The 72,089-nt window shown below is 39.4% G+C and overlaps 1 protein-coding gene across 4 annotated transcripts; it reads right to left on the bottom strand.

Moving 5' to 3' along the window:
- Positions 1 to 23,912: 23,912 nt before the first annotated feature.
- On the bottom strand, positions 23,913 to 58,248 carry WDR11 (WD repeat domain 11). Of its 4 annotated transcripts, none has more exons than XM_014886814.2 (29): positions 58,095 to 58,248; positions 57,069 to 57,180; positions 53,637 to 53,790; positions 52,611 to 52,784; positions 51,364 to 51,550; positions 50,722 to 50,887; positions 50,358 to 50,472; positions 49,271 to 49,466; positions 48,129 to 48,232; positions 47,480 to 47,653; positions 46,077 to 46,161; positions 41,349 to 41,455; positions 39,238 to 39,313; positions 37,685 to 37,793; positions 37,259 to 37,383; positions 36,697 to 36,844; positions 36,255 to 36,361; positions 35,670 to 35,784; positions 34,290 to 34,461; positions 32,641 to 32,749; positions 31,836 to 31,898; positions 30,781 to 30,846; positions 29,894 to 30,062; positions 29,561 to 29,656; positions 29,043 to 29,208; positions 28,108 to 28,205; positions 27,010 to 27,155; positions 26,548 to 26,627; positions 23,913 to 26,027 (listed from the first exon to the last, which is right to left on the bottom strand). In XM_014886814.2, the coding sequence occupies exons 1-29, from the start codon at positions 58,178 to 58,180 to the stop codon at positions 25,870 to 25,872; spliced, it is 3,663 nt and encodes a 1,220-aa protein (XP_014742300.1). In that variant the 5' UTR covers positions 58,181 to 58,248; the 3' UTR covers positions 23,913 to 25,869. The 4 variants fall into 4 exon arrangements, with proteins under 4 accessions (XP_014742300.1, XP_014742301.1, XP_014742302.1 ...); XM_014886815.2 differs by having other exon boundaries at positions 47,480 to 47,656; positions 48,129 to 48,229; positions 58,095 to 58,223; XM_014886816.2 differs by having other exon boundaries at positions 48,129 to 48,229; positions 58,095 to 58,223.
- Between the last annotated feature and the right edge of the window lie 13,841 nt (positions 58,249 to 72,089).

The following is a 72,089-nucleotide window of genomic DNA, read 5'->3' as shown; positions in this document are numbered from 1 at the left end:
GTGTTGGATGGTGTCGGATGGTGTTCGATGGTGTTTGGTGGTGTTGGATGGTGTTGGATGGTGTTTGGTGGTGTTGGATGGTGTTGGATGGTGTTCGATGGTGTTTGGTGGTGTTGGATGGTGTTGGATGGTGTTGGATGGTGTTGGATGGTGTTTGGTGGTGTTGGATGGTGTTGGATGGTGTTTGGTGGTGTTGGATGGTGTTTGGTGGTGTTGGATGGTGTTTGGTGGGGCTCAGGAAGGCTGTGGGTGCAGTGAGAGGCTCCTCTCTGGAGCAGGGAAGGGTGACCTGGGGCTGTGGTTGTGTTTTTCTCCTGCTGCTCCCTCTCCAGCAGCTCTGCTGTGATGCTTGGCACTGGCTGCTCTCCCACCTGCATCCCCTCAGCCTCCCAGCACACAACTGCACAATCCCAGCCTGTCTCCAGCTAATTGCACTTGAAAAGCAGAGGCAGGTCACCCCAGCATTACACATGGCATCTCACTAACCACCTCATGATATCTAAAATTAAGACAAATGAAAGAAAATATCCTAAAACACTTCTGTGGTGACAGGCTGTGTAATTGACATGAGTTTGGTAAGGTTTCCTAGGCTATGAGTCTATACTTCCTATAACCTTTTGGAAAAGCTTTGATTTATTTTCATTTTTCTTCCATAATAATTACTGATATCCCATGAAGCAGTCAAAATAAAAGAAGCAATGAAAGAAGGGCATAGGAAAGCAGACTCCTAATATTTCCAGCCTAATGTAGATGGAGGCCGTACACAATTTTCTTCTGAATTTATTGTGATCTAATAGCTAAGTTGGACTTTCAAAGTATTCTGGAAGTCAGAGGATTATATTGGACAATGCTAACCTACTTTAATTAAAACTGATTTTAATTTAATCTCTGTTAATTTTATAATAGAAGCAGCATAACCTTGTTTTTGTTTTTCTTCAAGATATGGTTTAGAAGCCAGTAGGAGTTATTTGGATGTTGCTTTCCAGACTCTGGGCTTTTAGTTTCAAATATCGTCATTCACTGGCTAGGCCAGCACTTGCCAAATTCTAGCCCATTCCTTTAGAAGCAGAGCCCAAAGCAGACAGGGCTTCACTCACACCTAATTGCTTTTGGAAAATAAACATTTTACTTCATATTTCCAATGCTCTGCCTGACAACATGGTAGGTCCTGTGCCTCTCCTGCGTGGAGGGAGATTCAGGAGGAATTGAGAACCCACCAGACCCATCAGGCACCAGCCACAAATGGGTGGGGAGAGCTGATACCTGGTGCTGCCTCTGTGCCTAAACTAGACGATCAGTTTGGCAGAGCATCCCAACTTTTAAACAGTTGGTGGCTCATGCAATAAACCCTACCTCTGCTGTGAAGTTTGAAAAGTTCTTTTTCACAGAAAAGTTTTGCCCTGGAAACAGCACCAGTGACTGTGGAGGTACCAGGGTGCTCCTGACCTCCAGCAATTCTCTACAGTTTCCATAGGACAGCATTCTGCACATTTTTTTTCCTGCTTGCCTGCTGGAAAGAAGAAAGTCTTTCTATTTTTGGTACAATAGATGCCTTGAAGTGAACACCTTTGTAGCCAAATGCTGTGCAGAGCACGTTGCTACTATTCTGTGCAGAAATTCTGTGTAATTCACTTCCAGTTGGGTTAATTCTAAGCAGCATTGAGACCTCAGAATGAAGATTTTTAATGCACTGATGTGTTATGCATAGGAGCTCTAAGTTCTCTGGTTTTTTATGGTTCCCAGGATTGTAGTGGTGATAATGGAAGTTTCAGAAGAGCAGCTCTAAGCAGACAAAATCCTTCCAGTCATAATGGATTGGTCAAAGCAGCTACCACAGACTAATGATCTGGTTCATATTCCTGAAATTAGGCTGCTAACTAAATATATTTCCTTGATTACATTATTTATCTGAAAGGTAAAGTTCTTTTATATTTTAGCATTTTGTGTCTCCTCAGATGATATCCCGCTTAATTTTTTTTTTTCATTTTCATTAAGAAAAAAGAATGCATGTTGATAGATTAATGAATAACATTTTTTCCAATCTCTCTTGTTCATCTTTTCCCTCTGGATACCTTGGTCTTCATACCACAGGTACTCAGACAGCTTTCATCTTTCTTATATTTTCATTTCTTTTTACCTCAGGCATAGTAAGTGTTTTAATGATAAGACACGCTGTCCTAGCCACTTATTTAGAAGTCTGAAAAAATGCATTTTCACCCACAAAGCACAGGTCAACTTCATTTGAAATATTTGCCCTTAAACAAACCCAGCAAATTCTACTTTGCTTTGCATCCCTGTTAATGAAATTCTGGATGGGAAGGGAGAAATATTGAGCTAGGAACAGGAGACCTGTATTGAAAAAATGGAGATGAAAAAGGAATGAAGAAAAAATTTAGGAACATTAGAGATTTGCAGTAAAGATACAGTAGATACGGGGGGGAATACAAGAAACTTTAGTAGCTAAAATATATAAAAATATTTATACAAAAAACACACAGAGCCACTGGATGGTTCATAAGTTGGCACTTATGTTTAAATTTCGGTAAAAACTCTATTGCTTAAATAATAGAGAAACTGTATTCTCTAATAGTAATGAACTTTGTGTTCAGGTCTGAGAAACTCTGGCTGTGGTTATATAGTTATAAAGGTAAAAAAACCTGAGATGTGGGTTTGTGTTTATTACTACTAGAGAGTAACATAATTTGGAAGTTGTTAGCTTTAAATAAATATATTTCATGTAATGTCACCTCACACAACTTTGTTCTTTTTTAATTTGGCTTAAATGTCGTTGAAGTCTTTGTTATAGACACCAGATTTGGCTCTCAAATGCTAAACCCAAAAGTGAAATACTTTCAAAATAAGGTTTTGAAACAGTTGGGCCAAAAAAAGATGACCTGTACTCAGATAGTACAAAACAAAATAGAATTGTTTTCACGGGTAGAATCCTTTTTCTTTTACCAGAGTGTTTTTAATTTGTTCTCTCTATAGCATTACTGCCTGCTCCCTCAAATAATGCCATAATTGAAAACCAAATAATTGATAAACCCAAGCCCACTCGTCTTTCAGACCCGTTTAACTTCCTAAAGAATACAATTCCCACTAAGTCCTCTGCAGAGTGATGTTGCACTTCTATTTCACTGGAATTAGAGCAACACTTTGCATTTTCCCCATTTCCCATCTTCAGGAGAATACTGGCAGGATCTGCAGCCTCTCACCCTCCCACGAGCTCTGGCCTCCCCAGCAAATTCCTGCTGCTGCCTTGTCTCCAGGGAAAGCCTTAGATGTGCAGGCTTATCTCAGTGATTTAAGCTCAGCTACCTAAGGATGTGATGGATTTCCTTTGCTTGCAGCCTCCCAGTCAGGAGCTGATGGATATCTCAGGGACATGTCACAGCTCAGACAGAGAGAGGTGCCTGATGCAGGAATTACAGGGTCAGACTCCCAGACCTGTGTTCTGGGGGAGGTCAGGCAGGGTGAGCTGGCACTTCAAACCACTGCATGTGCCCTGTAAATCTCAAAGATGCCTGCAGAAGTATGACAGGCAACAAGGAATTTAATGGAAAGCACTTACTTTTTCTTTTTGTCTGAGCTGTAACCCAAGGCTTTGCCTTTCCACCACATCGTTTTGAAAGGAAATTAATTTCCCTGCTCAGTAGTTTTACTGAAATTATTTAAAGCAATTTTTCAGCTGCCACTTAGTTGAGCATAAAAACTTCCTTAACGCCAAAGCTCTCTCGTTTCAACACTTCCCTCCAAAAGTAGCTCCACCTGAAACAAAATTAATTTCTCTACCTTTCAACTCAGAACTCCCTATTCGGCTTTAATTGTAACTCTAGGGAAGAGGATTTCCCTCTCATTTTTCTTCTTATTTCTTGTGCCATGCTTCTTGTGTCCCAACATCTCCTGAGCCCCAGGCAAGGACAGCCCATGCCACATTTAACTTCTGTAAAAGATTCTGTGGAGGAAGAGTAGGCACAGAGGAGGCTGGACCTTGCTGTGGGGTCATCTCTGGGCTTGGGGAAGTTCAAAAGGAGAAGGAAATAACTCTAGAAAAACTCCAGTTTTGTAACAAAACAAGCCAAGGAAGTGCCAGGTTATCATGACGTGGAAAGAGCTGAAAAATAGTAAAAGAACTGACACTTGCAGGATGGAGAAAAGAGGTCACAGTGCTGGGGGGGAAATTGGAGTCCTGTAACTCTAAACAGGAATGGGACCAGGCTGGTTACCTGCAAAAACACAGCTTGGAAAGCTGAGAGCTGAGCAAGCCTTGGTGGGGTGGCAGCAGCTGCCCAAATTTCTGAGCACTGGGCCTTTATGAGCTGAGCACTTTAATGAGCATGTTTTCTTTAGTGTTTATTTTCACAGAGTCAGACTGATCTCATGTTCCAAGAACGAAACCCTGGCATGGAAGTGGCATATCTGCCAGTTAATATCAACAGTTGATGTGCAGAGAGCAAACAGGATTTCATGTTGTGGTAAAAGTTGAGTTACTATTTGCTTTAATTCTGTTTTCTTTGTGTCAGACATATTAAGAGTAAATAGTGAAAGAATTTCACTTTTGCTTGAAAAAAAAAAAAGACAAAAATACACTAATGAACCTAATTCTACAAGTTGAAGAAAAATGTTATGATATCTGCCTACTAATGAATAGCTTGAAATGTCCTTTGCAAAAGGTACCATGGTAAAAGACCCTAGTGATTTGCACAGTGCTGAACTGTTAAGGAGGGGAAGAGCACCTTGAACTGTGAATGAACAGAATGAAAATCCCTGACTTAAACACAAGCAAGGGCAGATTAAGTTATCACACCAAGCAGGTTCAGTGAGTGTCTAAATCTCACCAAGAATAGAAACCCTGCCCTGTGTGAGCAGCCCAGTTCATGCCTGTGCTGATCACATGGATGACCACAGGAGATCACATTTCAAACCATGGTGTCCCAGCTTTGGGAAGACCTGGGCAGTCTGGACTCCCACTGCTGTAAGGTGGTGGGGCTCAGAACCAGCAGGGTTTAGTCTCAGGCTCAAAATGCAGTGATTAATGACACCCAGCACTGGCACAGCACTTCTGGAACACCTGTGACACATCCCACCCTGGCAGGGAAATGGAACTGCTGACCTAACAGCCCTTTCCACCCCCAGCTTCTAGGGTTTTATGAATTGTCAGTCACACCTAGGGGTGATACTGCTATAAAACCCCAGCCAGGCAGGAAAGCTGGCAGGGCAGCTCTGTGGTTTCAGGCTTAGCTGTGTCTGAAAGACTGAAAGGAGGTAGAAGACTTCAGGATTGGTGTTGACAGTTGCTTTCAAATATGTGCAAAGGCAAAATCCAGTTACTCAGACAACAAACTCACCTGGAGTTTGGAGGCTGTAGGGCAGATACAATGGGAAAAAAAATAAACAAAAAAGGAAAATAAACCAAATTCCATCTAAACACCACCTGTATGGAGGAGAGACTGACACAAAGGTATTCAAAAGTTTGGCAAGATTTCTCTGGGTTGAAGAAAGTCGTCAAAACAAGGCAAGGGAGCTCAGGCAGGCTCTGTACCCACTGCTGGATCTCAGTTCATTGAACATGGATTATCCACACCTACCTGGCCACTGTGACCCTGACACTGGGGCAGAGCTCCCTCTTTAAAGCTTGTTTCTGCATGAGAAACCTTCTTTGTTTCAAGCACAATAAGTCTAATAAGGCAATAAGAAGATGTATGAAACAGAGAGACAGAACTGGTTTAATCCTCCCCTCCAAAATCCTGTAGTGGGAGAAGGAAATGCTGGAAAGCAGGTTTTCAAATCATACACCAGTACCCTAAACCTGTGACTGCCCTTCATCTCACTGCATAATCCTCGAGCAGATTTGTTATGTTGTATTTATGTGTATCTGTATTTGTTCTGAATCGTGCCATAGACAAGGGCCATTCAAAACTGCAGAGCTGGAAAGCAGAGCTGCTGGGGCACTTTAAATGAGATTTCAGACCCTCTCCACCACGTTCTCCTGTTGGGAAAGGGTGTTCAGGGCTGACAGGGCTTTCCCAGGTGTTTCCTACAGGGACAGAGTGTGCAGTGTGCAGTTAATCAGCATTGCAGCGTCCTGAGGTCCTCGGTGAAAGCTGTTACAGACATTGGAAAAGTGTTTAATAATCAGAGCCCCGTGTCCCCAGCGCAGCCTGGAGTTCACAGGAGTTCACACACCTCTGAGCAGCTTCAGGCCAAAATGTAAGGAGAAGCTGCAACTTCAGGGGCTGCACCTTGCTGGGACTCCCTCCCAGGAAATCCCATGAAAATGTGTCCAAAATACCCTTGGAATGACCCAGGCAATGCTCTTGAGATGCAAACAGATCTCAAAAGGTGACATTCCTGCAGATCATCACCCAGGGGTCTCTACCCACGGGAACTCAGCTCCAGATTTTCATTTTGCACATACAAAGTTAGAGTTGCTCACAGTTCACACACACATAAAGACTTTTTATCACAACTAACTCACTTATAAATAATAATTTTTGAGAATATACATAACAATCACCCTCATGAGAAATCAGATCAGGGGCTTCCAGCTCTCTGGAAATGCACTGGCAAATTAAAATGCCTTTTTCTGCCTCATTTGCTTTGTGTTCTCATAAAAAGAAACTGGACATATGAAGGCATTTTTCCACTGGAAGAGGAGTGAGGATGAGGAGTTTGTTTCTCTCTCTCTTAATCTGAGGAGGGAACAAATTCAGCAGGTCCTTCTCACAAACACCTTAAATCCCATCCAGTGCCACCCCTGCCATGGCAGGGACACCTCCCACTGTCCCAGGCTGCTCCAACCCCAATGTCCAGCCTGGCCTTGGGCACTGCCAGGGATCCAGGGGCAGCCACAGCTGCTCTGGGCACCCTGTGCCAGCCCTGCCCACCCTCCAGGGAACAATTCCTTCCTAAGATCTAATCTAAATGTTCTTTCTTTCAGCCTACACCTTCTTTTCAGTCCTGATCTGCCCCCACTGCTCTCTCCTGCAGGGTGGATGCTCTGTGCTGTCCTAATCCCAATCCCAATCCCAACCCTCCTGCTCCTGCTTTAAAGGCTGTTCAGTATTACTTGCATGCATTTTTTGGACTGTATGATATACTCTTGCCCATCTGCTGCACACAAGTTTCACATCACTTTTAGATAGTGCAGCAAACTCCTCCACACCACTCTGAACCATGCCATGGCACTGGGCTTGCTGGCTTTTTTTTTTCTAAAACCTAGTAAATATTAAGAGAAGTTAATCATTAGCTGGCTGGTTGTGCATTAGGACAGAATCCCTCCTTTGTCTCTCAGTGTTATTAAATGCCTTCTGCTTTGAAATGCCACATAAAAGTGATAGATGCCCTTTCTTTAAAAGCCAGGCTTCCAGTCAAACTGTGCTTGATATTGGTCCAGCCACAAAGAGCCCTCCTTGTTTAAACATAGAAGCCCGAGGCAGATAAGGTTAAATCAGCCTGGCTGCTGTGCCAGGGCTGCCCTGATAAGGAGCTGCAGGGACAGGGGAGTGTTCCCTGTGCTCCATCCCCACGGGTGAGTTATCCCTGGAGACCAATGGGCAGCAGGGAAAACGATGGAGCTGAGGTCAGAGATGCAAATGGTCAAGTGCATTTGTGATAAGGTGGTGGAAGGCTCTTGGCATTTTGAAAGATGGTTTAGAGTGGAAGCTGCTGCTTAAAACAGCTTCTGAAACAGCAAACTCCACCTGTGTAGGCTGACATGGGCTATGTGTGTACCCACAGGTGGAGTTTATCCTTCCAGCTGAGTTTAATCTTCCAGTTGGGTTTAACCTTCTATTCAACATCTGTGTCCAGAGAGCCTCAGGACTGCTTTCAGCAGCACTGCCATCTCCTCAAAAAACACACACACACACAGCCCTAAACAAGAAATGAGTGAGCAGGGAGGCAGAAAACCAGGGCTGAGTGAAAGAGCAAGCAAATCCCCTTCCCAAATCACTAGGAAAAGAAAGTTTCTCCCCAGAGGAATGATAAACTATATTTTTTCCTAGCAGCTTTTACAAGGTGAAAGTGTTGCTCAGGAGAATAAATGCCTGCTTTGTGTGGCCCCCCTGGAAGCAGGGGGCAGTCAAGTCTGGGCTCAGCTAATGTATAATCTATATTTACATGTCAAAATCCCCCCTTATTTAGGTTCTTGATTTACAGTCCCTAGTTTTCATAAAAGTCAGTCATTCCTAGTGAAAGAATGCAGAGCAGATTTATAGGATCTGAATTATGCCTTAAATCTTAATAGCATTTTTAAAGCATTTTTATGACTCATCCTAAGTAATGTTTTCCCTCTTTTTTTTCGAGGCATTACTGTGTAAAACCAAATACAAATCCTTACCTTAAAAACAAGATCAGTTTAACCAACCCTGCTGGCACCAACCCTGCTGCAATGCCAAACCTTGTCAGCAATGTCCTTATAAGCATCTGTTTTCAAGCATTCATAGCTTGAATGTAAAATGTGCTTTTCACTAAGCTTTGCCTGATAAGATCTCAACCTGCATGAGCAGTGAATTTGTTTTCACCATCACAGTCAAAATAAAATAAACCTCTCGAGTCTGCTGTGAGGTAGATGAAGGTAAAGGGTCTGATTTTGTGCCTTCTCCCCCTCACCAGGCTGCTCTTTGCTTTGGTCAGTCTCCTTGAAATAGATGTCAGCTCAGGTTCAGTGCAGTCTAGAGCAGAAATATCCCAAGTCCATTAATCACAGGCACAGACACAAAAATGCTGGCTGGGTTCACGTGTTTGCATCCATGGATGGGCCCAGCACTGCAGTGCTGGTTCTTAACCAGCTCTCCCAAGAACTCTCAACATTTAGACAGAAATTTAATTATCAAAGAAATCAATAATTCAGTGGTGTGTCCCAAAGTGGTTTTGTAGGGAAGGAGTTTCTCAAGCATTTTTTTAAACAAGAGTTAATGTGTTTTGAGGGAGAGCTCAGAGCCCAAGGGGGCTCCAGGAGAGCTGGGGAGGGACTGGGGACAAGGCATGGAGGGACAGGACACAGGGAATTGGTCTAAATGGGAACAGGAGAGGGATGGATGGGATATTGGGCAGGAATTGTTCCCTGGAGGGTGGGCAGGGCTGGCACAGGGTGCCCAGATTTGCTGTGGATCTCCTGGATCCCTGGCAGTGCCCAAGGCCAGGTTGGACATTGGGGTTGGAGCTCCTGGGACAGTGGGAGGTGTTCCTGCCATGGCAGGGGTGGCACTGGATGGGATTTAAGGTCCCTCCCAACCCAAACCATCCTGGGATTCTGTGACTTCACCTGGCAGAACCAACAGTGATGAGGACAAAACAAGTGTCCCCAAAGGATTTCTTTAGAGAATACATTCTAACCTCTGGTTACTTAACACAAAAATATTCAAAGGAAATGGAAAATATCTGTTCTACACTGGGTTATTGCAAGCTAGAGTAAGTATACACCAAATACTATCAATAGAGAAAGAAAAATAAGTTGGGAGCAGCAAATATTTCCAGTTAATTATAAATATACTTTAGGATATCTTGAATAACATTTCAAAGAACTCCAAATATTTTCCCAATAAATCAAGCATTTACTCTGGATCCAGTCTTGCAACCTCCAGTCATATGAGAGTCTCATCCACAGTAACTGGGTTTTGAAGGTAAAGACCACTCAGTTGGGTACACAGTTTTAAAGCCTGCTGTTATTCCTTTAAATGCTTTAAAATTAAAAATATCCATTTACAATAGCACTGGATATTAAAAATAGGTTTTAAAACACCAGTCTCCATTCCAAGCTGGTCAAAATTTACAGATAAAAATCAATCATAAATGCAGCCATTACCCTGGTAAATATTTAGGTATTTCAACAGACTTGGTTAAAGTGTATGAAACTTTGTGCAAACAACAATTAACATCAGTATATACTATGGATAGAAAAAAACCATTAAAATAAACCACCACATTGTGACACTTTATATTAAAAATACCTTCTCTCAGGGAATTTATTAAATAGCCATAAATTCTAACCTAATGACTGCTAGGGACTGAAAAGCTAATCATATTTTGGATACCTACATACTACTTTTAAATCCCCTAAAAAGGTCAGCATCAACAAATAAATAAACCCAGAATTCCTTCCTCCTCCATTCCCACAGACAAACAAACATTGATATTTGTATACAATCAGTTAAGCATATTCAAAGAGAAGCATAAAGAAAGAAAGAAAGAAAAAAGAAAACCCTGAGGACTTATCAACAGAGCTGAAATTGCTTCCAGACATCCAGCATTAATAATTCACACCTGCTTTAACAGGTACCAACTTGAGATGTGATTATACAATATTCAGAGTTCTTGGCTTTGGTCAGCCATGGTTAAACAGATGCTGGAACTGGAATATGTGAAGAGTGGTGCTGGGACATCCTGAGGCTCTGTGCCAAACACTTGAGCTCCTCAGGCTGCTCCTCCAGACCATCATTTGCTGCTCTTCAGCATTTTCAGTGATTAAAGTTGAAACCTGATTACATTTTCTGTCCTTGGCTGCATCTTTACAATGAATAGGAAACAAATAGGAAACAAATAGGAAACGTGTCCTGTGTTTCCCCATGCAGGGCAGGCAGTGGGGGCCACACCAGCCAGAATTCCTGTCTGCTGTCTTGCTAAAAGTGTCCAGCCAACTTCCCAGAGTTATCTTACAGCACTTGGAGTGGGTCCATTGGGACAAGCTGGATAAACACTCTCCCAAAACAGAGCAGGCAAGTGACAAAGTCCTGCCCCCCAAAACCCAAAGCTGTCCATTGCTGCCTCCTCACAGACAGAGAATTGTCTCCAAGGCCATCATTGGTCACTTTTACTCCTGATTTCCAGTATCTAGAGTTAAGCAAATAGAAATTTACTGATAGAAATCTCTCCCTGAGGAGGCCAGGGGAGCAGATGCCCAAGGGGCTGCCAGTCTCCATCCTTTGAGGTTTCCAAGACCAGATCACAGAAAGCCCAGTGTGATCCCAGAGCAGAAGGTTGGACCAGAGCTCTCCTGGGATCCCTTCCCAGAAAAATCATTCTCCCTCTCTCCCCTGTACTCCTTCTGCCCCCAAAATCAAGCCTTCTCTAGGAATATTTTCATTTGTGCCTTAATATTTTCTTCAGGAAGTCTGCTGACACGGAATTAAAAGTTCAGTTTGAGAGGGAATTGCATCTTTATGAACACTGTCAGCTATCTCACACTTTCACTGTTATTTCATTACTGTCACAACCCTTTTTCCCCCCAAAGTGAGAGCTGTCAGCTCCAGCTTCCAAATGACCATTGTAATGAAACACTTGATTTTCAAAGGTTCATTGAAGCAGGAAATATTTTACACCCCCGAACTTTCCAATAGCTCAGGAGCTCAATTTTTCCCTTTTAACAAAAGTTTCTAATAGCTCAGATGTGTGATCTGTGTGGAGGAGTTTATGGCTGAGCACATTGGGAAACTTGGATGCCAATTGAAAGGCAACATCTCTTTAGATAAACTAGAGAATATCATTTATATAAGCAGTGAAAGTATATTTTTCAGACATAAAACTAGAATGTAAGAGACCACGAGATGCCAGTCACTCAACCTTCTGCCCTTGGACAATCAATCTGTGCTGCTCCCAGTAAATGTGTACCTCGGTTTCTTTAAAAATAAAACTTCTATGGTATAGATTCCAAAATCTCCCTTAGAATTTTTTAATTCAAGAGGCAAGGACGTTATAACATGCTCTGATGGTTGTGGCTGTTGATGTTATTTGAAATGTGGGGTTTTTTTGCTCTATTTCTTTTTTTTTTTTTTTTTGCCTGTGCACTATGGGAGCTTGGACACCAACTGACCTTGTGCTAAACAGATGTGATGACAGCACTCCCTCCGTGCCTGTGCACCTGGGGAGATCTGAGCACTGGGTATTGCCCCCCTGACCACTGGGAGCCGAGCATTCATTCGGCAGGAGGCAATCAGCAGGGACAAGCAGGGGCAGGTAAAGGGGCTCACACAGACACAGGCACAGAACCTGTCCCAGCACGAGTTCCTGCTGCCCTGGGACTGCATTAGCTCACACATTCCTCCCTTGAAAGCTTCTTTTTATTGAGTGTACACCGTGGATTCCTCCGAGCTAGCACTCCCTTTCTGGCTCCATCCCACTTGGAGTGGGAATAAACCAGAGGGAGCTTTTCTGGGGCTGACTGGAGAGGATTTGGCTGATGCCCTGTGCTGCCAGCCTTCACCTGCTGGCCCAGTGCTGGCTCAGGGGCTGGGATCTGGTTGCCCTCTTGCAGGAGCACAGCCTGGCGTTCAGAGGTCTCCTGTGAGGTTCTGAGTCAGCAGAGGCACAACAGGAATTCACCCTGAGCCACCAGCCCAGCTCCAGAGAGGCTCTGGCACTCAGGAGGGATTCTGGGCACAACAGGAATTGGTCCTGCAAGAGCTTGGAGAAACAGAAGGTGGTGGATGCAATGGCAAAGCAAATATTGCTCAGAGAATTTTCCAGGGGCTCACAGGGACCTCCAGGCTGCTGCCTTGGCTCTGACATCCTCATCCACTGAGCTCCAGCAGAGACACAACAGTTTTAGCTGCACGATCTGGTTTTGGAATCAGATGTTAAAGGAAACCAACAGGAAAGATGGAGAGGGGTTTTTAACAAGAGCCTGTAGTGACAGAATGAGGGGAAATGGCTTCAAACTGAAAGGGAGTAGGTTTAGATCAGATATTAAGAAAAAAAATTGTTCACTGTGAAGGTGGTGGGGCCCTGGAACAGGGTGCCCAGAGAAGCTGTGGCTGCCCCTGGATCCCTGGAAGTGTCCAAGGCCAGGTTGGATGGGGCTTGGAACAACCTAGATATTAAATTTGGGCTCAAAATGCTACCAGAGGAAAATGATAAGAAGCAACAATCCCCAATAAACTCAGTTCTATAAAGATCATCCAACTGTAGAATGCTCCACTCACAATTTTTTATATTAATACAATTCCACAAACAGAAAAATGGAACTTAATAGAGGAAACCAGGTCTGTTTTAGAATAAGGTGTTTTACTAAATGCAGCCTTTACATTTAATCAATATTAAAATAACTGCCATCAGCCTGTTGTATATTTGTGCATGCCTGAATTAGTGAGGATGACCAGAATTTAACTATCAGCACTTAAAAAGAAGTCTCAAAGGCTTGAGAGGGATTTTTAATCCCTGAACAGCAAATCTAATCCTGATTCAAAACCACACACCCCAAAAACCTCCCCAGGCCCCACCAACCCATATACCTGAACGCTTTTACCAGAAAATCATTCTGCTGCTTACAGGCCACAAAAGTTTGGTGAATTTTGTGTATTTTTTTAGCCAAAGATGAGCCAGACAGCACTGGAAGGATCAGGACCAGCACAGGGGGCAGTGATTCAGTGTCAGGGGGAATGGCAGTGGAAGGGGCAGGGGTGCATCCACTGTGCCCACACCCTGTGGGAGCAGAAATTTGGGAGCTGGGTGCCCCTGGCAGGGCAAGATGGTGTTGGGGTCACCCTGCCCAGGGGCCAGAGCTGCTCCCACTGGCTTTGGCCATCAGAAACACCCTCAGGATGGGTGGCTACAGGCTGAAGGCAGGCCAGATCCACCTGGACAGGCAGCACACGGGTTTTTAGCAGAAGCTGTAATTTCAAATGAGACTCCAAATGTGGGGAAGGTGTCTAAGAGCTGATCTCCTGCCTGAGCAGAGCCAGAGGGACAGCCATGGGATCATGTGGCACCTTGGGAGACAGGCTGGCTTTTCCACCTCAGGAATTCATGTATATCAAATATGAGCTTCATTTTTATCCTCTCCCGCTGTCCAGAGATGTCAGAAATCAGTATAATTGCACAGACTGTCAAGACTCCCTGGGAATTATGTGTATTTTCTCTCTTTCTCTCTCATACAGAATCCATCTTTCCTCTGAATAATTACTGCCAGAGCTGAATCAGAGCCTGCCAATGTTGCAGAAAAGAATCCAACCCTTTTCTACAAACTTTCAAAACAAATATGACTTCACTTGGCTGATTTTTTTTTCTTAATTTTTTTTACATCCACTCTCATTTGATTCTCTTTGAAAAACTTGAATGAGTTTAGGGAAGGCGTGGTACATCAGGAATCTTTGGGCAGATGCTCAGCTTGTGTACAATTGACTTCAGAAAAGCCCTGCTCACTTACATCCTGAAGATGCCTCACAGTGAATTTGAAAAGCTCTCTTGGAGATTATTCACCTCATGTGAATGCCACTGTTCCCACCAGCGATGTCATTTTAAGGATTTTAGCTATCAAGTCAGAGGGCAGACAATAGGATGGGACAGAGCCCAAGCAATTAACTCTTCACTAGGTTTTATTACTGAATCCTGAACTGGACTCCCACAGGGAACCTGTAACATGTTAGTCAAAAGAAAAAGGGCAAAACTTTAAATACTTACAAGTTTGGAAGATGAAATTAAACAGCAGCCTATGATTTGCAGACAGAAACTTTAAGAAAAACACAGCAAAACAAAATAAAACCCGAAAGGACATTAATTGAAACCGTTAATCCCCACAAAGTATTCATTCTGAGCTAATTACTGCCATAAAACCCTCTGTCACTGACAAGAGAGCTGTCTTCAGCAGTTACATACGTAAGCAGCTTGGAACTGGAGAGAGGAGCTGGCAAGGATGAAATCCTACAGAGATGTGAAGAGGAGGGAAGATTTTGGAGGGAATTGAGCCCTTCAGTGTTAAGTCATTCCTCTGTGAAAACATGTTTTCATCTGTAAGAGACTGAAAGAGGAAAAAGATTGGGGAAGATTTGCCAGTGGAAAGTCAGTTCCTCCTATAAATAAGAAGCCAGTGGGTAAAATAAAAATTAGTAGCAACAAACTGGACCTTAAAAGGCATTTGGGACAAATGTCAGCAATACAAAGTGGCTAAAACTGAAATTTCACAATTCCTTACTCATGGTGCATGAAGTGCTGCAATCTAAAAACCTCCTGCTGGGGTTCCTCTGCTCTTCCCAATTACAAACCTTTCTGAAATGCACAAAATTAAAGTTGTCACTGTCCTCTGCTCCAGCCCTGCTCATTTTGGCACTTCCCCAAAGGATGACAGCGACTCTTGGAGCACAGCAGTGCTCAGTCCCTGCTCCACAATCGCTGGGTTTGGTTTGCATTCCTGGGAAATGTCACCTGCTTTTCACAGAGACAAGGCTGGCTGATACCTTCAGTCACCTCCTCACCCTCTGTGTACTGGCTGAGGAGCTTTAGACTGACAGCTAAATGCTCTTGCAAAGATTCCAAAGCCCCTTTTCCTCTGCAGGAACATTGTTCCAAGCCCCCCAAAGTGGTGTCCATCCATCACTGCCTGTTGTGCCAAGAGCTGTCCTGGCAAAATGCTCCAGTCCATGCTCATGGTTCTTTCCTGCTGGTCAGTTATTCCTATATAGGTTCAGATTAAAATGGCTTTGCCATGTTTTTCCTGAAAATTCCGTACAGCAAAGGGATTTACTCATCAGCAACTCATTTTGTTGATGTGTTTTTAAATGTTTTTAGCAGTTGTATAATTAAAGATTTGTATAACAAATGAAAATTTGAAACAAAACAATTTGGGTATTTTTCGCTTTTTTCTCATCAAGCCTGATTTTTTACCTTAGAAGTCACATAAAACCCTTGAAATATAGAGGGGTAGTGCTCTGAAGGTTACACTTAATTACTTTGAAACATATTCTAACTTTAGCGAGGCCAAAAATCAGACTTCTTGTTTCATTTTGGCCTTTTCAGCAGTCAGGGATGAACGGTGGCATTTTTACTTACTTGGGAATAAATCTGCCAAAAGGCACCTTTAGAAGTTCTCACCAAGGGAGCAAGAAGCCATGACAAATACATATTTTGAAAAGAAAGTGAAATGGACTCTTTTAGAGCAGATATTCCTGATTCATGTGAGGTTTAAATGACAAACCCTCAGACAGAGCCAGACCTGTAAGCACAGAGCAGGGGCACTGGAGCAGCCTGGCCAGCAGCTATGATATGGGGAGAGGGAAATTCATTTCTCTTATGAGAGGAGAGCTAAGAAAAAACTGCCTTCCTGAACCCAGAACTGATTTTGGGAGGGAGCTGCCCTGGCATTGCATCATCTTTATTTATGTGAGCAATTCATCCCCTCCTGGGGTAAGGACAGGATAGTGCTGAGAGTCTGAGCTGGCTTTGGGCTAAACCTGAAAGTGAGGGAGTCAAGAACACTCAGAACTCAGAGCATCTCACCCCAAACTCCTGGGAGAACAAGCCCGAGAGCCGAGACAAAGCAGCCCCCAAACCCAAGGGACGTGGGGATGATTTTTGGGCAACCTGTGCCAGATCCTCTCCCCTTGGAGGAGCTGTCAGGGTGAAGGTGAGGGTCCTGCCAGTGCCAGATTAAATATTTTCCTTGTTTTCCTGCATTTCTGACCATGAGGAGCTGGATGCAGCTGTGGAGATGCTTTGGGGCCAGCACGAGAGGAAACCTCCCTGTGCCTGTCCTGCTCAGGGCTTCAACAAATCCACGTCCTGTGCAGAGCTGGGTACCAACAGCTGGCACCACCATGGACTCTTGTCACTGCTTACAGACATCAGATGCTTCTACCAAAAAATTAAACACACTCCTGTGTCTGTTTTCCAGCAAATACAGTTGCTTCCAGCTGAGCTAAAACTGCTCTGGGCTCAGAATTATCTTGAGTAGAAATTTAAGCACCATGGCAAGTGCACGTGGAAAGAGCAATCACTGGGTTTGGCAATCCCTCGGGGGGATGCTGGGGAGCTGAAGGGAGAGTTTAGTTAAAAGAGAGTTAAAAGTTTTAATAACAATAATAAAAGATTATCCCAGCATATCTGTTATCCCAGCTGCACCAGTACCTCTGCCTAGTTGTGTTCCCAGTACTTTTAAATTTACTTAAATATGCTGAAATAATATAAAAGTCACAAACAACTTGCTGCTGACCAGAGACACCCACTCCAGCAGGTGCTGAGGGTTTTACCTTTGAAGCCCACCAGAAAGAACTTTTCCTGTCATAACTTCTCACTGATTCTTTCTTCTTCCTACCCACAGACACAAAGGACGAGGTGCTGTGATTTCTGCTGGTACCCAGGAATGCTGCCAGCAATTCCCTGGGGATTTTTGGCACAAGCACCCTCTGATCCCCAGGTTAATGCAGAAACAATTTTCCTTCTGCTGCTCCAACATGGGAACACTTTGCAGTTTCTGTGTGCACATCAGATCTGCTCCCAGCACTCTCTAGGGAGCAAATCTCCCCTTTACTCTCAATAATTAAGAGGCAATCCTTCAGCACAGGAATAAACTGAACCAGACTTGACCATCACCACGTCCTGAAGCAGATCCCACCTTTCCGGCATTAGATGCAAATTAAAGCTTTAAATCACACTTATTAATGCATTTTCAAGCATTTCCTTTTGGCCAAATCAGAACAGATTTCAAGTGTGGTGTGAGCTCATGTTTAACGATGAGCTGAGCTCCTACTTTTAAAAGAAAACTGGACACTCTCAGTGCCCTCCTTTCCTGTAGCTATTTATAGCTGATGCTAAAATCCATGTCTGAGATCATCCCTGCTTGGTGCCTGGGAGCTGCCACTCCTTCAGGACTGAAAATGGGGAAAGAAGAAGCCGTGGCAGAGATGATTTCACTGTGCTGGGGCTGCTCCCAAACCTCTCCATTCCCTGATCTCTGCTGCCCTCTCCTGCAGCAGCTGCAAACTCCCAGGGTTTCAGTGAAATAACTCGATATTAAAGCTGCTATGGTGAGGTGTTTAAACTAAGAGGGGATGGGGCAGGAGTTTTAGGATAGGGAAAATTTAGGCTGAAAAGGGAAAATGCTCGTAGCAGTGTATGGAACACAGCAAGGGGAAAAATAATGATAATTACAACAATGCCAATATGAAAATTATGATAATGCTAATAGTGATAATAATTATAATAAAAATAATAGGAACAATGGTAATAAATTAAATAATCATATAATCATTAAAATTGGAAGAGACATCCAAGATTAACAAGCCCAGCTTTTGACTTAATGCCACCATGCCCACTAATCCACATTGTCCCCGAGTGCCACATCCACTTGTTTTTTGAGCACTTTCAGGGATGGTGACTGCACCACTTCACTGAGGAGCCTGTTCCAGTGCTTAACCACTATTTTAGTGAACAAATCTTTCCTGATATCCCACCTGAATGTCCCCTGGTGTATCTTGAGGCCGTTCCCTCTCCTCCTGTCCCTGTTCCCAGACCCCAAATCCCCCCGGCTGTCCCCTCCTGTCAGGGAGTTGTGCAGAGCCACAAGGGCCCCCCTGAGCCTCCTTTTCTCCAGGCTGAGCCCCTGCCCAGCTCCCTCGGGAATTCTCCATTCCCTTCCCAGCTCCCTCATCCCCTCTTCTCGGGGCTTATGTCCCTGAATTCATTTAAGATGTTACCACACGGAGCTGGAGTTTCACAGAAACACAAACATTTTAAAAGTTCATCAAACATGAAAACGTGGAGGAATGGGAAAGAGAAAAACGTGCTTTGCAAATAATCTCGTGGCCGAGGAATTTGCCTGCAAAGCAGTCAGAAAGGATAAACAGATGACTTCAGTTCAGTTCAAAGAATGTGCCTTGGCTTTTTGATGAGATGGTTGTGGCATAAAATAAGAATAAACTCCCTCCACATTGGCTTAGTCCTACTGGGACAAAAAACTGCTACCAGAAAACTTCACATCCAGGTGATCTCTGACAAATTCCCTCCCTGCTCTCTTTCCATATTAGCCAGGCTGCTTTTCCTTGCATTAATCTGCCTTTCAGCTGCCTTTTAATCAAAGCCAGGCTTAACTTTGCAGTGGAAAAAGAAAGCAGATGCTGAGGTAAACCACAGAGTAGAACTGGAAGAAACAGAAAGAAAGAAAAGGCTCCTTGGCTTGATAAGGATTTAAGAACTATTTTTTCTAGAGGGAAGGGAGAAAGAAAATGCTCCATTTATTTCCAGCTTTGAAAAATGGCTATGCCTGCCTTCTTTTCCCAAATGTAGGAAGCATGGGCTGGTTTGTACAGCATTTTGCATGTGCCAGTTCCTATTTAGTTGTGCAACATAGAAAAAGCAAAAAATCAATGCTGACAATTTGAAAATCAATCTTCAGATTGTGGAAATGTAATTTTTGTGCTGTCAGCAATTAAGAAACAAGTAAACAAGTACTCCACATCAATCAGCTGTTCTAGGGAGGGATTGAATGCAAACAACCAGAGACTGAGATCCTGTATTGCCACTACTGTAGGTACCAGTGAAAATTCCAGAGGCAAGAAGTTATTGAAATAGAACACAGTAGGAAAGAAAAGACTCAGATATTTGAGGGTAAGGAGGGGCTTGTGTTGTTTTTTTTTTTGGTTGGTTGGTTTTTTGGTGTTCTTGTTGGTGGTTGGAGTGGTTTTTGGTGTAGTTTGTTTTTTGGGTTTTTTTTTTTGTGTTGGCATTTTTTTGTTTCAAACATGAGATCCATTGCTTTAATAAATGTCCTCGTGTTCCCAAGGCAATTTTCTTCTTCAAAAGAAAAGTGATTGGTTACCAAATCACTGAGGAAAAAGTTCATTTAGGAGCTAGGAAGATAATACCAAAAGCTGGTCTTGAAAAAATGACACCTGCAGCAGCAACCTTGCTGGTTTTTCCTAGCACAAGCAAATTCTGGAGCTGAAGCAACACAAAAGAATTACAGTAAATCCAGACAAGAGACACAGAGCTCTGGAGAAGCTCAAAACTTTCTGAAATAGTTGGACCTGCAGGTTACATAAAACACCAGATGAACTTGCCTCTTCTATAAAGCATTACTAGAGACAGAAACCAAAAAGGTAAAAAGAGGTGTAGGTATAAAAGTTCACAAGCAATGCTGGAAAAAAGTATTTCCAAAGGGTCACCAAATTACACCATTATACATGAGCCTGTGGTTGGATTCCAAAAGGAGGGAAAAAAATTTACTCAGTAGGGCCATAAATATGAAACCAGTTAGAAAAAATGACCACAATAAAAAACAAAACAAAACAAAAAAAAACCAAAAAACCCCCAAAAAACAAACAAACAAACAAAACCAGAAAGATGACCCTTTTTTGCAACTGAAATTTGTTACCTGTAGCTTTTTATTAGTTACAGCAAGTGAAATAAAAGCCAGGCAAGTCAAATATAACTCTATTATCTCCTGCTACACCAGGGTGAAAAGCAATAACACTGTATTTTTTTAAAGCCACCTGTTGGCATCTGTTTTGCCCAATGTATAACACTATCACTCAATAAACCTCTGGGAAGCAGCCACTGAAACAGAATTTGCCAGGGAAACCTTCCTGACCTGCAGCCACTCTTTGCTAAATGAAATAGCCGTGACAATGACATGGAAAAAAAAAAAAAAAGTTTTTTCAACCTGGGGATCTGATTTCCAGAATGAAAACCTTTAAGTTGGGCCAAGAAAGTCACACTGGAGAGGTATTTATTTAACAGCTTTGCCTTCACCACCAGCTGAGTTTGGTCTGCCAGGAATTTTGCTTTCCCTGCAGCATCTGCCCATGAGCTGCTCCCTCCCCACCATCCACAATCCCTCCTTTTGATTTGCAGGGAATGAGGAGAAAACAGCAAGGTGGAGGCAGCAGTTTAACCTCTGAAAGGGGACCAACAAGTTCAATGAATAGCATGGAAATAAACTTGGTATCACCTACTTGCAATTGCTTCTCTAAGATTTTCAAGACTGAAATAAACTTACTTACCTTCTGTGCTTGCATTTTAAATGTGCTGCTTCCCTCCTTTGGGGATCCACTCTTTTCCTTCTCTTCCAAATTGTTACAACCAAGACAGAAAGCCATTTTAAATCTCAAAAAAAAAACAAAACCCTCACACTAATAGCAAATTAAACACAAAGAAATTCTAGAATTTATTAAAAAAATCCCCAAACTTCAACAACTAAAATCTAGATGCTCTCTTTCAGCTACACTTGCATCTTTTGTTTTTATTGGATGAATCAGATGGATGAGATGCCAGCTGTAGTGTGCCTATGACTTCCACCTGGATGTTAAATTTTGCCCTTTCCACTATTTCCCCTTTTAATTGGTCATTCCACACCCAACTCATTACAACTTAATTTCTTCAGATGGGCTGGGGAAGCAGAAGAAGAGAGAACAGGGCAGAGTTCTCTGTCACAGGAGGTTGGGAGCCTTTTGATGATGAATTCTTTAGAACAGGCTGCATTTATGCAGCTCCAGCCCCTGTTTGCTACTACTAAAATTTGCAGGAAATCACTTGGATTGCCAATTAAGTTGTGAGGATGCACTTTGGTAGGATAGCTTAATTCAGCACACATAATAAATACTTGTCTGAAACTTGTTTCAAGAGGTGGATGTTGTCTTTTGATTAAAGGAGCAAAACGTGAGAGGGAGGAAAGCACTTTGCACGTGGACAGCAAATTTTGACTGCATGTTCTGCCAAGCTCTGCCCATCCTTAGGGAAGGCAGGATTCAGGTCTGCAAAGAGAGTTTGGACTGTCCTTCCACAGAAAAGAATGAGTCCAAATCCATCAATCTGCTTCTAAAAAATTTAATTTCATGTTTTTAAGGTGTTTCTTTTCCCCTGGAATGGATAGGAGTGGGCAAAATGCACTTTGCCTGTGAGGTAACAGGGAGATCCCAGCTACACAAAGCAATAACACAGCATTAACCCGTGCAAGGGGGTGTGAAGTTGGAGCAGAATTTGAATCATCTTGGGAAACGAACAGACATTGACTTTGTAATTTAATCTTTCAGTGCTCCAACCTTTGGAGAGGTGAGAACACAGCTCTGCTGAACCCCTCCTGTATTAAAGCTGTCCTTTAAATAAAATGCTTTTGCTTTGAGTATCTACAAACACCTCAGCAGCATCCACCTCCTGCTTTTGTTTTGCCATTCTCCCGTTCCTACAGAAGCTTTTTAAACACTTTTCACATCCTTATCTTTCCTCATTCCTATCTTTCCTCTTCCTTATCTTCATTGTTTAAGTAGAAACTGAGCAGAATTCTCAATTCTAAAGTATCAGTGGGTCAGTATCAGTCTCATTAAAGAACTTTATGCCCCTGCTTGGATCTATGTATAAGTTTCAGGTATAAGTTTTTTTTTACCCTGAACTCATTAATGGTTCCCATAAATATCAGTTATGAATTATCCTGAGAAAGAAATAATTCTAAAAAAACCCCCCAAACCCTACTCTTTTGTAAGCTGTTATTATTCTCATTCCGTCCTTCAATTTTTAGTTGAACAATTTTGGGCAGCAAGTGATCATCCAAACCAAATCCATTCCCATTGAAGAATCTGTGATTGTCCTCATTTCCTGTCCCCAGAGTCAGCTGCACCAAAATGATCTCTCAGATAATTTGCTCAGACACTCAACATCAACACTCTGGGCCAGGTTTCTTGATGTATAATAAATGCCTCTCTCTGACTGCAGTGTCTATAAACTGGCAGACTGCATTTTAATGAAAGCAAATGATAAATAATATGCAATGTAGTACTAATCATTTTTACACTGCAATCAAGAATTTAGTGTTGTCATTTTTCCTAATTATTCCCCCTGAATCAATTCTATGTATATGTGTATATAAACACATCCACACACTATTAAATTGAATTTTTCGAGTTCTTCAGAAATTGACCCAAGGAAGGCAATTTTAGACACTGTTGGTCAGTATGTTTAATTTGCAGGCTGCCTTTATTGTGAAACACATCGTGATCCAATTAAAATTCTAATTAGGGCCTGCCTTTACTGAAGCCAAGCTGAAATACCATTTATTAGACTTTTCACTGACAGAATAAATAAATAATTATCATAAAACTGAAATAATTCGGACTTTTTTTAAAGAAACACATCAGGAACTGCAAAGAAATAAGTAATAAGTCCATTTTTAAAATTCAGCTCTGCCAAGAGTCCCAGGACAATATTCACTGTAAGCTTCCCTCAGGTTGTACAACCACCAGTGGAATGTGAGCACACAGACAAGAAGAGAAACTGCCTGTGGGACTGACTGAGCTCCAGAGATGTACAAATTTCAGATATTTCACTGAACTGGAGATAATTTATGCATCCCTGCAGACTCAATCTTATGGTTTCTTTTTTGTTGTTGATCATGGGAAGCCAAAATTATTAATATAAAACAATGAGAGGGATAACCAGACTCAGTTGTGCTTCAAGATTTTCTCCAACTAGAAGTTCCTCATCTAGACAACCTAAATGCCCAAAACCCTCCCTATTGCCAAAGGTTTCCTGGCCTTTTGCAAATGAATCTTTAAACAGGTAACAAATACTCTGCTCTGCTAATCAAACATCCCAGTTAATTAATACAAGGCTGCTGTTCAAAGACAAATACATGAAGAATCTCTGTCTATTGACCTGCAAACACAATTTTACCATTTCCTCGTTGCCAAGGATGGCCAAACACAGGCTCCAGAGTTATGGCTTCATTGCTGACAGAAGCTTCAAAATGCAAACCTGAGAAAATACAGATCATAAATCTCTGGGGCTACTTGCAGTATTCACAGTGCTTTGAGGAAGGAATTCTCAAACGGGTTTAATGGAGTTAAAATCATATTTATTTTAAAAATTCATCCAGTTCATTTTCTAGGTTGTGAGCACAGAAAGGGAGGGGCTTTCTTTCATCACTTATTTCTGTGCTTTACAAAACTCAGGATGTGCAGACCGTGTCCTGCTCTAATTTAAGCCATACAAATTTTGCTGCTAAAGCCTGGGAATTAATACTGCCCAAACACAATGTTTCATTAGAACTAATATGGAAAATGTGACTCAGATGTACAAAGGGTAATCACTTCCTCTATTAAACCCAGCCCTGAGCCATTGTTCCTGTCCAGAAGGCAAAATGACAACAGTTGCACAAGCAGCACTCAATTCCAGGGCAACAGATGATGGGTTTGTATTAAATCAGGACACACAGAGGTTTTAAAAATATTTTTATTATTGTAATGAGACTGCAATATTATCTAAATAAACTTTTCAATCACTATTACACTCTATTTTCCTCACGAAGGTTCCAGTTGGGAATGCCACAAAGTATCTTGCAATCTGCACACTTAAAAGTTTATAGAAACATTCAGTATTAAAAGGCCTTTGCAATGTGTATTAAAAAAAAATAAAAATCAGAGTTATAAATCCAAGTGTATACTGAAGAAGATTTATTTCAGAGACCCCCTGACAAACAGCTTCATGACCTGTCCAAGAACAAGTCTGGGTGTGCTCACAACAACTCTGTGGGAGCCTTGTCCACAAGGGCTGCTGCAAAAGCAAGAGCAGGGATTGAGCAGAGTTGTAGTCAGTGGGAGACAGAATTTAGGCCACTGCTAATTACAGTTAATTTTGATTAATTCTGATGCTCATGTAATACTTAAGGCAAATTTCCTTGTATAGTAATTTTCCCAAGCTAAAGCAACAACATAAGCACAGTTCACAATACATTGAACAAAAGGTATTTTGTGGTTATTTATGTAGGATGTGGCAAGAATAAATACAACACATAGCAGTTATAATTCCTACTTTTCTGCTTAGAATGATGAAACTCCCTTTTTCAGTTTGTATTCAAAAGGACTTGAACAGTCTACCCTTTCCAATTTTATAAGAAATGTTATTTAAGATTTGAACCAAAAGTTTTCTGAGGCTGGAGATATCCCAAAGCTGATGAGAGTTCTCAGTACATATCCACAAATCCTTGAACAAAAGGAGAATCCAATGCACTGTTACTCTAAGTACACAAAATTACATTTAAATGGAGAGACTTCTGTAGGATTCATTTCACAACAACAAACTCAAGTTCAGTAGCTCCAACAAGCTGGGAAAAAGAAGAATTTAGGTTTTTAGCCTCAATGCCACAGTCTTCAGTTTGCAAGGGCAGTGTACCATGAGCAGCCACTCCTCAGCTGTAAAATTTCTCATCGGGGATACACAGAAAAGAGACACCTGACATTAGAAATAATAACACAAACAAGCACTGAAACACCAAAATACTGGCAAAAAAATCAGAAAAGAGGTTTCTGGTGGCATTCTTGTGTATGTGGACCATAAGATACATTAGCAGGAGTATCTCATGAAAAAGCCATTGTTTTGGCTTTGCACAATGCCTTCTTCACCTTTTGTTAATCAATAAAACAGTGACTGGGGACAGCACCAGCAGTGTCCTGACCCTGCTGCTCTGGAGGTAAAACCTTCTCCCATCCTTTGACAGGCAGAATTCAGTCCCCAGGGTGGGCAGGGAGGGCACACTTGAAAATAAAATGGAATATAACAATCCCTTAACTGAAAAAAGTGATGTATCACAGATTTCTGGAATGTTAGGAGAGCAACATTTGTAAGTGAACCTGTTAAAAGATTCCATCCCAGGCAGTTATGGAAATGACAATACAGTGAATTGATTTAAAATATCAGTAATTTTAAACAATAAATTGGACTGAATAAACCATGATGTGCCAGGAAAGAACTGTGTGCTTTGTGATCTCTATTTATTTTTAAATATATTTATATTTTTACAGTACAGACTCAATCATTTTTACATATAAATACAACGGTATTGAAGTCATATTAAGATTTGATTTTTAGAAGTAAATGGACCAGACTTTTACACAGGTATGGAAGCCTTCCAGCACATTTTAAAATTTGATTCCTGCTAGAGTTGAAAAAGTGGAAATATTATTGTACAACTTTATCATAAGCTTCTTTGCCCTCTTATGAAAGTGCAGACAAATTTAACAAAAAAGCAACACCACAGTTCTTAATCCTGACTTTGAACATTTAACAGTATTTGCTCTAATCACACAGACCAGCTATTACAGTGATTCAAGAGAAAAATGTATCTTCACCCAGTGGGATCCCAGTCTGCCAGAAAACCTCACAACCACGGAATTCTCACTCCTGTGCCACCTCCTCCTTCGGCTCTTTGAGCTCAGTCAGAAGCTCCTTCCCACTTTCCCCTGCTTTTGAGGCAAAAAAAGCAGCCCCTTCCTTAAAGCCCAGGAGCTTCAAGCTTCTGGCATAATCTGCATACACAGCATGGATCAATTTATGTAAATGAAGCATTAAGGAAAACACAAATTAACAGCAAAACTAAAAAACCTCAGAATCCTTTTTTCCCCTCTTCTTATTCCTTGGCTCTCCCAAGGTGAAAATGCTGACCATTGCTATCAATTGTGCTAATCCATTATTTTTCAGCACAAATTAAAAAAAAGTTGCTTTAAATCCTCATTTTGAACTCATTATTTCTAAAGCAACATGCAAAATGCTGTAAACTAAACCAGTCACATTCCAGCTATGCTTAAGTACCTACCATGATACAATGGCACAAATTGCAACAGAAATTTTAATGTCACAAAGATTTTTCAATTAATTAGACCTGAAGTTATCTACATGACTTATTAGTGGCATTTTTTATTTACAGGCTGATGACTCCATAGAACAGGATCAGGTATTATTTACATATGCATTATTATTTAGTGTATATAATACAACAGTTTGTGCAACTGCTCAGCTTTCCAGAGCTAATGTGAAGATTTAGTGAGCAAAGACAACATTTCAGAAAAAGGATATTTGTATCATCATTAACTTCAAATGCCCCGTACTTCAGACAAGCTTCTACAAATAAAGCTGCTCTATCAAAGTACCTCATGCTGTTAAATGGGGAAAAAAAAAAAAGAAAAGAGAATAATTTGTTAGGGTACAAAACAGAAAAGCATTCCAGGACATCACACCAAAACACTTGCAGAGAGGCTTTCTAAAATTCTAGTATTTCCCTTTCCTCCTTGTACTCAAGAACTGACACTTGCTATAAATTTTTCAGAAAGATCAGGGCTAAAGTTACTCAGAAAAAATCATAAATACCACTAATCATTACTGCTTGGTCCATGGGTGCTGGCAATCTTAAAGCCTGTAGCAAATGAAGTGCCAGTAGTAGCCCAAAGGTTAAAATTAATTAAAGAAAAATATGCTAAAATAGAGACATGTCAGAAGTGTGGACAAGAGAAAACACAGGTTGTGCTGTTTCACCTTTACCTGTGCAACATCTCTGCGACTTTTGTGAAGCAGCCAAGGGACAGGAGGACAAGAATGGCCTTGGATTTCTGGTTGACCTGTGGGGAGCAGAGGTGATCGACCCAGCGGCGGAGAACGTCGGCGCACTCCTCCGAGCTCAGACGGACCTGCAGGACACAGCAGAGCCTGAGCTCTGGCCACACACACCCTGCACTGTGCTGCTGCTGCTGCTGCTCATCCTGCTCAGGGCTGCACTCTGGGCACAACCAGGAGCATCTGAAACCACTCTTTTCAAATAAAATGTATGCATGCTCCTTGAATTAATGCGGCAGTAAGGAAAAGCAGAGATATCTGGGTATAAAAATACTTCACTTGGGTCACTCCATTGTCACATATGATTAACATCATTTTTACCCCAAGATGTCCTAAAGTTTTTCTAAATCAGGAAGTTACTCTTCCTCCTTTACTAAAGACTTAAGGACAAAAAAACCCTTTATTTTTCTGAAAAGCAGCACTCTCTCATTTAGAAAATCTAGGTACAACTTCTTCCATTCTTTCTTCAGGAAATGTAACAGAAACTTTACTTAAAAGACACTGAAAAATCCTTACTGACTCCTGCCCGTTTATAATTTGGATAATTAATGGTGTGTCTGGGTGGTTTTGCTGTAATTATGGCTGCATACTAAAACAGAAGGTGATGCAAATTTATGTGGGTGGTGGTAATTTTTAAATCAGCTCACACACTACACACAGTCCAGCACAAAGTCACTGTCCCGTTACTCATCCACATCCAGGAGTGGGTTTTTGTAGTTTATTGCCAACTTTATACTGCTGCAGCTACATGGACTTTCCCAAACTGCTGAGAAATTAGGAAATTGATTATTACAAGCCTTTTTAGCCCCCAATCCTGTAACGTGGACAATGAGGGCAGACCTGTGTGATCAGAAGGCTGAAGAATCTGCCAGCGTTGATTGAATGGACTGGCTTCTCATATCTGAATGGTACTTCTAATTGATGTTTCATTTATTTAGGGAACTTCAGCACCCTGCTCAGCCCCCCTAAGCACAGATGCTAAGCAGCAGGGGAGTGTTATGAGCCCAGAAAGGAGGAATTGCACACCTTGGCCAGCCAGGCTGCACGGTTCCACTCGCCGTAGGTCTGCAGGTAACGACAGGCGTCGGCAGCCTTGTCAATGAGACACAGCAGCTGCACCCCCTCTGCAACACAAAAATGCATTCCCCTCAGGAAACCCAGGGCACAGAGCTGCTATCCAAGTGTGGAAAAGGATCTCCACATCCTCAGCACGTGAAGATGCTGAGACTGCTCTCAATATGACCTGTGTGCCAGTTATAGCATTGTCGTCCTGGGCTACAGAGGCCACACAAAGCTCTCGTTTATCTTTGCTCTGAAATCAAATTTAGGGGTTCACAGGACTTCTCATCATAAAGACATAATGATCTTTGTAAATTAAATAAACAGATTTCATAGGTAGTTCTTTAATTTAATGCTGTCCACAGTGCAGTTATTAACAGTCTACAGAGTAGAAAGTAATTTTTCCAGGCAAGTAAACTTTTACCTTTCTCAGCATGTCTGAGTATTTCAGTTATATGGTTATAACTGAAATATTTCAGTTATGTTTCAGCTCTTGCATTAAGCAAAACTAACCTGCACTTGTAAGAAAACACATGAGAAAAGTTCTGAATTGAAAAGGAGACAAAATCCCTATTTCATGTTTTGTAACAGGACACCTAATTTTAGTTAATTCTTTAATTAGAAAACTGGAAAATACATATTATGTGCTCAGCTTCTTTTTGTGCAAACAACTGCTAAAAGTTTTACTCCAGAAGTAAGTTTTCCAGTAAAAATAAATCAAGACAAGTTGGATTTTACAACTCAGTTCCTGATCATCTTTGTGTTAACTACTCTGTGTAGTGTCTACTACAGCACAAACAACACATAAGATCTATCACAGCAGGATTCACTCCTCTTTCCACTGGCATCCTTAAAAATGATGAGAATGATCAGTTTACAAGCAAAGAAAAGAGGTATTTTACCTGCAAGCTTTCCATTGGCTATCATGTTGGTTGCCACCAGTTTGATGGTGCTTTGAGATGGCCCTGAGGAGGTGACAGTTGTGACCAGGCAAGCTTTGAGTGAATCACAGTAATAATGTGCATTCTCTGAACTGGTTTCTAGCAGTAGTTGCACTGCTCTGTCAGTCTGGGAAGAGAAAAAAAATGCAACTTTGACCACAACATATTAACTTTGCTTAAAAGCCTTTTCCATTTTTTACCCTTTTAAAGACATGGAACAAATAACAATGAAAGTTATTCTAAAGCAGGTTACAAAAATATCTCCCCATTTAGTAATGACTAAGATTCATTTCAACAGGACATTTGCAGTAAGGACAACCTTGAAAAATCATCATGAATTTAACATAAGAATGCAAAAACCCTGCACTGGGTTCATACAAGTAGGAAATAACAAATAAAGTTACAAAAAGCTTTCCTTGAATAGGCTAAGTACACAAATCAGGGAAGAAGAATAAAAAATTCAAATATTACCCACAAACCTGGCCCAAGAGAAGAAGCTGATCAGCACATTTCCTGGTATGATCATAGGTTGATCTCTTCACTTCCTGGAGATTTACCCTCTCCAGCTGGAATTTCTGGACAAAGAAGGAAAAATATTTTAAATGTAAGCCTACCATAAGAAATAAAACCAGGTATTTAAAAGATATGTAAATATCTTGCCAGTTTTTGGAACAGCCTCTATTTTTAAGTACCAGGAATGTTTTAATCTGGACTGGTATGTTACTAATAAAAGTGAAATATGTACAGGGAAGTGAGTGTTTATTGTGCTGATGACATTCCTATGAAATTTGGTTTTGAACTCTTTGACATACCTGGAAATAAGAATTTTCACACAGTACATCATAGCATATATCCAGAGGATTAACCAACTGCTCTTGAAGGACAACTGTGTCTGGTTTTGCAGGCTTTTCCTGGCATAAGCTGTGCAAATAGTGGGCAGCAATAGTCCAGAAATGCAGTTCAGATTCGTCCCCATACAGTCTGAGAAGATACAAAGCACGATGTGAAACAGGTTTGCATTTTTTCATACACCACATAAAAATATGATATATTTCATTTTCTCAAGGACTGTGCATTCCTGTGGACAACACAAGTACTTTGCATTATCAGTGGGACAAACCACGAGAGAAAATTATGGAATAACATTCAGCAAGGTAACTTACAAACAGCAATTAAACTTCAGGAATGTTCAGCATAGAAATACGTGGAAATTGATATTTATAATTATTTTACACTTAGTCACTGATACCCCTCTTTCAACCACAAGTTACTAAGTTTGAAAACCATCTCTGAATACAGCCAGGCTAAAATTAGCTCAGTTTAGGCAGAGGAACCACACAGAACAAACACACTTGAAATAAACCCCAGGCCCTTCCCTGTCTGTACAGAACTATTGTCAAGTTCTAAATGACATTTTGGGGCATGAATAAATAATTGTAATGTGGCTGCCAGAACTGCAGTGCCACCAAGACTGAGGGAAGTTCCTTGTACCCATCAGGGAAATAAAACTGCTTCAGTCAGGTAACATTTCCATTTTGATCCTAAAACCACTCTACTATCCAGGTAACAAAGTAGTTTAGGGACTGTGCTAATTTAAAGGACAATTAGGTGAGTTCCTAACTCCAGCTCATTCCTGTGCATGAAGAGCATCAAGATTTTCCTTGGAAACATTTCCTATATTTATCTGAATCTCCACTACCTGGCAACCAGGAGACATCTCTGTAGGAGACTAAAATCTGGATCAAGCAGAAGTTTCTTTATGTCACTGCAAAAGAGAAAATGTTAAAGAATCTGTGAAACAATGGGCAGGTTTTTTTGGTTGGTTGGTTTTGAACACAAATAGGATATGAAAAGATCAACCCCCAAAATACAGTATGAAAAAAAATTATCTATGCAAGCAAGTACAACAGGAATTATATTTTGAATTATAACTGATCTCCAGGAGCAAATGCAGTGAGTCCATCAGAAACTCTTTATCCTTGCAATGTAAGGAATCACCACCAGGGTGTATGCAAAGCTGCCAATTAGTCTGCAGTAATTCTAATTACAGTATTAATTCAGCTACAAATAATCTTGCAGCTATGAAGTGCCATAGCAGAAGGGATGCACATGCATGAATTTAGGTTTTCCACAGATGTTTCGGACTGCATAAAAATAGGTTGTTACCTTTTCTATCCTACGAAATGAAGGGACAGAAGAAAAATGGACAAAATTGTCGATTTACTAGCTTTAACTATAATTTTCAAGGTTTAAATTGAAAATATCAAAATCTGTTTTCTGTGTAAATAGAGCAATGTGTATCAACATTACTCTGGAATTGTATCTTCAACAAAGGATTTTCAGAAACATAATTTTTTTCCTCAGAGCTCAAATATCCTAACAAACCTTGGAGTATTTAAACAGCAGTGTCCAATGCAGTCTGGATCAGCATAAAGAGCCTCTAAATCCCTGAGAAGGATTGCTTAAAATATTCCAAATGCTCACAGGTCAGTTGCAAATCATGTACTGACCCTATCAGTACCTTTAGAGCATCAATTTTAAAATTACATAAAAATTATGTAAAAATCATACTAAAATTATATTAAATTACATTAAAATGAACTTTTTAAAAATAAAAACTGTCATTAATCAAGTGTATCTCTAGAGAGGCAAAAAGCATTCTTTCTTCATTAACTATCAATTGCCACAAACTTCAGATTTTTTGCCATCCCAGAATTTCATAACTTAGACAAGTAATAGTAGGAAAATTCTTACTTGGACAATGAATTCAATTGCTCTTGAAGAAGGTTTTTAATATTTTCATTCTCTGGATAATCACTGAATTAAAAAAAAAAGAGGTTTTCTGTGTTACAAAAAGGACAGAATAATCTGAAATGGCAGAGCTCTACTTGCAGGAGAAAAGCATGAGCACATACATGGAAACAATCCTTCACATTCTTTTGGTAAGCCATTCATGCAAGATTCTTTATTCAATTACCAATTCCAAAACAGCAGTGAAAGATTTGGTTTGCTTTCACTCAACTTCACAGTCAGTGCAAATCTTTCTTTTCCCATTTTTCTTTTTTTTCATTAACCTTAAAATTATTAAAAAAGGCAATGTCTAGAGCATTATTATGTGACCATGAGCCAATCCAGGAGACAGAAATGTGCTCCTCTGATGATGTGAGTGTGGCTGTCCAAGAGCACACAGGTCTATCAGGATATCAGAGTATCACTTGCAGTTACACTTTAGGAACAACTCTGCAGCATTACCTTCTGGAACAAAGAGAACACAGTTTTTCTCAGAAGTAATATAATGCCATAAAAATATTGCCAGGACTTAAAGCAGACTGCAGTTTTTAATAGTCAAGTGCTACTGAAAGCCAGAAGAAATACCTGACCTTAGAGTCTTATCTATTTATTACTTTTAGCAATAAACAATGAACTAATTCTATTTTTGACTGTCCCCAAGAGTAAGGAAACTGATACATCCAACAGTTATTTCAACAGAAAGACTAATAAAAGATGTAGGCTTTAAAAAATAATAGTATGTTATATCTAGAGCTATATTTGTTCTTACATGTCCATAATATCTAGAGAATATTTCTCATCCCAAGGTTGATGCAGCAGGAATGCTTTTAAAGCTAATGAAGCCCTTGGAAGAAGCAGGTAGGGACACCAGACAGGTTCTGAAACAAAAGGAAAAGATTCATTGTCCAGAGGGTCATGTGCTGTGTTTATTGATCAGAAAATGTACTACAGAAAATGCACCAGCAGAATATGAACATCAGAAAATGTCCCAGCTTGTTTGCAAGCACCAGGAAAATCATAAATAAAAGTCTTTTCACACACTCAGCACAGGCTGCTAGACATAAAAGCTTATCTCTACACTCAAGCCAAAACCATTTCATAGAAGGTACAGGATTATCAACCATGCTGAAATGAGAATTTCAGGACATTCCAGAATGAATTTAGTCATGGACTCCTGGAATGCATTATACTGGCATGAGGCAGAGCTGTGTACAATGATTATTGCTACTACATGGGCATGGTGCAAAGTAAGTAAAGCCATATCAAATATATCATAAAACATGTTTAGTTTTGCTTAGTCCCCCTAATTCCTACAGTATAAGACAAGGATTAAAGCCCATCATCTGGAAAGGAAGGTGGCAAGTTTAACATGATAAAAATTATACTTGAAGTGCTGTCACATAAATGTAAAAGTCAGGAAGTCTGTACTCAGTACAAGGTGTGGGTGACAGACAGTAAATGCCACCCAGTGCTGAGGAGTAAAACAAGTACCAAAAGCAGCTCCATCATTAAATATTCACAATTCCCTGTACCTCGTGTGCACTGAGTGATGCAGGACTCTTGGAACTGTGATTTGGTAATTAAAATATTACCACAGAGCAGAGGCAGGACAGCTCAACCACAGGCAGCCTCACAGCTGGCACAGCCTCATTTCAGTGTGCCTGGCTTTACAACATTCATCTTTGTAACTTAATATTGCAGAACACTCATTTGATAGCAAAAATGGCTGTGATAAATTGTATGTTCCCTCAAACAAACCCACACTATAGTTTATTACATATGCCTTAGAATCTACTGGGTTTTAAGGAAATTACTTAGGAAATTGTATGAGTAAAGGTAGGATTGACTCAAAAGGCAACAAGAGGAATTATTTAGAACACCAGCAGTAATAGATACAAAAAAATGTAGCTTAGTTAACTTGTTAAATATTTACATTCCCTTCTTAGACATACGGCTAAAAAGGCAAACAGCACTAATACTGCTATTTTAAAGGTAAGTTTGAAGAAATGATTCAGTCTACAGACACCTGAAAAAAATCAGAAGATACATTTTCACACATCAACAAATGTTTCTAAATCATGTAACAAGTACCAGTGATGCAGGTACTGATACCTAAATGATGTGCTTTTTAAGTCAATTTGCTAAATATCTGTACAAAAAGCTCTTATTTTGTTCATTTACACTTCAATTAAGATATTAAGAAGTATATATTATTTAAGAGATTAAAGTTGTATTAAAAAACCCACCTATGTGACCTAAGCATTAAAAAAATTACCTGCATCTATGAAAAGCAGTAGAAAGGCATCAGAATCTCCACATGTGACATTTCCCTGTTCTAACAGAAGTGCTGAGCTCCACTTTCCAAACAGGAGTGCAGAAGTATCAAGCAGTGGAGAGCAAAAGAAGACATGAGCATACCTATTAAATCCTGCTCATCCATCCTGAAACACGAGGGTTTCATGGATAAGTCCAGCACTCGGATGCATCCATCATCTGATGCCAGCACCACTTTGTCTGAAGTGCACCAGTCCACATCCAAGATCCTGAAATTCACATTTCTCCCACTTCTTAAACTGCTCACCATTTGTACCTGGAAAAGTTCAGTTATTTTTTATTTTTAGCAGCCTCTCCATCACCCAGTGTAAGGCTGTGTCACACACCCAGGAGGCACGGCACAAAATTCATGATGAAAGGTGAAGTTAGCCATAAATCATTTCAATAACTGTCTTTTCTGGAGAGTAGGGAATTTAGAAACCTTGGAGTAGGTCACATGGTTGCCCTGAAACAATACTATTTCCTAATTTAGAGCTGAAAAAAAAATCCTTTTGAGCATAGTGTACAGCTGCCTTTTTGTTATCTTTTCTAACAGGACAGGATTAGATGTATAATAGAACTGAGATTATAAAATATTACTACAAATATTCTGAAGGACTTTCAACTGAAAACTGAATTTAATTTTAAATGCTTTCATGTATGAAACTCCTTTGTCCTATAAAATAAAAGAGGGAACAGCTACAGGAGGAGTATCTTGTGGCATCAAAACTATTCAAATGTGCTTCAAAGAGAGATTCATTGGGTATATCCTACTCTCCTCATGTAATACACAGTAGTTGTTCATATCTGCTGCCCAATTCTTATCATCACTGGAGTTTCATATTGCACTAAGTAAGTGTCTGAGTTTGGAGCTGGTGCTCATTACAAAGTGAACAGGAAAAAAACTAAAATTCCTGTTTCATACCCTGATGCCCTAAACTAATTCTGGCAGCTAAGTTAAAACAGTACAATTATATTTCCTTCCCCATGGTACTCAATCCCCTCAAAGACCTACAAAGCAAACCCCAGAAGGTTTGTGAACATAACTACAGAGTTCCTGAGTAAAAAGAGAAGCTAGCTAGAAATGAACAAGTGTCTGGTTTTCTGTATTCCATAACAAATTAAATCTATTGACCATACACAGAAGAAACCTGCAGTGAAAGCAATCTCCTATCCACAGATTACAGTCTCAAACTGGGGACCCCCCTTAAAGTTTCAAGGTCTGCCTCAAAGCCATTACAAGAGGATGACAAAGAGAATCTCAGATATTGTCAGCTTTAAGAATGGAAGACACTTCTCATTGATGGCAGCTCAAAGATGTCTTATAGAGGGTAAAAGTCTTCTGAGAAAAGCCATATGACTTTATCATACAACTGCCAGCAAGAAATCCTGACTCAGTAAAATTTAATTCCTCACTCATCCTGATTTTCAGAGATGAGGTTTGGGCTTTGAAGAGAAGTGCCTACCAAACCCACAGCCACTTACCTCTTTTGAATCCCAAATTTCTGCCCCATCGTTGTACATTGCAAGAAGTTTTTGATTTCCTTTCCCTGGGGCAAATCGTATTTTTTTCACCCAGCTCCGGTGAGTAGGAATCCCCCTAAGGAAAGACAAGATCAGGATCCATCATTCTATGCCCAATATTGTAGGAAACTGAATCCTTTCCAGGAACTTTGCAGATCCTGGTACTGCACAGGCTGAGGAGGAGAACAATCTCTCTATATATGCACATACAAATCTGGATGCCCAGATTATGAATTTATTGAACTAAAAAGATGAAATGCTTGGAATAAACACTACAATACTTAATGTTAAACCAGAAGCCATTGCAGATTTAATGTAAAAGAAGATATCTAGCTGGTTTTAAAACCTTGGTTAAATGTTAATTCTTCTGAAAAACACAAGAGATTAAATGTAGGGAACTGCGACACAGTAGACATTTTCTGAATTTTTATTCCAAAATACTTGCATTTTTCCCTACAGTGAAGAACAAAAATGAGGAAGGATGAAAACATTCCACATTCTAATACTCATCATCTCATGTTTAACAGATTTAATTTGCATTCATACCTGGATACTCTAGCTTTCAAATCCCAGAAGTTTAGGTTTCCATCAACATCTCCAAGAACCAAGATATCCCCTTTCCAGGCAATACAAGTAATGCTACCCATACTTCCCTGAAAATATTTAAGAAGCAGAAAAATATCTTGTGATTTATAGACTCAATTTAGTCATATTCTCATATGAATAAATATTTCAACATTAGCATTAATTTAAAAAATATTATACAACATGACAGACCAAACTCCACTCAGCTAGAACAGGAAAAATTATATATAAGACTGTGAAAACAGAATTGCTAACAGTTTTAAAGCTGGAATTAATATTTCAGATTTCAAAGTACTACATTACTGACCACTTGCTGCTACAAAGCTTACCCCTGATTTCTTTCTGGCAATCAAAGCTAAGCAAAAAATTAAAGCATCAGTGATACAGAAAAATTGGAACTCACATCTGGAGGAATTCTTGCACTGTCCTTTACTGAGTTTCCCTCTACTGTGAGATGATAAACCTGCCCATCAGCACCTGTGAACACAAAGTGCTCTCTGGCAGAGATGTTCTGGCTCAGCTCTGATTTACTTTCAGCTTCCTGCAACAAGCTTTAAAAAGAACAAAATGAGGCACAATTATTTCTTTCTTGAGATCAGAATTGCATGACAAATTCTACCTAATGCACAGACACAGCACAAAAGAAAAAGCATATCTCCCTCTAAACATTTTATTTAACAGTTAGCTATTTATTACTCCCACTCTTGTGGAGATGTCCAAGGGCAAGTAACAGTTTTACTTCAAGAACCAGGTAAGCAATGGACTGCCACAGACACACTGAGAGAAACAGGTACATCAAAATACATCAAAGTCTCAATATAAAAAATAAAGGGAGGCTCATGAAGTTGGTTTGCTTGCTATGTACTCAAGAATCAGTTCCAAAACATTGTTTTCATAAGGAAAATGGCAGATGGTAGAAAGACAGCAATGGCTGTAGCACAGGATTCCATCAGGAGGAGGGATACCTGATCACAGAGGATTCCACACTGCTGACTTCAGTGTCTGATGCCACTGTCTGCCTGGCCATGGCCTCCCTGGCTGCCAACTGCTTCTTCCTCAGGCTTTTTAAGTTATGGGAAGGTGACCACTCCTGTGGAAAATGGCCCAGGAAAAATGGAAAAGGCAAAGGTTTATTCCCTGAATTTACTGGGGCTTTATAATGATTTCCAAGGAGATTGCTTTCTGCAGGACCTCCCTCCATCACCCAAGGGGCAGAGCAGATTTCTCCACCACAACCTCCTTTTTTCCTGCCTCCATTTGGTGATAGATGAAAATATTAAAGCACTTATGTACATATTCTACAGCTACAGTAATGCTGCAAAATTGTTCTAAGACTTTATACTATTTCAATGCATTACATTTATTAAAAGGTAACAGAATTTATTCCTTACCAAAGCAGTGGCTGTAGGGAAGTTTTTAGACATTTCTCTGAGCAGAGTACAAGTTCTGACATCCCAGATCTCCAGTGGTTTGTCTTTAAATACCACAGCTAGATACTGCCTGAAACAAATGAGAATTTACTCCAGCAAGAGTCCTTTGAGCATTTTACTTCACAAGTGTTGTTCACAGCAGCACTCCGGAGGGCCTCAAAAACTACGAGTTAGCAGAGCAAATCAAATCCCCCTCTGATGCTCAGGATTCCCTTGGGTTACTGAGGAGAAAAAGAATGTTTGAAAAGGGGTTCTCTTCAAAGCTCACAGAATTATAAATTTCTGACAGGTGGTTCTGCACAATTACTGTGGAGGAGACAAAGGGAATAATTCAGAGCCAGCAGCAGCACCTCTGATCTCACCATGTTCAGCCTCAGTTGATGCACAAAATACCAGAAAAACACACCAAGACTTCAGGCTGGACAGCAGCTCCCCTCGTGCAGATGCATACTACTTCCTAATCCTGGAATAAATGTGCATAAAATCATCTCACACTAAAACACTTGTCAGTCATGTCTTCAGAATGTTTATGTGTGGAGCTGGATGAGTGTAAACACCTTTCATCTACCACTTGTCACATGTAACTTGAAAATAGAGAGGCCATGCTGTCATTTCACCTCTCGGCACTGCACTCATCTCTCTGCAAGTGACCCTCCTTTCTCACTCAACACTCTCCAGCCTCCTCATCTAAGCCCATGGCTGTTCTTAATTTTTAATGCATTATTAAGAACATTATATGGTTGAACTCTTTCAAATACTCTGGAACTCCTACATACAAATATATTCCTGGGCTAGCTAGAGACATTAATTTTTTTCCTCTGCTGTAAAGAAGAAGCTTTGAAGATTTAGAGACAATGCCCTATTAAATTCAACACTACTTTAATTTCATTTATACAAGAGAGTGAAGTAATTTTCCAGAGTACTACAATTATTATTTTTGATACAATGAAGATCAGGGCCTCCTGTCACAGGCCTGAGCTCAAAATAATGAGGACCTGAAAAGAAACAATTTGGTCATTTATCAGCTGACCTTTCAAACAACTGTATCTCACATCTGGTTTTCTAAAAGACTATTATTATAAAGGTGTGAAATACTTACAAAAGATAAATAAATATGAATAATCATCCAATCTTTAATGCCAAACTTCCTATTTTAAATAAGGCTTAAGTTATAGAAAAGATAATTAACTCATAACAGAAAAAAACAGTTCAGCACTTTCATTCTCCTTAATATTATCAAAAAGCCTGCTCAGTAAACACAATTCCTGTAAGAAATAAAATATTAATTACTGATTTTGCAATGTGATTGGATCTCGAAGTAACAAAGTCACCCACAGAAACATTCACAGCTTTTTCACTTGGAATTAATATTCTGAAGCATTTTCATCTTGATGCTGTTGAATATTTTTCTATACACTCCAAAGTGCTTTTTTTTCTTGGAATGTCTAGGATATTATGAGGATTTTTATGCAGTACAGTGAAATTTATAAACTTCCCAAGGCTGATGCACTTACTTCAAATGAGACACCTTGATCATTTCGATGGCTGGCTCGTCATTGCCTCTCTCCCCACGGAATGCAATGCTCCTGCCTGGAGCACACGACAGGGGACAGCAGACACAGTCAATAAACTCAACAGAACCAGAGAAACAGCTGACAAACTGTTCTGTAAACAGAACCACTTCACAAACCACATAACACTACCATTGTCATTGCCAAAGTTTTACTGCATTTCATTTTGCTGCATTGCAGAGTTTATCATTAAAATTCCAAGTTTACATTAAATATATTGTAAACTCTACTGTCAAATCTAACTCCTGACTCCCTTCCAAAGCACAGCAACTCAAATGCATGCATTACACAGAGTTAGTTCAAAGAGTTATTATTTTCCACTTAAAACCAATGACAGATTATCTCCATTCCCCAAGGAGGAAATTCATTAAGAGATTTCTAGTTTGATAAGAGAAATAAACTCTGCCATGAACTAAGTGTGATAATATTTGATGGTGAGGCTACATTCTACACTTATCAGAACTATTCTCTCTTCCTTTCCAGCTAAAATAGTAAATCTTAAGAGTTTATCATCTCATCCACAACAAAATTTTCATCCACTTGTAGGATGTGTTGCAGAATTATAGGTGTTAGAGATATCAGTAAAATAAATAATGACCTACAAACAGCATCTTCTATGCAAGTTTAATTCTCCTCAGCTTTCAAGGAAAATTCAAGCTATAAACTTCAGCTCCTCTTGTAGCTCACAGCTAAATTACTTAAGCCAGCTACCTGAATAAATCTCCTTATCAAGAACATGAGTTAGAGCTCTCCTGTCAGAGGCTACTGAATTCTCTCTCATCTATTTTCAACATCTTAGCAATTTTCTTTCATATTTCTGTTCAAAAACGTACATGTGAATTTTGTCAAAGTAAAACTGAATCAGCAGAGTTTTCCTAAGCCTAAAATACAAAGCTGAGCTCCTAAGTGAGGGAAGAAGTAAAAACCAAACAGTTTAAATTGCTCTGCCTTTCTTGAAAGCTTTAAAAGAGGAAATGTACCATTTTTAAGCAAACCAAATGCTAAGATTTTAGATATTCACATTCACTCAAAACTTGGTTGCCTGCAGAAATTCTGAACCTTTTATGACTTCTGTCTACAAATGTTCTACACTGATTCACAAGCTGAGTTTCCTAATGCATGAATCTTTTCTCTTTTGATTTTAAACAGATAAAGGATATTATATGAAAAAACTTAAAAATAATATTATACTACGTGAACAACCTCTCCAGGCAGCACTCTGGAAACACAACACTGATGTTTTTCCATAAGCTTAAAAAAAAACAAAATAAAAAAAATCACTTTACATAAAGCAATTCAGAATTAGCCACGTGCTACAAGATTCAGGCTCTCCAATTAGAACTTAAATGGCTCCAGCTTTGCACATTCAAAAATAATTTTAAATTATTTAAGTGCTTTCTGTTCTGGACTGTCTAATCTTCCCAGTTATACCTCCTTCTATTGTGCAAATTTCGATTTCATTACAAATATATTTATCATCCATTATGAGTCCAAAGTAGTTGAAAAAACACATATAACCTGTTAATTTTGCTATCAACAGTATCTTTTAACAGTTATTTACTTTTTAACCTTCCCAATTCTTTAAAAAAGTACCAGTTTTTATTGTTTAAAATCCCTTTTACATTCATTCACACTGAAGTTCTGACCATGCGCCTGGCCTTGCTGAAACAAACCACGATAAATGGTTCAACACTATTTCAGGAGCACATGGAAACATATTTGGAAATATGTAAATATGTGCAGTTTGTGAACAGAATCCACCCCTAATACCCTGTGTGGCTGCTTCTAAATCCCCTGCTGACACTTCTTATTCTTTGAATAAATCCAAGATGTTTTTGCAAAGGTGTTGCTTCAAGTCTGCCTGCAGAGCACCAGACAAAACACATCTTGTGGCTTCACAAAGAAGAGCAGGAATAGTTAAAGTTCCTGTTTATTATTTTATTTTGTCATGAAATAGAATGAATAGAATGAATAAAAAAAAAATAATAGTCAGAACTTGTCACTCCCCAACAAATCTGTCAGCTCCTGGAGCAGACTTCTCAGGAAACACAAACCTGTTGGAAGGTCCACGAGCTGCAGCTCATTCCTGACCAGTCCCAGATTGTTGGGTGTTGATGTGGCAAAGGAAATGAAGCCAGTCAAGCTTATCCACTCAATTCCCCTGTGATCAGAAAGAAATGCATGGAGCATATCAGCCAAAATATTTGAATTGCTACAAGTCTGAAGTATTTTTTTTCATGTATATTCTTAAAAACCCAGCACAGATGTAATTTTCTACACTTTCCAGAAAGATCATATTTAAGCATAGAAAGAAGCTACACATTAACAACTATGGTGTGAATATAAAGTTACTGAATTAAATTTAAGAGGAGCTTCATTTTCAGCTCTTAACTTCTGCAAAAAGCCCTCACAAATACTCAGCACCAGAGTGGATTAAAATCTCTGCTCTGATCAAATCAATGGTTACTATCAAAAAACTCCAATTTCCCAGCACACAGGAAAATACTCATGTGGGTGACAGTGTGGGTAGACTTCATTCTTTCAGTCCAGAGAGACCAGAAATAAAGATGATAAAAAAAGAAGCCCTGAAGAGATTTCACAAAACAACCAAAAACCTGTTTGGTTTGTTTTTTTTTTTTTTTCTTTTCGACCACACCAAAGCAGCTCCCAAGGAAATCACATTGCAGTGCTGCAAGGATTTAAAGTTCCAGTGCTCAGAACACACTGGCAGCACAGATGGAATCTCAGCCAATTCCTGAAATACACCACAAGGGACAGAAAGTGGCACTGGTGGCTCCTAAACAAGATGTTTCTCCAGCCCCATTTCTCACACACACTTGGTGCCTGCAAAAATTGCTTTATCTGTGAAAAAAATCAAGGAGCTCTTCTAAAGAAAATAGAACTCTAATACACACATGTGCACAACTTCATTTTAACACACATCAAAGGATTTAAGGTTTCCTCAAAGCCTTCAAACACAGATTACTCAAGAACTGTTCCCAGGACAAGTATTCTGTTACATCAATTGCATGCTTTGGAATCTATGTGCAGTATGAGAAAGAAATACAGTAATTATGATTTACTGTCAGGAAATCCAACTACTGCATGGAAGTAGAAATTTCCTAAATACAGTGTACATGGATGAAAGCAAAAAGCACTCCCATAATATTTTGCACATACTATTTACAGCCATATTTATATTATTTAAGTTCAAGCTTTAAAAACATGGCAAGTTTTATTCCTAAGTCCTCAAAAAACGTTAGGAGTTTAGGGCTCAGTCTTTTTCCCAGCAGGACCTATGGAAGTTCAACCATTAATTTCAATCAAAATGAGAAGTATTCAATAATTACTTGAAACATCACAGGCATGATTGAATAGAAATCTACAACTGCAGTAATGGGTGACACTGCAAGTCTCCAAAGGGTCAGAAATCCCGGGAGCTTTCTGAAATGGAAGAAATTCGAATTCTGACACCTTGCCATTTATCAGCTACTCAGCCATGTTTTTTGGGAAAAGTCCACTCCTAATGCATTGTTATTGCTGGTAGTTATTCACCATTCTCCTGCAAAGACCTGAAGCATTTTCTACACTTCTTTCATCAGCTCAGATTTACAAGGGCAAGTCTTTTTTCTTTGCTGCTGCCTGGCCATCTGTCAATACCAATAAAAACCTACAGAAACCCAAGACATTCAAAATCAAAAGGAAACCTTAGCTCAGCTAACTGCTCACACCTGAAACAACATAATTTTTGTCACTTTCATACACAGAAATTGAGAATCTGAAGACAGTGGTTCAAATTTTAATGATGGAAACAAGTAATGCCTTCCCTATTGAAATAGCAACATTTCCTCATAAAAATCACCTTTGCTACCAGAATTCAGGGTTACTTTCAGCTGCCAACTGCTTCTCAGACTGAATCCACTTTCAAAATGTAACATTTAGAGATTCCATCCATTCAACTCGTCTCAGTTACTTCAGGAGTGAGACTCCGTTTTTGATTAATGTTTCCAAAGCAAACAAATCACGAAGTGCACTGAAGTGGATAAAACCACAAATTACATTTCTAGTTGGGAATAGATTGTTGTGACTTTGTGACATGGCAGCTGCTACTTAAATTTAAGGAATTTAAGAAAAAGAGAAAGGCAATATGGGAAATTAAACCATATGTGCTCTCAAAGTGGTGGTAGATAGTTTTCATTCTCATTTCTCTATTCAGGGAAAGTTTTCTTAAAGAGGTGATGAATGTTTGCAAAGCAGTTTTTCAAAGAGCAGTCAGCTGAAATTCAAATGCTAAAACAGCTTCAATTCAACTGCTAAAATTTGGATGTAATGTCTATAGCCTGCAGGCACGACTTGAAAATTACTACATTCTTGTTACAGTCAGTGAGATTTTAATTTTAAAAATAAAAGCTGTTGCAGCTTTGAACTTGCTGAGCTTCAGTGAAAAGGAATGAGCAGCACTGCTCCAGTCACAGCTATTTTGTTACCAGAATAAACAAAAGCAGCACTGAGAGCTGCAAATGTGCCACTGAACTGAAAGCTGCACTGCAGGCATTTTATTTGCATGTCTCAAATATATTCTTCTCTGCACTGAAGATGTTTTATAATCTCCTGTATTGCTTAATGTCCACAGGTATCAGGCTTGGTTATTTCATAGTTCTTCCAGTTTCTCTTAGGAATAAGAATGATTTGTACTTCTCTCTGTCCTGAAGGAATCCTGACCTCCTGCTCCCAGTTTCTGCCAGGCCAAAATCCCCTTCTTGATTTTCCCCCTCACTTTCACTCCTGGCAGTGGCCTGATTGATTTTCCCTCTTGGTGTGCTTTAAGCATTTCTGCTGCTTCTTGCCTCAATCTCCTTATAAAAATAAAATTAAACTCAACAGAAAAGCATTTACTTCCATAATTCTAAACAAATAGTGAAAGTAATAATCATAAATAGAATAAATATTCAAGTACAAACCCACAAGTACAAACTATTTTAAAAGGAAGGACAGAAAGGCAATTCTTCCCCCTTCTAGTCACGACACAGATTCAAAGTTTAAATACAAACAAACAAAAAAACAACCAAACAAAAAAATCAGCATGTGACTGCATATGTAGAACACTTTAAAAAAAATCGTAATTGCTAACATTCAAACTCAGTGGCCATTAGTTTAGAACACTTTATTTGTAAAGGAAAATTGCTTTATTTTTATTACATTCTCTTCCTAAATACAGAGCACTGAGAACTCTGCTGGCCTTGAGTTACAATTTCAGGGTGCTCTCAATTACACACTAAAATAATGATTGTCCCTGAAGGTGTTCTTTCAGACAAAATGGAAACAGAAGCATTATTCAATCCATCTACATTTGAGAGGTAAAGTAAGAATTCTCAGTGAAAGAAAATCTTTTGCATTCAATGAAAATCAATTAAGAAAAAGAAAATAATCTCCATGCCTTAATTTAAATTGCTTGAAGCATTTCCTTGAACTTGTAAAAATTACATAGAAAGTCACTCACACAATTGAGGAAACACTAGCAAATATTTAAAAGATTTATCCTGGTAACAGCTTATGGCTAATTAGAATTCACAGACATTTTATATGAATTAATAATATTTTTTGAGGGCATTTGCTAGAAAGACAATATATTCTTAAAGTTTCTCAAGAGCTGCAAACCCTTTACAAAACTGAAAAACCCAAACTAACAATACTTCTAGTTATGCACAAAGCTTTTTTTCAAAATTGTGTTTATTTCCTCCTTGGTCTCCATCTTACTTTTTTTTTTTTTTGACATGTGAAATGAGAGTAGGGGTTTTCATTCTGAGTCCTATAATCGCTGTAATAAAAAAGGACTCTCCCCTTGTGCTGCATAACAGAAAGTAAAATGAAAATAATTTCATGTGTAGTTAATGGTACAAAACCAAGAGATTCAAATGGTTTAGAAGAGAAAGGGGAATTATATTCTTACAGTGCCAAGTAATCACACCACAAACATTAAGAAAGTTAATATTGGTGACAGATTCCAAGGTTTCCATGATGAACTCTCAGAGCTGCCTATTCTCAGTAACCTGTACTCCACTTTTTGCAGAATGCACAGTAAAATGCAGACCTTAACCAGATGAAGGCTTCAAGACACAATTCTGATACAAACTTTTACTAATATTTGTACCAGAAATCATTATTTTATTTTCATGCTCAAATTTGCCTGGAAATATGTATCCAGCAAACACCATCTTAAATATCTGTGCCATCAGTTATCCAAAAAGTTCTGCCACTGTGTGCACACAAACACACAGCACAAAAACTTTGAACCTTACCCTGCTCCTTCTTAGGATGGATAAATATTGATTCCTATATTCAGTCTTTAAAAAATTATCTTTACTTCCCTTAGAACTAGAGCTGTCTCAACAGCAATTTCAGTCCCAAGGGGATAAAGTAAATAAAGCCTGCCATACCAACCAGCATTATTTCAAAGGACTCAATCCCAATAGCTATAAAATAAAGAAAGTTTCTTGTCCTAAAAAGACTTCTTTGTCCTGCAGTGCACTGAAGAGACTGGAAGTTGTTGATATGCATCCCAGATCAGCAGGCACAGATGCAATTCCAGTATTTCTTTCAATGTAATTTTCATTACAGTTTTGTCAGGCAAAGGCACTGTCAGGGTAGAGCACTCAACAGGCAATTCTCCTGATTTCATTAACAGCAAGGTAAGACATCCACACTGCTGGGAAACATCACTCAGGTGTTTCAGCATCTGTTTCCTAGAAGGATTATAGCAGGAATTAAAATTAAAATCTTACTTGACTTCACAGGAATGGATGCTTAACTCTTTGTGGAGGAGTCCACTTGTGAGGTGAAACACCAGGACAGAGCCATTGCTTGTACCTATAAAAATTGATTAAAAAAATATAGGCACACATTTTATTCTCTTCTTCCATGCTTTAGTGAAAATGCAGGATTTACAGTTATCTCTCTCTCTCTCTCTTATTTTTAAGTACCTGTAACTATTATATTTTACATTTTCATAAAAACTGTGTTAATTTCTAGCACTTAAATCCCAAATATTAAACCCTCTGCTTCCACTGATATCCACTTGGATCAAGACATTTTCCCAAACCTTTTTGTAGAGGTTGTAGAAAATCTGATTATTCTTCTTGCCTTTCCACAATTCACCCATCCAGCTGAAGAGGAAAGGAATGTTTATTTCTACTTTGATTACTGGAGATGAGTAAATGCCTCAAGGAAATGTTTTAACTGTTACCCCCCAGTAATGCCAGGGGAGAATCCTGGGCAGATTTCATGGAATCATTAAAGCAATTCTGCTTTCTCATCCTGAAATAATGACTTCTTTCAAATTAGAAAGCAGTAACTTAGTAGCTTTGAGTTTCAATTACACCAAAAACCTTTTGAAATACTGAAACTTACGAATTTCCATTAGACACTTCTTTATATTCATATCAACTTTATGAAATACAACGAGCCATTCAAGTATGTTAAGTTTAAAAAGACCTTGCTGTAAATGCACTCTACACCTATTTGTTTTCTAATCTTTATATTTCACCTTTTTTACCAGCTGCAGCTCATGGAAAACCACAAGTTACATTTTAGCAGCATCACATCATGTCATGATGGACTGCCTATGGTTTAGAGCACAGCTCTGAAATAGGATGCCAGAAAAATCAGCTTTAAATAGGGAAAATTCCAAGTTAATAAATACATCAGGTGCTCACTGGCAACTATTCTAATAGCTAGATGAGTTTAACTACATTTGTGGTAAGATAAAATAGATTAATCCAGAAAAAATAACGTGCTGCAAGTGTAATTTTATAAATTCATATCAGAGCAAAAATAAAGTCTCTGTAAAGTTCATTTTTTCTAGGAATGCAGAGCTGCAGAAATCCCTATTTCTTGACATTCAGAATGACTGTAAAATGCTGAGTATATCAGCAGACCAACATCACAGTAAATAACAGGATAAATAAAAACTTGCTACTATACTGCATTTTTCAGGTAGCATTGCTTAAACCCAAGGCAGGAAAGAAGAAAAGAATCCAAAGACTCAGAACCAAAGCACTACAAGTGTCACTATCTACAATAAATCACACAGGATCAAGGGATAGTTTTTCTTTCCTGTACCAGTAACTTGCATTTAATAGAGGATTTATTCTTTCCAGAGCAATGACAACCTGCTCAAGGCACCCACCGACAGCGAGGATGGGCTCGTAGTGTTTGATGTTTTTGGTTGTGAGGGGCGGGCACATGCGGATGGCGAAGGGAGGCAGGGGCAGCCCGGACAGGAGTCCTGTCAGCAGGAATTTGAGGTGCACTTCCTGCAGAAATGAATTCCTTAACTCTTCTCCAGCGCTTGCACCTTGCCCTGCTTAAAAGTGAAAGCTTTTGTTAGCATGAAATTTTAATTGGAGACGTTATAAAAAGTTTTCAGACAAATGTATACGATAAAAAATTACAATCAATGCATAAGACACATTTCTTCCTCTTGAGCTTTGTATGATGAAACTTTTCTGTCTAGACTGTCTAGATTTCATAAGGAGATATATCAGATAAATTGGCTTCTAAGGTTAGTAACAAAAAAAAAATCAAAGCTTTTGTCCAAATTCCATTTTAAAATACATTTTTTCCTCAAAGAAAATTATCTTGGAACACTGGTCCTCAACATAAAATCCTCAAGAGGATTCATCTGATAATTTCTTTAGCAAAGAGGAATTCTTCTTTTAGGAGTTCCTATTAGAAAATAATTGTAACAAATACCTTAAGTTCTTAAGATAAGATGTACAACGATTCAAAACCAGGAGAATTTAGTAGCAGTAGTATCAAGGAAAGAAATATCTTACCAATCATGTTGTCTAATGAGAGGTCTGGAAGTTTATTCTGGAGTGCTCCTACAGGGATTCCACAGAAGGAGACTGGGGAATACAGAGGTGATGCACTTGAACTGCTGCAAAAGAAATGGGAACAAGTTCCTCATGCAAGGACAATCTCCATCCCCAAGGGACTCCAACAGCCCCTGCAGCCTTGGCAGCTGTGTCCTGCTGCCTGGGGCAGCTCTGTGTCATCAGCAAAGAGCAGACACCTACCTGGCTCTTATAATAACACATTTTTCCTGGCAAAGATCAATGTTTTAGAAATAACTCTTAAGAAGAGAAGAAGTAAAAATAAAGAACATTTGGATTCTAAACAGCTTTCCTCGATATGCAGCACAAGGAATCCACCCAGCACTACTTTTGGGAACACAGAGAATAAAAATACTAAATCTCTGATCTATGCTGAAAATCTGGTACTACTGACATTTAAAAGAATTCTATTTCTTTTATTGCAGTAAGTTATTTATTCTATTCCATAGTACTTTAAAGGGTTATTGCAGCAGACCAACCTCAATACATTGACTGTTCAAAGCACTGTATCACTTCACACAGTATTTGGAGAGACTGCTCCAAATCTAAAATTCTAAAAGCTCTGTATATAAAAATATTGTTTATACCACCATATTCCAGTCACCTGCTGTGCAACCCCTATTGCTCAGTGTCAAATTCACACAAATCCAGCAGAAAGCCATTCCCCTACTAAAAGTGTAGCTCTTTACAGACCTCTTTGGTCCTTACATATGATTTTAAGTGAGGGATGCATTCTTAAAGAAAATTATATGGTCTGAAGAAAGACAAATGAGAGGAAAATGCTCCCACAAAATAAAGTGAATAGTCATTCTATCTTTTCTTTATTTAGTCCAGACAGTCAGGATGGAACTGCCTCAAAAAAAAAAAAAAAAGAAAAAAAAGAGTGTACACATTTCCTGCACTTCCTCAAAGAAAGGGAAGTGATCTATCTGGATGACACAGTTTGTTCCTCCTTCACTCACACACGTGTAGAGCACATGAAACACACATGAAACACTTCCAGGCTGCCTTTAAAATACAATGAAATACTGAACACCACTTGGAAAAAAAGGAACTTTGGCAAGAAAAGTAAATCCCATTACCTGTTCCGCACATTTCTGCCAGAAATGCTGGATTTTAATTCCCAGATCATCACCCTGCCATCACTGACTATGAGAGCTGCAGCATTCTCATTCACTGGGCAGCACACCATGCTGAAGGGTCGAACTGTTTTGGTCACCCTGATGGCATCACACTGACTTCTTAAATCATAAACCAGCTCCTGAACTGGCTCTGGATCTGGAACACCAACAGCCCCGAGAAGAAACAGAGTGAAAAACACAGCATGTGAACCAACAGAGGGAAATGTGAAGCATGGCTGAGCACTTTGACTGAAATCCAGGTGCTTCCTGTGCAATCAACAACACACTCTTGATCTTGCTGTACACAACAGAGCTCTGGAAAGTTCTCCAAAATGTAACTTTGCCTTTGTAATATATTATTCCATGTGAATCTTGCAAAACCTAAAACAATAACTGTTTCATAGCTGGGCAGAACCTGAGTCTGCTCTCCACAATCCAAAACTCCAGGTTTATAGGTTAACTTGGAGGCCAGTAATGTACTCACTAGAAAACAGCAAGCTGCCCAAACCAAAATGAACAAACAAAACTCACTATGTTTTCCCTTTTTTCCAGTCTCTACAACTAGATTTAGAAGACCATTTTTAGTAACATTTCATGAGACAGAAGTTTAATAATTCAGATTTTAATCTAAATTTAAGCCCATATTTTAGGTCTAAATTGACCAAATTGCTTCCAAAAATCTTGTGTTTGTCTAATAAATGTTTTTTCTTAAAGACAAAAAGGACACACTAATATTTTATTTAAAACATTATTGTGTATGTGACTGTTAAGCCACTTACAAATTTAAGTATTATTTAGTAATAAAAGGGTATTCAGGATATCCATTTAATCTATTTCACACTTAATATCAGGGAATTAAAAACTTTGTGAATTTGTTTTGGAAAAACACAGCATAAATTTAAATTCAAATTCAACATATAAGAAAGAAAACACTAGAAGGGCACTAGATTCACCATCCTGTATGATGCATGCTGGTCATTACTTGTGTTAAATTATTAATTAAAATGCATCAAAGTTCATTTCTGGACATCTTTGATGCCAAACTCACCTGGCTCCTCATTTGGAGTTGCAGTGATGCTGCAGTTGGATCTGCGGACCCTTAATGTGATACAACCATTTTCATGTAGGCAAAACAACCCATCCCTCTGAAAACAGGGGATTACCTGGGCAGAGAGATGGCTGTTAGACTGCATATTCAAAATCTTACCCTCTGCAAAGGACACTTGCAAGGGAGCCTACAATTCCTGATGTTTAAATAATCATTAAAAATGTTATCATTGAGGCAACACTTCCATGAATTTCTACAGCTACAGGATCTGTGACTAAGGAAGTCAATTAATTTATAAAAGCAACTGAAAAGTTTTGATTGAATTGTTTGTTACGATGATGAAACCAAATCAAATCTTCCTCACCTGTATGAAAGGCACCCCTGTCCTTTCAATGGCAATCACACCCACTGTCTGATTCACTTCCAAGTCAAGAATGAGAATTTCCCTGGGATACAGCAAGAGCATGTAGTTTCTTTTGGAAGGCAAATATGACAACTGAAGACAGTCATTGAGTGTTACAGATTCAGCACTGTAAAATCAGACATGAACTTTTATTAGGTTGTGCCGATGTTCAAATAAGTTAAGTTGAAAAGAAAATTAACAGTTTCATTTTTCCTGCAACTGCATTTTTTCAAATAACCTCTATTTTCACAAGGCAACTGCAGATTTCCATTTATCTGTCAGAGCAGTGCAAGGCATCACTGACTTCCAAAAACACATTCTGTTGAATTTTGTCTAAATAAGATTACAGAGTAATTTTAAAAATTGCACTTCATTCAAATGGAACAAGTGCAATTCTTGCACATCTCAAATTCAAAGCAATTCACTTAGGAACAGTGCTGGCTGCCCTGACATTTACTGGCATTCATGGGAAATTCTCCTTAGACACACTGCTTGCTTCAACTTTTATATTGTTGTGTATATGCCATTACAGGCTTTACCCTAAGTACTTTGATAAAGTCAGGTACACAAAGCATTATCTGAGAAGAAATATTTGCAACCTACCTTGGTTTTTCATTACTGATTAGGATTTTTACTTTATCAAGGGCCTTTTTGGCCCCTGTAGCAGCAGCCAGCTTGTTGTGAGAAGGACTGGAATGGGGACTGGAGATGTAAACTTTCTTCCCTGAGCTGGCAGGAGCTTTGGAAGGGGAGAAGTCAGAGATGAACACTATTCCTTCACTGGTGAGCACTGGAATAAGAAAAATAGCACAACTCAGTCTGCAATTTGATTGTGGCATTCCATTTTCATGACATTTTGGTGAGGAGAAATGCTAATAACTTTGATAGTACTGTATCAGATAGAAAACTCCTAATTCTAGACAACCCAAAGAGCAGCAGATGGTCCATTAAAATCAATTAATATCCAAAAAACTCAAATTTTCAAAATTAAGTTCATATTAAAAATTACTGTATTACTGGCAGAAGCTCAGTTATTCTCTCTCACCAACCGTTTTTCTTTAAGATTCACAATGCAAATAGAAGACAGAATACACACTGACTGTATCACCATTTTTCATTCTCATGCACAGCAATCCTCAAATAATCATTAATTCACGTTTTTTATGTTGCAGCACAAAGCTCAGCTGTACAGCTGAAGTGTTTATAGAAGGGTGAATGATATTGTAGATAAAATATCCCCAAACTACAAAGGCTGGGAACTGCATTGTCTCATTATAAATCAGCAGTGATGAAGCTAAATTCAAGAATAAAATGGTGACTCTCCTATTTCTCTCAGTTTCTTTCTGCTAAAATTAATAAATCTGCACAACATTCCCCTTGACATCTGAATCACTTCTGGTACTGATCTCACACTGAGTCCTCTGAAGTCCCTTCTGTTGAAAATAAAATTTATTCTTAGTCTTCTTATTTCAGTGGCTTCTCCCTCAGCACCCATCCCTTTATAGCCTTTTACATTTAATTTCACAGGGCTCTCTCTCCTTGGCTTTGTCCAGCTCCCTCTACACACTTCACACTTCCTTTTGTAAAGGTTCAAATATTTCTTCTTAAATCTCTAAATCTCTAATTTCTCCACTGGTGCCTGCTTTCCCCCTCCCCACACAACAGCACTTTCTGAAATAAGATTCCACACTGGCCAAAGGCTCCCTGTCTTTGCTTTCTGATTTCTTATTGGCATTTCTGACATTACTCTCTCCAATCCATTACTTTTAATCTCAACATTTACATTCCAGTTTAACAATTTTCCTGGTCACACATCCCCAGGCCCCACTGTTTTAGACATATAAACTTACAAGCTAAATGTGAGGGATCAAAGGGGTCAAATGAAAAAGACAGGATATTTTCAGCATAACTTTTCTTCCAAAGTTTGGTGCCCGTGTCAGCATTCCACAGTACAATATAATTTGGTGGGTGCACTGCAAGCAGTAAATCTCTGGAAGCATCTTGATTCCATAGCCATTGCATGTCTGTCAAAAGAAATAGGGAAGAAAATTCATATTTGGGATGGTATCAGTTTGGATCTGGACACAAATGTCTTCTCTATTCTAAAACCTTTTAATCAGTCTTAAGCTTAAGAGTAAAATGAAACAGTGTAACACCCAGCTCTTTCAGAGCTGGTAAGAGCTTTCCCTGGTTTTATAGAAAATAAAAGGTTTCATTTGGTCTGAAAAACTGTGGAAATCTTCAAATAGCACGGTCAGAACTTCTTCAAACCTTCAGTGAATCGGTGTCAGAAGTAAATAAAACCCAATTTATAATGCACACACAAATAAAAAGTAATAAAACTAAAATGAATTGTAGTCAATAAACAAATTTTCAACAGTAACAGATTCCAAATGTTGCATTTTCTTTCACAGGATTTATAAAACAGAATAAAAACATAAACCAAAAACCTAATTTCATAAGAGGACTTTTATATAACAGATTTTAAAAGCCCACCAGGTATAACATAAGCATCATCACAAATTTTTAAAATAGCTGAAATGCCCCAAAAAAACTCAGCTCCAGCTGAAGAGCAGGAAGATGTACTTGACATAGTAAATGTTATTATTTCAATCAATAACATTCATAAAAATAGATTCTACCTTTTTGTCACAGGAAAACATCACCATAATGAATTAAATCTCACAGCATTCCTCTGGGGGACAGTAAATCTTACATTTCCTCATAAAATGAACAAGCAAACATACAGAGGGCTGGTAATCCCAACAGGAAAATTCCCTGTCAGAAGTGAGCACAGTTTATAAAAGGCAGGTGATGGATTTGTACACAAAGCTCCATAAAATAACTCCCATATAAACATCAGGCACTGCCATTACCTTGGATGGGCTTTGAATGCTCCTGGATTTCACAGCGAGCTGTTCCTGTTGCCACATCCCACACAATGATTTTCCCTGTGGCATCAGCAGAAGCCAAACGTAAGGAATATGGAGAGCCAATATTGTGGTGGTAATTTTCCTTAGCCCATTTCACCTGAAAATACAGATGGGAATTGGTTAAAGGAGACAAATATATGGCACAGACACCATAGGTCATACTTTTCAGATAATGAACTCGATAAAAAAGCACAGTAATAGTTAATGCCAACAGCACCTCTAACACAGCTCTAAGCCACCAGCATTGTGTAAGGCAGGTCAGCACTGTGCTGCACGACTGCATGGATGATATTCTCAATTTTATAAATCAACAAACCTTGTTCCTGAAGGTAACTACAACAATATACACCATGTATACAGAGAATTCCCTCAAATATTTAGAGGAAACCAAATGACAATGTTTAAGGTTCTGTGGGCATCCACAAACCTAAACACATTGACTTCCAAACAAATGAAAGCTGCAAAATTATCATTCAATTTTTATACACATCCTATAACATATAATTTTCCTAATCTGACAAATATATTGTGGTACTGGTGAGGAAGGAAGGTTAGTCTTCAATTTATGCGTTGTCTCATAACAAAACAAAAGCAAGTTATTGCTGACATTTGCTACTTTTTTGGTTATTTTCAACACATTGCCATTACTGATTTCCAGGTACCACTTTCCAGTTTGGGATTTCAATCTGCACAGGCTTGTAAATTGGTAATACTTATGAGAAATCTGTGTCTTGAAATCTGAAACACTCTGCCTACAACTCCCAGATTACAAGGGGATGGATAACAGTGATTTCTTCCTTACCTATCCCACAGGGAGATGTTTTTGCTACCTGCTTTAAGGTGAACTTCTGCCCCAGGAGAGACTGCAGAAACTGGCAGAATAGAGAAACATTATTGCTAAACTAATGGGAATTCACCTGCTACAAAAATTCCACCTTGTGTGCTGTCACTGCCTGTCACAGAAGCAAACACAGGACTTTGTGCAGATACTGAAAATGTGACATTTAAAAACTGAGACAGGATTATCATTGGGCACCACTGACTTTATACCATGAATCACATTTACAGCAGCATTCAGAGCCCTGCTGGCACCTTTGTACTGCTCCTCTCAGAGGTGTGAGCAGGATGTGTCTCACAAAGCAGCTGAATAAATTAAACAAATGTGACACATGCACAGCACACAATCTCTAGCTATAAACTCAAAGCATGTTTCCACCAGAATCACAATGAATTCTTGAGAGACTCTCCTCTACCTACAAATTTGGTTTTTGCAATTCCTGCTTCCCTGCTGTTCAAGAAAGAACTATCCCTGAGGATATCTGCAGGTGGCTGTGTAACTGTAATTGTAAAACCTACAAAGCTATTTATTTCTCAGTTAAATGTATATTACTGCAAAGCAAATTCCAAGTCAGGAAAACATCCTTTCTCAAGGGAGGAGTTGTCACCAAGTTAAAAACAACAAAAAAGGAGATTTTTACATGGCCAACCCTAACCAGAGCCCATGTGGTGCTCCCACACGATGAATCTCTTTCCTCTCTGCAGTCCTACTGATCCAAGAAGTCCCCACACAGGACCTGATCTTCTGCTAAAAGATATTATTTTGTAACAGTCACTGTCTACTTGACTTCAAAATACAACATCAGTCAGGAACATGAACCAGAGGTGACTTTTTTTAATTTTCACAATCCATACCATCTCATTCATAAAGCCTTATTATCACTGTTTATTAATGCATCAAAAATGACACAGAGGTCATTTCAATCCTCTCATTCTTAATATGGATCAAAAAACTTCTCTTGTCATTAGATGTTCTTCCATAAAAGCATGCTTTCAATACTCTTTGTAAAGGTAAAATCAGATATAATCCACTCCAGACAAAAGTCATCAGTCCCCCAGAAATATCTTTTGGACAGATGCACAACTAAGATGGATCCATTTTCAGGGAAGCTATTGCCTATTCCAGACATAGTTACAACAGCCAAAGGGGAGGATGCATTTAAAGGAAAATAGCAAAATGGACTGCAAAAGGATTATGAGACAATTGCTTTCTTCTATGTTTTTTTCATAACAGATGTGGTATGTTTTGGAATTTTTCTGAACTGAGGCACAGGTTTTTGGGGAGAAGATCTGCAGTGGACTGAGTTTGCTGGTGTGAACCTCTACTACAAGGAGTTTAAGTTAGACTTATACAGCCACTCCAGCTTATTTATGCTCTTAGCATTTACAAACTCCTTAAAAAAACTAATCTAAGAATTGAAGAAAATTTCTTAAGAGAGGTAAAAATATCTGCAATGATCATGGCCTCAGAATAATTTATTATATAATGCCTATTTCTTAACATACAAGGGATTTTTTTTTTCATTCTTCCACCTCATAAATCAGCCATTTTCTTATAGTCTACTTCTGTTCATAAAACTTCAGGTAGTGGCTTTGAAAAATTATCCTATAAATTATTGGACGTCAGCACTTGGTTTCCTATTAAATGTAACCAAAACTCATTAAAATGTTATCACTGCATAGATCAAAAACTATTTTTGCTACAATCTGTTACCTAAGCTAAATGAAAATGTTAAAGCAGAAGGCACATTCAACCTTTTCCTTCTGCTACAAAAAGATCCCACCAAAACTCCTCTACCTAAGACTCTATTATTCTTCATAAAGTATTGACTGCCTTCTAATAAATACAGCACTTGTGCCAAGGACCATCAAACACATCTGCCAGCAAAACAATCCTCAAACCCTAAGTCAATCTGTCATAGTCCATAATCAAAGAAATGATGAATCAAAGAAATACATCCTGTTCCACTCTCTACTCAAAGTCAAACTCTGCAATTTCAAGACAGGAACCTTCAAAGGAAAGCACAGGTACCCTACACTTAAACTAAAATTTTAGCCATTTTGTATCACAAAATAAACGTTCACTTTTGTCTGCCATTTCTCCTTTCCTATAGGTAAGAAAAGAAGGAAAAGCTTAAAAGTAACTTCCAAGACAAATGGTGCATTTCTCAGAACGGGGAGGAACAGAAAGGGCAGCAGCAAAGAGCTTCACTTGATATTTTGTGATGTTCATTTGAAATCCTCTTTTATGTTAACAGCTTTCCTGGAAATATATCTATGTTCTGTAACAGTAACAAATGTTTCCAGATATTCTTTTATATTCTATATTTTCTGGAAAGATATACCATCAACCTCAACTCAAATTTCAGCATGCAAGATGTGACTTAGCTGCAAAAGAGGTCACATAAAACACATGTATTTTACATCAGGTTTCATGTTAAAATCAAGTGGAACGTCATGTCAAGCATTTACAGTGAGTTAGAAGGATAACATAAACCCCAGAACCAAGCAATATACCATAAACCACGTACACCTCACCTTCACAACACTGGCTTTGTGTCTTTCCAAAACCTGCAAGGTCTGAGCAGAGTTGGCATCCACCACGAGCACGAGGGAATGGCATCCATAGGCAATCAAACCTTGCCAGCCCCTGGAAGAGCACAGAGCATCAACAACAAGTAAAAAAAAAAAAAAACAAAAGCTTTTCACATCAGCAATGAGAGGTTTTTTTGATTAGTTGAATGGAAGCTACTAGACACTGTATTTGATGTTTATCAGATGGTAAATACTATTTAGTAACATAAAAGCATTGTAAAATAATATTGCACTGTCTGCTGGAACCCTAAGCCACCACAAAGCATCTCTTTGCCTCCATCTCAGAATCTTCTTCTGTAAATTTAAAACATCACATAGGAATTAATGAAGAATATTCCCAAATTTTAGATGTAAGAACACAGGTAAGAAATATGTTTGCAATGATATAATTAATTTCATCTCTTTTTTTATTCAATAGCTTACTTATTTATAGACAAAAAAGGAGCATGTAAACCATTATTACAGTAACAGCGAAAATCTGCTGAGGCCTGTCTGACTTCAGGAGAATTTAACCACAGAATCATAGAATGGTTTGGGTTGGAAGGGAGCTTAAATCCCATCCAGTGCCACCCCTGCCATGGGCAGGGACACCTCCCACTGTCCCAGGCTGCTCCAACCTGGCTTTGGACACTTACAGAGATCCAGGGGCAGCCACGGCTGCTCTGGGCACCCTGAGCCAGGGCCTGCCCACCCTCCCAGGGAACAATTCCTTCCTCATATCTAATCTCAACCTGCTTCAATGGGCATCCGTATGTCACTGCCGGGAGGGGCTGGGCCACGCTGGTCCCGGCTCTGTCCCTGTCCCGGGCAGCAGCAGCTCCCGGGCTCTCCAGGCTCCGCATCCAGCGCTGTCCCAGCCCCGATTCCCGGCGCTGCCCGGGGGCTCTGGGGCCGGCGGAGGCAGCGCCGGGGCAGAGCCAAGCCCGACCCGCGGGACCCGGGACCCCCAGCCCGCGGCCCGGCCCTCACCAATCCGCCGCGCCCCGGTTGGGCGCGCTCAGGGCGCCCGTCAGGGTCCGCGCCGGCAGCTTGATGTTGACGGTGAAGCGCTGCATGGCGAAGCCGGCGGGGAGCGGAGCCCGGCGGGGCCGCCCCAGCCCCGGCAGCCGCTGCCGAGCCCGGGGCCCTGCCGGCACCGCCCCGCAGGAAGCGCCGCCTCGGCGCCGCCGCCGCTCGCGGCTCGGCCGGGGCCCCGCGGCCCCGCAACGGCGGTTCCGCCGCCTGCCCGGCCCGGTCTGCTCGGCCCGGCCCTGCCCGGCCCTGCCCTGCCCGGCCCTGCCCTGCCCGGCCCTGCCCGGCCCGGCCCGGCAGGGATGTGCGGTGTGTGGGGCCATACGCAAATCTCAGAATGGTCCGAGGGGTCAGGGAGCTCTGGAGATCATCCACGGCAGGGTCACCGGGGCAGCTGGGCACGAAACCAAAGCCGGGTGGGTTGGGAATGTCTGCAGAGAGGGAGACTCCACACCCTCCCTGTTCCGCTGTCCGGTGCTCTGTCACCTTCAGTGCGAAATTCTTCCTCATGCTGAGGTGGAATTCTTGTATTTTAGTTTGTGGCCGTTGTTCCTTATCCTGTCACTACCACTGAAGAGTCTGGCACTATCCTGTGTCACCCCTTAGAGATGTTTGTATGCCTTGGTGGCATCCGCTCTCAGTCTTCTGTAGCCCAAACACTTCCTCAGTCTCTCCTCATCAGAGATGCTCCAGACCTCTCATCATATCTGTGGCCCTGCGACCATCTCAGCAGCTTCGTGGCTTGCACTGAGGAACCCAGGACTTGGCACAGAAGGGGACAGAAGGGACCCACAGAGCTGCCACCCTGGCCAGGGACACAGTGCTGCTGTATCGTTTGTACATCCATGGATGTGAGGGGTAAAGGTGCTGCTGTATCGTTTGTACATCCGTGGATGTGAAGGATAAAGGTGCTGCTGTGTTGTTTGTACATCCCTGGCTGGGAGCTGGAAGGAGCCATGGGATGCCAGACTGCAGCTCCAGGGATGCTTGTTCTTCTTGTCAGGCTGCAGCACCTCACTGGGAGAAGGGCTCCCTGTGCCATCTCCAGCTGCTTGGATGCTGCAGGACAGCCAGAACATTATTTTTTCACCGTAGTGATTTCTGCTCCAAAGTACCTCTTCAGTGACAAAACCCTGTTAGAACTCTAAAGCCCAGGAGTTTTAAACTCTCTGTGTTCTCTAACACTGACCCTCAAAAGAGCACTGCTTTTGACTTGAGGCCTTAGAAATGGCTTCCAAAATTAAATAATAAAATTAAAATCACTAGCGTGTCATTTAAATAACAGTATGTAATTTCATGTAGTAAAAATTTAAAATTTAAAGTTTTAAAATATAATAAGTGTGAAACAAAATAAATATTCTAAAACATCATCTTTTTCTTCCTTCTTGTTCCTTCTTCTTCTTAGTTTTAAGTAATAAAGCTTAGTTGAATAAAAAGTACCACACTATAAGTCACGAGTGTTTGGTCATTAAGTAAAAAATAGAAATAATATAAATGTTAATTTTTAATTAAATATTTAAGCCTTAAAAAACCTTGTAACTAACAAAATACACCAACATTTTCTTACTTTTAACTTGTTAACTAAAAATGCTATAAAACTCACTGTCTATAAATAAAAATTAATAAACAACTAAGTCCAAACACAAAAATCCAAGCTGTCACTCACACTAGGAAAAGCCATCTGGGATGACACATCCCTGTGCAGGAGCACTGGACATTTGGACTGGAACACACCAGGCTGCAGAGCATTGAGGTTGGACTCAATAATCTCAAAATAATAATAATCTCAATAATAAAAATATTTTCCAACCTGATTGTGTGATTCTGTAAAGCTTTTATCTGTAACATTTTCTGTGCCATAGCATTAATAAGATGACAAGAATTATGTACTTGCAAGCTCGTTATTTAACATACACGGGCTGTTGGGGTGTTTGTTTCTCTCTTAAATAATAATAGTAATTGTTTATTTGTGGAGAAAAAGATGCCACTAGATGGCCAGAGATGGCAAGAATGTAATGCCACCTACGAGCTCTCATACTGCCACAGTGTCACTTTGTCACAGAAGATGCAATAATGCTGATCCTCCTCTTCCCTCTTTTCATTCTAATCACAACTGAACTTGTGCAAGTGGGAACTCAAGAAACAACCTGCAGCTGATGCCTTTTCCACCTTCTAAAGAAATCTGCTCTTCGTGCACTGTACATCACTCACTGCCACTTGCAGGTCACCATAACATTGGAATTTACTTCTTGAAACTGTCTCGTCCCAAAAGATCTCTCTCTACTCTTGAAACGGAAAAATACCTGTTTGGAGAAGTAAAGAGATTTTTGGTTCCCTTTGCTATGTCGTTGTTTGAGGACTATGTGATCTGCACCTCTGGAGATTAATTTTGTAATAGCCTGAGCAGCTACTAGCTCCATTAATTTTAGTTATTTTTGCTAATGGTGTGGTTTTACTCTGTGTCCTTCGGCAACGTGCTGCTGCTCATGTTTTTGGAGGAATTTGGTTATTTTCTTGCTTTGTTGGATTTGGGCTTTGTGAGAAGGGTCCTTTGAAACTTTTATTGCACAATAGAAACAGAAGCTCTTCTTGACAGTTTTCCATCCGTTTTCTTGACATCAGAAAACCAAGCAATAAGTGAAATGCCTAAAGGAAATAGATACTTTAAGGCAGTTGAAGATAAGGACAGATACCAGAAAAAGGGAGGCCAAAGAGGAAATGAGGGCTATGCTACCAATTGGTTGAAAGAAAAAAAAAAAGAATTGGAGTGGTGGTTTTCAGGGTCAGATAGGGTGAAAATCATGGTGCGTGATCCAGGTGAATACATACTGAAGATCAGAGGGATAGGGAGGAGATGAGGAAAAAGTATTTGAACAGTGATAAGGATCATTGGAAGAGCTGGAGGGAATAGAAATGTGAGCTGTCAGAGGGAAAGCAGAGTGTGCACTGGATGAACTGATTCCACTTCTGATCCACAGCTACTCACCAGCACTGAGTACTCAAGACTGATGCACAGCAAATGGATGTGAACTAAGGATGTTCAGAGATGTTAACTTTTTTTGGGGGGTGGTTAAGTGGATGTCCTCTTTCACATCTTATTGTGAATTTAAACCACTGCCAAGCAAGAATGCAAAATACATCGAGGCACTTTGTTCTCTCACCCTTCTGTAAATATAATGGGCTGCTATAGAAAAAGCTTTCAGCTGTTTAACTGCATAATCAGTAATGCCATTAAACCCACCAAAACCTCTCAAATATCCAAGATGTGATACCCAGTGGAAGAGATTTCACTCAGCTCACTAAGGACATATGGAGAATGAAGTTCTGGGTGATAATAAAAAAAACATTTTAATAAATTAATGATTAAATAAATAACGAGAAGTATGATTCTACATAGCTTTTGGCACATGACTGTACGTGATTTTTCTGTGAGTTTGAACAAGAGAAAGTGGGACCGAAGTAGAGAGTGTGCAGTCTCCCTTTTAGGTTTCTCCTTTCCATAGTAATTATTGCAGAAATATTCCTGTGAAAGCTTCTGGGACCTCTTTGATTTCCATGGCCTTAAGTTAGAGCTGCAGGAGCTCCTGGGATCCACTGGTGAACTTTGGATCCACTTTGCATTCCTTTATACAAACCCCAGTCTGAGATGGGGATGTGTAACCAACACACACCTGCTATGGGGCAGGGTTCTATTGGCATTACAAATTATCATTTCTGCTCCATGCATTTAAAGCTCCTTGAGTTTTCTGCAGGTTAATTGTCTCTGGTTGAAGGAGGGCTGACTAAAATCTGATGCCATCCTCTCTTATCAAAGGTTTTGCACAGAGCAAGAGACTTGCACAGTTGAGTTCTGCCTCCGTTTTTCCAGTTTGTTTTTTTTTCTTTTTTTTTGCAAAAGGAATATATCTAAAGTCAAGATTCATTTAATCACAGTCTAACTTCATAATCCCAGTAGGGATCTTTTTATTTCATGTTGTATTTTCAGAAAAAGATTAAATAAAAAGTATTGATGAAGGAGATTCTATTTCTGGGGCTTCAGAGTTCTGCTAAATTTAACACAAAAATAAAACCAATATATGAATTTCAGAGTGTGGAATATTTAGCTTCTAGAACTCTATCAGACTGATGCAAAACCAGATGGCTTTAATCAAAGACTCAAACACTTGGCTCCCTTTCCAAATGCTTTCAACTGAAAAAGTTTAAATTATCCAGAAACTTCCCTCCAAGTGATCATGGTCTAATCCAGTTCCACTGAACCTGCTGGACATGTAAATATAAATTCACAAAGGTTGTGGAGTGAACTAAGAAGAGACTCTAATGACTGCTTGCATCCTTATTTTGTTTTGACCAAGTATCACCAAAGGAAAAATTTCTAAAATATCGTTGTGGGGTTTTTTCTGAAAATATTTTCCTTCCTCTTATATATTTCTCTTTTGCTAGGGGTCCAAAAAGATGATGAAGTGTAGAATTATTTAATTCACATATTAAATTGTGTGAATTAAATAATGGTGCCAGTTTTGTGCCATTTCTTTCTAATTTCATCCTAGCCACAAGCATCCATGACTGCTGTAGCACAATCACTGAGGAGCCATGATCTTCCCATTTCTTTCTGGTCCTTTCTTTGAATATTCCTGCAGATGAGCATTTACTCACCTCCCTGGAATACATTAAATCAGTGAAAAGTCTCTGGAGAAATAGCACAGAAAAAAAAAAAAGAAATTTGAAAAAATATGTGATCCCTCATGGACACAAAGAAGGAACAAGACTGCCAATCCCAGGTATCAGCACCCAGGACCAATTTGATTGATTTGGACCTCAAAAATTGGAGTTTCTCCTAAAAAGAGAAATCAGAATTTCCAGTAGTAGAACCCTAAGGCTTTTTAGTGGTGAGTATTCCTGGAGTTCAGGCTTTGCTTTAGGAAAGCATGGAGGGGTGCCAGGCACTGTGATCCAACAAATGGGTTAAAGGGGAGAAGCTTGTAGTATTTCAGGGTTTTGGAAACATCCTAGCAACCTGAGAGAGCATTTGTTTATTATTTTATTAGCTACCAATAGAAGACTTTTTTTTTTTTTTTTTTTGTAGCTAATAAGTAATTTATCAGCATCAGTGCATTGTGCTGTAAGGTACAGGATGAGAGCAACAGTGGTGTGAAGCTGGGATTTGAAATCTGTGTGAAACAATGCAAGATACCCAACACTGATGAATCAGTCAGTGCTCCTGACAACATGAGGTTCCATGACATAAATTTTTAAAGAGGAAGAAGTCTGTAAGAAGAAAGGCTTCCTGAAAAAATAATGGAAAATGAAGCAAAAACTGATTTTAAGAGCCATCAGCAACTCCATGACTACAACTAATGAAAATGTGAACACAGTAATTTATTGAGTTTGATAAAGTACATATTGAGAAATAGAAGTGTCTTAATATATTAAACACATATTAAATGATGGAAAAAGTTTTAATCCACACTATTAATGTTTTGGGTTCTGCAGGGTTTAATAAACTAAATTTAAAATTTCTAATGTCCAGAAACCATGGTAACCCATGGTATATCCAGTAAAGTGTTATTAATTTCTGCACATTACATAACCTACACATTAATATTTAAGGTTGGATGCAACCTAGAAATAGTTCTTATGAGAGCATAAACTTAATTATTTCATTATGTATAATATTTTCATTAAATGGTTTTTACATTCTTTGGCAAAATCCATATTAGGACTTGTTTGTATCCAATATCCAATGGAGTTTGGGAATCAGTGTGGTCCTGCTTCAAGGCTCTGGATGGAAGACACACATGGGAAATAAAAGTGTAGAATTCAGTATGTGGCAGTACAATCTGCATGTGGGAAGTAAAAAGGCAGCCTGGCACATCAGCCCCTTGAACCACAACAATTCCTCCACAAGAAGGGGTGGGAATTCTGTGCTCTCGTGGTTTATGATGCAGTGAAACTTTGAGTCTCTTGTAAGCTCAAGGGACACTGAAGATACTTAAATCCTGTTTGATAAAACAATATAAAGCATCAAATAAAGTGCTAGGATGACCTGTGAAAGACAAAATCTGTAAATCCAAGGAGCACTAGCAGGCTGGCAGTGACATTAGAGCAAGGTTTTGTTCACCACTTTTCTGTGGGCTGTCAGTCATTCCTGTGGCTGCCCAGGTGATGGAAGCATTCCCACAGTCCCTCTGAGAGGCAGCAACTGCTTCAAGCAGTTTTTTCTGAGAAGTCATCACGTATTCAGTGTTTAAAGAAGCTTTATAATCACTCTTTTTCCCTAATAAAATACATTTTAAGAGTGTTATGCAGTGTTTTTGCTATAGGATTTGGATTCTTTGGTGGATTTTACTGCTCGTTTTTGTAAAGTATTCTGAAAAATACTCTGCTCTCTTTGATATACTTACATATATTTGGTGGAGGGCCTGAGTCTAACAGGTAAACAGGAGCAAAAAATATAAGTTCTAGGAAAATTCCATAATTATGGTGCACAAAGCTTGCTTTCCATCTCAGCACATTGATGACCTGTGACTTCCCTCTACCTGTGCATGATTTCTTCTTCCTCTGGAGTAATTATAAATTGATCACAGGCAGGAAGAAAAGAAGAACTTTTTGGAACACAAGGTTTAAGTGCACCACAATTGCCAGACAGCTTGCTTTGGGATTTTCCACTTTTCCAGCTTAAATAAAAGAAAAAAGTGATCACCAAGGAACCACTCCTTCAGAAGCAGAATATCATGCAGCAATCTGGCAGAACAAAATTTTCATCTATTGCAATCTGTATGGTGGCAACAGAAAAAAAATACACAGATTTGTGTCAGAGGGCAATTCCACACAGCTGCTGGAATCAAAATATTAAATAAAATTACTGTAAAAATCAGCTTCTGGAGCTGGTTCACTGATGATGTTTCAAAGGTTAAATTTGAAATTAAAGCGATTAAAGTCTGGGAACCACAGGACAGAGAAAAATCTGTGGTCTGTGCACTGAAAATAGAACACAGGAGCTTCTTCTTCGAGGCTGCTTCCTGCCAGTGCTGCTTTCCACACTTTAAACTCTTTCTCAGGGGCCACTGAGTTACAGAAAGGAATCAAATGGGTCTTAATACTTTTTCAGATTCCAGGTTTTAAAGAGCTTATGTAAATATTTCCCATAAGTACAATAAATATTTGATCTGACTTTGAAATAGTGCTGAAAAAGCAAGTTTTATGATCACTGATAAAGGCAATGTACAGGTAAAAATCCTCATAAGGCCCATCACTTTTGACATATTAAGTGTCCTGTCCTGAAAAGTGTCTGCAGGGTAGGAAATGACTTGGCTGAAATACTGAATCTATTAAGAGACAAATACAATGTAACCGTATATATATGAAAATCATTCTCAGAAGAGTCCCTTAAAAAAAACCAGAACAGATCTTCTAGTAAAGATCAGAACCCTGCCTCACCAACCATGAATAAAATGTATTTCTTTACAGCATTCTTCAGCTGTAAATGTTGGTTTATGTTCTGTGGCATTAGCAGAATCCATCTGTTTTTCCCTTTAGTGAAAGCAGTGAAGAGAGAGGTTATGGATTTGCTTTACTGGGGATTTTCTGCAATGTTCACACCCTCTTCTTTAAAGATGATTCCTTAAAATGTGGAATTGCTCTTCCAGCATGCAGTGAATGCCAGAAAAATCATAATATCTGCTGGTTTCGTTTATTCTCATATATGCAAGAGAGATTTTGACTGCCTTCAGTCGTGATAAATTGACTTTAAGGTCCTCCACACTTGTGGCAATGTTCCCATACTCAGTTTTATGTATTTTTATTTACCTTCCTAGTTCTAACTTTTCTCTCTTCAGCACAAGGAAAGCAAAGGCAATTTTTAAAATGATCACCAAAACCCACTCACAGACACATGTACAAATCCCACCAAAACCTAAACAGGCCTTCAGGAGCTGGCATGAAAGTCTTTTTAGGAATTTGAGCAGTAAAAGACATCTCATTCCTGAGAGGTGTGAGTTCAAGTGGGAATTATGATGAAATGCAGCAAACTGAAAAATCCCTGAAATGCAGGATTTCTACAGTATTCTTCCAAACCTCGTTAAGCTTGCCTGAAATGAGCTAATCACTGCTGGAAAAAATCAGAAACAATAAAGAATTTGTCTTTTTATAGCTTCACTCATTATGGGTTCATAAAGCAGAGCTGTAAGAAATACATCTGTGAACTTAAACTTACAACAGGGCAGTTTATACAGGAATGCACAAATGGGTGGTGGTTTTTTGCACACAAATAATATTTGGAAGCATCTGGCAACAGCTTTGGCACAACAAAGTTACATGGAAATAACCTTTTAAAGCACCACTGTATGAGGTAATTTAAGAAATCAGATTTTTCCAGAGTGCAATTTGGCAGGAGAATTTAAAATCTATATTAGATTTTCTTACACAAGGAAATGTACCTCTGTCTCTGTGTTTCAGAACATTTTCAGGTTGTTGCATTGAAGCTCAGCCCCAAGGGAGTGGCTGTATTCCTGTGCTGCAAATACTGGGGATGGTTTCAGTATTTCTTTTTTTCTGCTCTCCAGAACAAGACTCCTGGGAGAGGAGGAAGGATGAAATATATTCATTTGGAAGCCAGTTCACTCAGGATGTATTTAAAATAATATACTCATGATTGGCATTCCTAATGGAACATAAATTGGAAGAATACTTCCAAATATTGTCATATCTAACCATGTCCCTTTTCTTTTCCTATAAAACAAATTTCACCCTAAGCTAGATCTTCAATTCTGATAAAAATGCTTATTTCCATCAAACTACAGCTGAACTTTTGCCTCTGAGCTGATGATTTCTGCACCTCTATCCCAGGGGAAATGCTCTTTGTGCTGCACACTTAGGCTGAGCTCCCTACCTCTGAATCCTGCCCATCCAAGCTTCTTTTCCTAAATTATCACCATGCTGACTGCATGTTGAATAAAAACCAAACCTGTTTATCTTCTTCTGTGGAGCAAGGGGACATTTTCTCTGCTTCAACAAATGCAAAGTTCCCCTTGTGATGCATTTGTCTGCAAACTTTACCAGACCAGCCAAGGTCAGATATGATATTTCTGTTCATTATGCTAAAAGCCCCCAGGTCCCTAATGTTAGGATTTCCAGAACATCTCCTATGATGGGGAGCAAGAATATTCTCTTACTGGGAACATGATATAAATTCATCTTCCCTTGAGAATGAATTAACTGAAAAAAAATTCCACTCTAAAATTTGCATGATTTGAGGACTATTTATTCCTTAATTCTTAATGGATATAATTCAATAAGTGTCTGTATTGATGTCCATGTGGTTTCAGTACACTTAAGGCTTTCAGAATTGGAGAAAACACTTTTCTAGGACTGTCAGTGCTTTTGATGGATGCTGGGAGAAGAATGTTTCTTGAACTGTCTTTGGGAAAAGAAGAGTGGTTTTCAAGGTTTATATCTCACTATTAAAAGCACAGGATCTGCTGTCACCAAAGTTCCCATCTTCAAACCTCCAGCAGGTAGCAGTGGAGAGAAACTGGAGGTGAAGGAGCACAAGCCAACAATGAAGATCCCCAGGAACGTGATGAACATGGCCCAGAGCTCAGCTGCTGCCAGCCAGGGCAAATAATCTGAGATAAACACAATTTTCACAGGCTAAGTGTTCAGCTATTCTTTAAAGGCTCCCTTCCTTTTATTTCCCATTCCCCTGCAAACGGTTTCTTCCAGCAAGTCTGGAAGTTTTGCTATGAGAAGGAGCTGATATTCCTTTTTAACACAAATTAAACAGCCATTCTTTGACTGACAAGGGCAACAGATCTAAAATGCTGAGCCCAAAGCACCTTTCCCCTGCTTATGAATTCTGTTCCATCTTCACCCTTATATTTTCATGTTCCTTCTCTTTGTCTCTCTTTGCTGCATTTTGCTCATTGTGGGGAATAGAGATGCTTTTCATATAGTGGATTATTGTAGATGAGTTTTCCATAATAAAACAGTTCTCAAGCTTGCTATTCTCCACAGAATTTTGAATCAAATATCCCTGATTTGAAGACAGAATGATCAATCCGAATCAGATCCCAGACATGAAAGCTGCAGAGCAGAAAACATTAAAAAATAATTAAATATTTAGCATGAGTTATACAATATTAAAAGCAAAGGAGACTCAGAGTCAGAGGAATGATATTTACAAAGCATTCTTGATTTTAACACAAGAAAAATGTTTAATATATTAACAAAAACGTTCCTAGACCTAACTTCCCAACTTTCTGTAAACATAGCTTTAAAATATTAATACATACTACTGAAAACTTCTGACTTTTAGTTTTAATAATAAAACTTTTTTTTAACCAAATAAAATATGTGACAGCCCTTGCAGGGCTGTTTTCAGCCCAGTGGGAGCCCCAGTCTTCCTGTCCCCAGAAATTTCTTTCTCTCTGCAGGAAGGGAGGAGAAACCCAGAAATAGAGAATGCAGGATTGAAAAATCCTCCCCTTATTTGGCCTGAATATAAGAAACTTCTGCACACCCTACAAATGTGAAATTGCTGAGTGCACAAAGTGAGTTGTAGAAATTAGACATAAATCCATAAGGTTTTCTATTTGGCAAATTTTTTTTTTTCAGAAAATTTTAAGTCCCCTGAAATTCCAGGGATTAGAAATGCTGATTGGCCTGCAAAAGTTACCAAATTGGATAGATGCAGGTGATTACCTGGCCAACAGACATTATTTCTTGCATATTTTTAAGGTAAAAAGTTCTGGAATGTAAACTTGTAGTTCATAACATGTTGTAGTCCTTAGTAAAGTAATTTAAACACAAATAATCTCAAGGGCTTGTTTTTTGCAGGATATTGACAAACATGACTAATCTATTGTGCCACAATTTACTGAGGGATAAGTGCTCCTTTACAGAGATTAAAAAAACCTAAAACAAACCCAAAACAACAACAAAAAATTAGTACTTTCTCCCCTTTAGAAAATATCACCTTTCTTCAGTTTTTGTTTTATTTTCCATGTTTTAAAACTTTTGATGGACTAGTTATGTGACTTTCAGGAAAGTATTTTTGCAACAAGTAAGACTATGTTGGCACTGTGAATATTTGCACCGTTCTAGCCATCTTTGTATTCTTATTTATGCATTGATTGTTGGGCAGTAATTTAAAAATTATTGTAGCAAGATTAGAAATTACAGGAGGAAAGCTGCAGAGAGGAATGAGAAGAGACTCAAATAGAAACCTGATTACTTCAGGTATTACTATTGGGATCATATAATTAAGTGCATTCCTCATTTCATTACAAAATTAAATGAGAAGTATAACTACATTATTTTTTTAGTTTTTTAATTTCCAATTTCCATATTGATCACCTCAGTCCTCAGAAGGGTTTTGGGGCAAAATGAGTTCCTGCATCTTTGATTAGGTTGAAAACAATTTGATTTGTGCTTTTTCCACATCTTTTCATTTCAGTGGGTCACTGTGTGAGACACCTTGGTGCACAGCAAAGCTCAGCAGTGGCAGCACTGTGGGGCTGCAGACAGATCACAAAATGCTGGTAAATCTCATGGGGTGGGAAATGGTGGGTTTGTTCATAATCACTCCTAAAGTAGGAATAGATAAACTGTGCTACACAAACATTTTGCTTTTCACTTACATAAAGAAAGCCTTGACTGGTCCAATCTCAGTAGCACCCTCAATACCAAGAAGTTTTTCCTGTGATTAGTGGAGATTCCTCACAAGATATGACTGCAGTGGTAATTAATCCTCTTAAGTGTTTGCTGCTGATACCCATCAGCATTAATGGCCTGGCAAAGGCATTCACAGCAAGGGATCAACCACAGACAGCTGCTTTGAAAAGGGAAAGTTTATCTTGTTATAACTAAAATAACAATGCTTATGTGTTGTAGGGCACTGAATATTCCTCACCATGCAACTTCTCAAAGAAAAAATGACCACGTGCTTATTTTGCTGTACAAAAAACTGTCACAGGAAGATGAAGAAGCTCATCCAGGTCACCCAAAAAACTGGTGGCACAGCTAGGAAAAATGTTTGTTATGTCCCAGTCTGATGCCCTGTGATCCTCAAATAAAAGGATTCACAAACAGCAGCAGGCTTCATAGCAAAACCTCCTCATTAACTGATACATTGTGGATCTCACATCAACCCTTCTTTAAAAATCTGTGTTTAGCTTCGAGTAACCAGTGTTTCCCATAAAAGTGCTTGTAACACTGAAACCACACAAAGCACATCTGTCAAAAGAAAATCCTCATTAATAAAGGATGAGAATTCTGGCTCTTCTACAAAGCCTTAATGTGGCACCAAAGCCTTCCTGCTGCTTGTGATAACTTTGCCTTTGAGAAGAATGAAGGTTTCTCCCATGGGCTCACATCAGGGCAGTTACTGCATGGAGGAATTTGCCTTTTCCCTCTCAACAGCAGTGAGGAAAACAGGTTCAGTGAGAAGAAGCAGTGGCCAAAGACCCGTGAAAGCAGAGCAGCTGTTCCAGGTCTGCTGGTGTTTGCACATCTGGTGGAAGAGGCTCTGATGCTCTGGTCCATCCCTCTCTCAGTGAAAAGGATGGTTCCTGGAAGCAGCATTTGATTTATTTGCTCCTAGCTCACCAAAGCACAGCCTACATGTTAATATTTATCATGTTAATTAACGTCAGATACTCTGCTACAAAAGTAGAGCAGCAGCAGATCAATTATTTCAGTGAAAAATTGTTGCCTTTTCAAACAAAGCTTCCAAATTTTCACAACAGCCACTGGTGTAAAACTTGAGGCATTTGCATTTTTAATTTCCCCTTGCCATGACTGATTTTAATTAACAAAAACTGCAGTGGCAATGATTGGCACAGATAGATGCTAAAACTAATTACTGAGATGACATGAGTTAAGATTTAAAATGGAGATTTGATTTTGGAAAAGAACTAAATAAATAAAAATCAGCTCTAGAGCCCTTACAAAGATTACAGATGGCACCAGTGAGCTGACCTGTCTCTTACAGGGAAGGGGATTTTGTCAGCATATTTGCATGCAGTGCTCTGCCATATTTACTGAAGCCTTTCCCAAAGGCAGTTTCTCATACATTTGTTATTCCTCTCCATCTCTTTGATTAAACAATTGAGCCCCCTTGTAGCTTTTCTATTTTTACATATTTGGATCCATTTGGTCACTGTAGGGATGTGTTTTCAAAGCTGTCTCAAAGCACACAAAGACTTTGGATTGTACCTCCTGCAGTCCTCAAAGGCAATGACATCTCATAATTAACAAATAGCTCTGAGTATATTAAAAATGTACTCCCACAATTTCATGGTTGAGGAAAAAAAAGATTTAGAAATTAGCTTGACTTGGGTTTTGTTATGTTTTATTGCTCTTGGGTTTTTTATGGTAGGTCTTCTAAAAGTCAAAGAGTAATGAAAGAAATATCAGAAACTGGGAACAAAGCAGAATTGGAAAGAAAAACAAGAGAGAAAGGACTGGAGAATGAAATTTCAGCCCCATCTAGTAGAGATAAATCAAAGATTTCTAAAAACCTAGGATGAGTATGTCTGTTGTTTTTCCCTGCTCTATTCTACACTTCAAGTCAGCAAGTGGTTGACCATTTTTCTGTGCACGTGGTGGAAATTATTTAGATTAAAAAATCCTGTAGACTACAAAATGTGTATTTACACAAATGTGTAACTATTTAATATCTTAGAGCTGAAACTTCTGGTTACTAGAAGTCTCTTCCTTTTGTTGATTTTCAGTCCATGTTCTGCTTCTATATTTCACAACACATGCTTCACATATTAATTTTATATTAATGAGTTTTAATTAGTTTTCTCTGTTCCATAGGTAACTTATCTGATGAATTTCCTTTTAATTTAGGCTTTAAAATAGGTGCTTTTTTAAAAGTCAAGCAGCAGTTTCACAGAATTGCTCCTGTTCCTCCCACAGGTTTGAAATCCAAGAGGGATGATGGGATCTGCT

Source organism: Sturnus vulgaris, chromosome 8, assembly GCF_052056855.1.
Source record: "Sturnus vulgaris isolate bStuVul1 chromosome 8, bStuVul1.hap1, whole genome shotgun sequence".
NCBI lineage: Eukaryota > Metazoa > Chordata > Aves > Passeriformes > Sturnidae > Sturnus > Sturnus vulgaris.
This window is presented reverse-complemented; position numbering and strand designations above follow the sequence as displayed.

Excerpts from the sequence above, each read along its gene's own strand:
- WDR11 (XM_014886813.2), bottom strand. The coding sequence starts at position 58,180 with ATGCAGCGCTTCACCGTCAACATCAAGCTGCCGGCGCGGACCCTGACG. Across the intron at positions 50,888-51,363 it reads ATCAGTAATGAAAAACCAAG|TGCTGAATCTGTAACACTCA; the intron begins GTAGGTTGCAAA and ends CTGATTTTACAG. Across the intron at positions 49,467-50,357 it reads AACTCCAAATGAGGAGCCAG|ATCCAGAGCCAGTTCAGGAG; the intron begins GTGAGTTTGGCA and ends TTGGTGTTCCAG.